Genomic DNA, 72089 nt, shown 5'->3' on the forward strand with positions numbered 1-72089 from the left:
TTGCACCATACATTTCAACAAGCTGACGTGATATGGGGATTTGAAGATGATGAGGCTTTAGCTGGCCTGAGGAATCTCTTTCTAGACGATGAATACATGGATTGCAATGGAATAGTTGAGGAGGAGGAGGAGGAGGAAAACCTTACAATTTAGACCGTAGGAAAAGGAGATGATCTCAAGAACTGGACTGATGCACCGTCCCGGGCCCCTCGAGTTCCTAGGTAGCTTGGCAATTAACATGATCTACTTTTAAAGGCAATTTTAAGCATTGAAAACATTTATAGTATTTTATTATAGACGTATTTTGTTTTGAAATAATTGCTCGAGCCATCAAGTCATACTTGTTTTAAAGTTTTCAAGATTTATTTACTGCATTGCTATTTTAGTATTTATTATTACCGTTTACATTTTCTCTCTACATCATTATATTACTTATCCTGATGAACTTGTTAGCCAGTTCCGAAGAATGATGGGGAAGACACAATGTGTGTTGACTATCGGGATTTAAACAGAGCACGTCCCAAAAATTATTTCCTGTTACCCAACATACACATACTAATCGTCAATTGTGCCGAGAATGAAGTCCAATACTTTGTGGATTGCTTCGCGAGATATCATCAGATCTGGATGGATGAAGAAGATGCCGAGAAAACAACCTTTATTACACCAGGGGGAGTGTATTTCTACAAAATGATGTCGTTTGGTATTAAGAATGTTGGGGCCACTTATATGAGAGCCATCACAACTATTTTACATGACATGATACACATGGAGATAGAAGTATATATGGATGACATCATCATCAAAACCAAGAAGGGTACAGATCAAATAGCAGACTTGAGAAAGTGCTTTGATCGACTTCGAAGGTATAATTTGAAATTGAATCCTGCAAAATGTGCCTTTGGAGTCCCTACTGGAAACTTGTTAGGTTTCATCATCAGTCACCTAGGGATTGAACTAGACCTTTCAAAGGTCAAATCTATCCAAGACTTGCCACCTCCAAAGAGCAAGAAATATGTGAGGAGTTTTCTAGGGCGTCTCAACCACATCATCCGCTTTATAGCACAATCGACCATGATCTATGAACAAATTTTCAAACTTTTAAAGAAAGATGCTTCAACAAGTTGAACTGAAGAATGTCAAAAAGATTTTGACAAAATCAAGGAATACCTGTCCACACCACCAGTCCTGGTTTCGCTGGAACCTACAAGACCTTTGCCATTCTATTATCCATATTAGATGGGGCTTTTGGTTGTGTCTTGGGATAACATGATGAGATGGGAAGAAAAGAGCAGACCATATACTATCTGAGTAAGAAGTTCACACCCTATAAAGCACGGTATTCTTTGTTGGAAGACACATGTTTCACCCTGACATGGATAGCTCAGAAATTGAGGCACTACTTCTGTGCCTATACCACATATCTTATATCAACGATGGATCCTCTGAAATATATTTTCCAGAAACCCATGCCTACAGGGAAGCTAGAAAAATGGCAGATATTGTTGAGTGAATTTGATATTGTCTGTATGACTCAGAAGGCGGTCAAAGGACAGTCGTTAGTAGATCATCTTGCAGAAAATCCTATAGGAGGAGAATACGAACCACTGAAAACGTATTTTCCCGATGAAAAAGAATCATTTGTAAGAGAAGATATCACTGAAACCTATGACAGTTGGAAAATGTTCTTTGATAGGGCTGCAAATATCAAAGGAGTGGGTATTAGAGCTATTTTGGTGTTAGAAATAGGTCAACATTATCCGGTGTCTGCAAAACTCAGGTTTTCGTGCACCAACAATATGGCAGAATACGAGGCTTGCATCTTGGGGCTCAATTTGGCCATTGACATGAATATCCAGGAATTGCTGCTCAATAGTGATTCTGACCTTCTAGTACATCAGGTTCTAGGAGAGTGGGCTACAAAGAATACCAAAATACTACCGTATTTGTATCATGTGCAAGAGTTGATGAAACGATTGACAAAGATAGAATTCAAACATGTTCCGAGAATCCAGAATGAGTTCGCAGATGCACTAGCCTCTTGTCCTCCATGATACAACATCCGAACAAGAATATCACCGACCCTATTCCAGTAAGAATCCATTATCAGCTAGCTTATTGTGCCCATGTTGAAGAAGAAACGGATGGGAAACGTGGTTCCATGATATCAAGGAATACCTAGCAAAATGAGAATACCCGGAGCATGAAAATCATACTAAGAAATGCACGCTACGGAGATTATCCAACCATTTCTTCCAAAGAGGAGGAATTCTTTACAAAAGTACTCCAGACATAGGATTATTGCGGTGTGTTAACGCCAAGGAAGCTTCCAGACTTCTCGAAGAGATACATGCCAACACTTGCATACCACACATGACCGGTTTTGTTTTACCCAATAAGATATTGAGACCAGGATATTTTTGGATGACTATGGAAACGGATTGTATCAGGTATGTCCAACATGTAGATATGGTATGAGTAACACCAAATGAACTCAATGCAACAAGTGCAACTTGGCCTTTTGCCTCTTGGGGAATGGATGTCATCGGTCCAATCGAGCTGACTGCTTCGAACAGGCACAAGTTCATTCTAGTGGCTATAGACTACTTCACAAAATAGTTTGAGGCTTCATCTTACAAGGCTGTAACCAAGAAAGACATCACAGATTTTGTTAGGGATCGTATTGTTTGCCGATTCCGGGTACCAGAATCCATCATCACCGACAATGCTGCCAACCTCAATAGTGACGTAATGAGCTATGTGTGAAACCTTCAAAATCAAGCATAACAATTCTGCAGCATACAGGCCTCAGATGAATGGAGATGTGGAGGTTGCCAATAAGAACATCAAAAAGATTCTAAGGAAAATGGTGGAAAATCACAAGACATGGCATAAGAAATTACCATTTGCCTTATTGGGGTATCGTTCCATAGTCGGCATATTAATCGGAGCAACTCCCTACATGTTGGTCTACAGTACTGAAGCTATCATTTCCCCCGAGGGTGAAATTCCTTCTTTAAGAATTATACAAGAAGCAGAATGGATAAGAAGTTGCTATGAACAATTAGCCCTCATTGACGGGAAAAGAATAAATGCGGTATGCCACAGTCAACTTTATCAAAATAGAATGTCTAGAGCTTTTAACAAAAAGGTCAGACCTAGACAGTTCACACCGGGGCAGCTGGTGCTGAATCAAGATGAAGCCAAAGGGAAATTTTCACCTAATTGGCAAGGGCCCTACATGGTTCACAGGGTACTAACATGAGGAGCACTCATACTTGCAGAAATGGACAGAGAAATTTGGCCAAAACCTATCAATTCAAAAGAAGTCAAGAAATACACATTTCTTTATTTGATGTAACTAAACTATGCTTGACCTGATTTCCGTTTAAAAGGGGATATATAGGTAGCCCTGTGGGTTCGGCCACACCTTAATAAAATCTTCATTTTCCCCATGATCAGAAACTGGGGAAGAATTTTGAGGAGGACCCTCAATATTCTAGAGCACGTCCAGCCAATTTCATCATATGCAAAATGGCCGAAGAAACACTTATTAAACTGGGGCAGAATTTTGAGGAGAATGCTAAAAATTCTAGTGTAATGAAGTTGCAATGTCTCTAAAGTTTCACAGTCATTGGTTCATCTAATTTACTTGATATTTGCGTACTACTATGTTTTTAAATAACTATATTTACTAAGTTCATGACTATGATAGCCAGATGTTACCCAGGGTAACTCAAACAGAATCTCAAGATAGGAAAACAGGCAAAGCAGAAATCAAAAGCACGAACCAACCTTTCCCGCAAAACTAACGATTTTTCTTTGGATGCAGGAACAAGGAATATTCGCAAGTATGTACACACATCAAAAATCATAACGGCAAGTTGCCGAACGCAAAAATGTCTCCAGATAAGAAAATACTCTGCTATCACTCATTATATTTCTTTGCATGAGGCTAAGCACTGCCTCACATTTTTCATAAGGCTAAGTCATGCCTCCTCATAAGGCTAAGCATTGCCTTTCCCTGCATGAGACTAAGACATGTCTCATTTCCTTTTATAAGGCTAAGTTTCGCCATTCCCTGCGTGAGACTAAGACCTGTCTCCGTTCCTTGCATGACACTAAGAATTATCTCCTATTTAGCATGAGACTAAGCACTGTCTCATATTCTGCATGAGGTTAAGCCATGCCTGCTCAATTGCATAAGGCTAAGAATTGCCTTCCCTTGCATAGGACTAAGCACTGTCTCCCATTCCGTATGAGTCTAAGACCTACCTCCTCAATTGCATAAGGCTAAGAACTGCCTTTCCTTGCATCGAGACTAAGCATTATCTCCTCTCCTTTGCATGAGGCTAAGCTATACCTTCTCAAATGCATAAGGCTAAGCACTGTCTTTCCTTGCATCGAGACTAAGCATTGTCTCCTTTATTTTGCATGAGGCTAAGTATTACCTCTCCAATTGCATAAGGCTAAGCACTGACTTTCCTTGCATCGAGACTAAGCATTGTCTCTCTTTCTTACATGAGACTAAGCCTGCCTCCGCAACAACATAAGGCTAAGCTCTGCCTTTCCTTGCCTAATACCGAATGCTATGCTACTTGAAATCTAGCACTATTTGTCCTTCCTGGGGCTAAGCTTCGTCCTAGTCTTAGGCAAGACTAAGCTCTGTCTTGTTTCACTTCTTATATGACCCAGCATCATGTCCTTGCATTTCATGGGCTAAAACATCACTATTTTATCAAAAGGCATCATACTCCGAAGGCATCATCCTCATAGTCGGAAGATAACATGCCATGGCTTGAGGATCTCTCGTTATTGCACATCATTATTAAAAGGCGTCATGGTTCAGAGGTACCATTCTCATGGCCCGAGAATATCATTTCATGGCCTGTGAATCCCTTATCACATGATTCATGGCCCCGGATGTCATGGTCTAAGGACATCATCCTCACCGTCCAAATACAACCTTTATAGGCCAAAGGGAATTTGCGTCATTTTTAAATTCTCGCAATAATCCATATATATTTGCATGAATCGTGTTTTATGTTTTGCAGGTAATCCAGGAAGTAACCGTTCTTCAAACAGGATCAATCTTCGCTCCAGTTTCCGTTCATAACGTTCACATTCTAGAAATGTTTTAAATGCCGACCATCATCAATTCTCGCTTCTTTCTCTATGGCTATTCAAATACTTGCTCTATAACACATCCGTTACGTTTCAGATTCACATTCTCACCTTCGCATAAATCCATCTGATACTATCCTTCCCAAAAGAACCCTTTCCGAAACACACAACCATTTCTGTAACAACTTCATCGGCTTCGTTCACCGTTGGTTCCAGAACTACACACGGTCTGATTCCTGTAGCACCATGGATATGTAGGCAACTTAGGAACCAAGGTTCGGCCCCCATTTTTATCACATCATTCCTCGTTCTATTCGGCCAAAATTGTTCAACATTTTCTTTACCCGACAATTCTTCTATCATTCCTAGGTAAAGAGGGGCACGTGTTAATACCCAATGTTTTCATCATTTTTTTAATTGTATATATATATTTTCAAAATGGTACATATACATCATCATTTAGCTTATAAGACTATACAGGCATTTTTCATAATTTTAAAAGACTTTGAATCGATTTATTTATGCATTTTATTATATAAATATTCAGTAATTATCCTTCAAATTATTTTATGATGAATTAATTATCTAAACTTATCATTTACACCTAACTGAATGTTCCTAAATATTTTACTCTATTTTTTATAATTACATTTGCATTTTTAGGACCAATTATACATTTTTGCAATAATAGCCCATATTAATGTACAATTACATTATTTATGCAGAAAATAACTTTTTATATTTTTATAATGTTAAGTAATTATTCGTAATCATTTTTACGGCATAAAAAATATTTTTGTTATTTAGTAACTATTTTTATAAATTAGTTTTGATAAATATTGGGTATTTAAATAATAACTTAATTCTAAACATATTTTCGGACCTAAAATTACCCAAACCTCAGCCCAATTACCCAACACACTAGCCCAACAATCCCTAGCACAATATATGCTCAACTCGGTTGGTACCCATTTCATTTTAACCCGCCTCGTTCGTTTTTTAATCTCATCTGTTGATCTTTCAAGATCAACGGCCCAGATCCTTCCTATCGTTTTTAATTACCAAATCTCCCAAACCCTAGCCCTTCCCTTCAACCCACCACCCTCATATGCTCTCGTCTCTCTTCTTTTCTGAAAAACCCTAGCCACCTCCCCCTTAATCCTCTCCAAATCCCGCTGATAATGAGATTTTACCATTATTTACTTACCATATTTGGGTTCCTTTGGTACTAGTTACTCGATTCTAGTAATACTTAGGTATTTGCCTAATTTTGGCAAATACCACCTCTATATCGGACAAGAATCGACTCAATCTTGGAGATTTGTGTGATATTCCATCCATATACGCGAGATGAACTGGATCCTTCTTACTAGTTGTCCGATTTTGAGTTTAAAACCCTAACTAGGGTTTGGAGTTTGATACTTTTTCCTTTTCTGTTGTTTTACTGACTTGTATGTGAGATTTCTCCCTTTTCTTCGTCTGCGTTTACTAGATTTATTTCCTTTCCAGTGTTTAATCTATTATTTTCCTTGTTTGTGTATCCGATTTTACTACTATACAAACCCCTCCCCGCATTCCCTTTTGGAACGGACCCTAATCGATATAATCTCACTAAAAACTTGAGACATTGCACTGTGAATTACTTTATTATCTTGCTCTTTGTTTTGTGGTTGTTGGCTGAAAGCCAAGGCCACCGAGAATCTACTGCTCGAGGTTTCTAGGTTCTTGTGGATCTTTTGCTCTTGTTTGTTATTCGTTTAACTGGTAAGCTACTTGACTCTTGTTGTTTCATCCCAATGTGTTCTTGATTTGCGTAAGTTCTCACCTCTAAAATTCTTGGCTTAATATGTTTTTCTGGATTATTTTTGTGCACGAGTTTGTTAATTCTACTTTGTTCTAAATCCGTTAGCATCTAACTTTCCTCCTAATGCTACTAGTTCTGTGTTTGCCTAAGCCTAACTTGGGTAATCAGGGTGCAGGGGTCTAGATGTCTCATTAATTCATGCTTATTTGTTTTATCTTTAACCTCTATAGTGAATGCTCGAATGTTCGTATTTTACTTGGTATTTTGTCACTCAGCATGCTCATTTGATCCCCACACCCCATTAGTTACTGATTGAGATCTTAACAGTTACCTCAAACCGTTTTTCCATGCCCTTCTTGAACCATTTTGTGACATGATTTAGATCTTCTCTAGTTGTTTAGTCTATTATGACAATCCCAGAATACCCATATGTGATATTTGGTATGAGTTTGATATCTTACACTTTTCTAAGTCCTTGCAATGTTTGTCTTGCATATACAATTTGTTGCAATTTGTATCGACTATTATCTTGCTTCTATGTTTTCCAATCTGACCCTTGTTCTTTTGATACCGTGTTTTTCTAGTGTTTATCACAAAATGTGGTCCCCATCATGTCTAAATACTGATTAGCATGACCTTAGGATGCATGTTTAGCTTAATCTGAACCTCCTAAGCGCCAATTGGTTTAGTGTCATGACTGATAACCTATTCAAACCTATTCCTTTCCCCAACTTCTTCCAATATATGGTTGTCTATGTGGTACTTTGCTATGTGTTGAAATTCTGCTAAACGTGCTAGCCTGTTTGATTAGTTGCTCAACAGCTATGTCTACTTTAAGTTATAAGTGTGTTCCCCCTAATTCTGTCCCTCAGCTATTGTCCATTCTTCCTCATTATCACTTATGCTATTCTGAACTCCTTATTCTTAGCCAGCTGAAAGACAAGGCTATCAAGACTCTTGCCACTGACCTCCCTAGTGTGAGCATTGCTTGGGTTCCATTTGAGGCCCTTGTGAACTGTAACACACTAGAATTTTGGTATTTGATCATTCCACCTGATACTAAAAATTGGTGGGTCAATCAATGGTTCCGAAGATTGCCAACAACTCCGAGAAGAGGTAACCCAACTACTCAGCAAACGTCACCTCCGGGAATTCCTTAGCAACCGAGCCAAAAATCAGTTCTGGGAAAGAGAGGCGACCAAGAAGAACGAAGCAAATGAGCTGCAGCATGTCCCCCATACGATTTTTTAAGGTGTCGGTGCCCTGCATGAGCCCACGGTCAAGAGAATGAAAACATCCCTCACAAGGAAAAATCAAACTCGAGACTCTATCTCATCCCCATAACGACGCACTGCTAACTTCTTTTCTTAAAGATACATTTCAAATTAAACTTTTTCTTGTGGGTCCAGGTAGGTCGGCCAATATTATCAGGTCGAGGGCACTAGAGCAGCTTGGACTACTTGACCAAATTATGCCCGCCCCTCGAACTCTCAACGGATTCAACACGGCGACCACAAGGCATATTCTCAGCTGTTTCTGAATGAACAAACAAAGGGCCGTACCGCATCCTTCGAATAGATAACTGAAGGCCTATTGAGGTTCAAAGCGCCGTCGCTACCAAGGTACAATCATCTCCCTTTTTAAGTTACACCACGTACTTACCTTTATGCAGGTGCCCGACTAAGATAGTCGAAGCGTTAACCCAGCTCGAAGACCTTAAGATTTTAAAGAATCTATTGCACTCTTTTCCTTAGACCGAGTTTTTATCCCGAAAAGGGTTTTACCGGCAAGGTTTTTAACGAGGAAACACCTATATGCTACCTGAGGAAGACTCAACAAGTATTCAAGGCTTCTTTTGCAATTAACCTCGAATACTGGGGGCATCCCCCCCGGAAGGTCACCGACTTAGAGAAGCCAAGATACGCCAAGAAGGGTCTCAATAGGAAAATAATGTACCGGACCAAACGGTCGAGCAAACCATGCCCGTATAGAACAACTAGACCTTCAAAAGGCAAAGAGATGTATACTTGTACCAAGTAATCAAAGAATACTTCCCAAAAGCATTTTGCATCTCAAGGAAGCTCGACATTTTTGTATGAAATGGCCCTAGAGCCAAAAAAATATCCTGAATACTCGGGGACTGGCGTCAACAACTTAAAACAATGTGACCCCTAGATCGGAGCTCCAAACTCGTAAGCCCTCAATGAGGCAACAACGAGATTACAAAACAACTCCAGAGCCAAAAACATCTCGAACACTCAGGGACTGGCGTTGAAAACTCAAAGCTACACGACCTTTGGGTCGGAAACTCCAAAATCATAAGCCCTCAATGAGGCAATACCAAGTTCACAAGTAATGGCTCCTGATCCAAGAAACCCTCGATGACTTAGGGACTGCCGTCAATCGCCATGCCCATCAACTTCTAAAAACCCGAGTCCATAAGACCACACGTGGAAAACCTCGGTCTCGTAAGACCTATATAAGGCAACAGCACTATCTGTAAGACCTCAAGCAAGGCATGAACCATACTTGTACCAAGTATCCAAAACTGTAAAACCTCAAAGGCATGTAAACCTTGTTAGACCTTATTAAAGGCATAAATCCGATCTCAAAGTTTAGGTTATATATCGAACTTGTAGGACCCCTAAAAAGGCATACCCTCAATATAAATGCCGAAACTACTTCAGTCGGGACTTACAGGCTCCAGCCAAACATAAATGACTCCGGTCACAAGGTTGTACTAGCCTAAATAACACGACTCGGGGATGCCTGATCATCGCTATTAAATCACAGGCCTTCAATTACTTTGAATATACTTCGTAAAGAACCGGTTAAACAGGCTACCCTCGACATAGACTAAAGCTACGAGCCCAGACCCTTCGGGACAACAAGAAGAATGCTATTATAATAAGAAGGCAAAGGTCAGGCCGCTCAAAGTCGTGGACTAAGTGGTTAAAGTTAAAAAAAAGCGAGCAAAGACCCACAGGATGGCAAACTAGGAACAAATTAGGACAGCCGGTACAAAATCATAGCAAAAGCGAATAAAGGGTCATCCCAACTAGAAACAATGGAAGGAATGTTGCTACCAAACAACTGGAATATTACCCATCTAAAATACTTCAACTTTTAAGAGATAAAGCATTCCGCAAATCATGCTCTTTTTTCCCTCGCTTGCATTCTGTCCCAATTGGGTTTTCTCAAGGAGGTTTTTAACGAGGTGATGAAGGGGATACTCCGAAACATACACAGTTATGGGACCAGGATGGCTAGTTCATTGCTCAACCTCTCAAGCACTCTCTAGTTCAACCAATGATGGGACTACATAGACTGGGACAAGGACTGGAATGCCAACCAACGCTAGAAAATTTGTAAATTCTCTCAATGTATGACCAAAGCAACATTGTTGAAAATTTATGGTTTTGACAACTTCGCACTTATCGGTGCACCTTTATAAACTTAGTGTATACAGTCAAAATCAGGGAAGACTGATTTTAGGCTTCTTTGGCAGTTCAGGCCCGGCCTTGGTAGGATCAAAGCACAGTCCAAGGCCCGTCCTCGAAGCACTTACCTCGGCAGGATACGTCGAAAACTCACCATGGTGGACCTCGATGTAGTATGAAATGATGTCCGTTATGGGAAGGCGGGAAACCCACGAGGGCATATGATGAGGACTGATAGAGTCTGCAAGAATAGTATAAATTCGTACTGAGCCGTTATACAACTGTATTAGTAGCATGTCTTCGCCATTTATTAGCCATGTACTATGTTGGGATTCACCCCTCCTATATAAAGGGGATGCTTATCATTTTGTAAGGACTCCCTCAGAGAATCATTGATTCTACAACATATTGAATACAATACAACATTATCTACTCTTTGCTAACACAATTGTTTCTCACATTTATTGTTTATTCTTTCATTGTTCATTCATTCCTCATTTATTGTTCTTCATTTATTGCTCATTATTAACCACAAAAGGCCATCTTTGAGGCCCTCATTATCATTAATTCTTCATCAATTGTACATTTCTATTCGCCTCATCTAGTCCTCAACAAGTTCGAGACCCAGCCTTGTGATCCTATTGGTTTGCATTTCTTATTTTCTTTACTTACACTTAGAATCTACTGCCTAACAACTAGTATTGAAATAAGTCACACATTTTTAGAACCACAAAATCAAATATAATTGTAGTTACCATTTTCAAGGTAAACAGTTTGGCGCCCACCGTTGGGCTAAAAATAATAATGATTGTTTTGGTGCTATTTTTCTGATAATACACGTTACTTTTCACACTTTTCTTGTTAAAGATTCTTTGATTTCAGGCTTAATCATGTCTATCACACAAAATGCACCTCTTCACAATAGTGAAGGATTGGGAGAAAATAGCGGTATAGGGCTGGGTGTACCTCATGTAAACTCTGAGGGAGTACCAAACATGGAGCCAGTTGATATCAGCTCCCACAACATTCTAAACACGGAAGCAAGCACATACCCTGTAAGGAGCGGACGCAATGAAGACCAGGCTGGAGGTCAATACGCATGAAGAATAGAAGAAGGAGGAGTTAGCCTCCAAGTCATTTTTGAAATGTTGCAAGCGCAACAAGTGGCTATTGCTCAGTTGCAAAGTCAACAAAAACTCCAAGCACAGCAGCATCGGAAATGGCTCCTCGAGTCGAACAGGAACCAGAGAGATCGAATAACAATGGGTCAGCAATGGACCCCACTATTGTGAAGATGATCAAAGACCTTATCAAAATAATTGAATCAGGAGAAAAGAAGATAGAGGCTAATGACAAAAAAAGTAGAAACTTATAACTCGGGGGTCGATCAGATCCTTGGGGCACCCCCAATTCTAAAGGGTATAGATTCAAAGAAGTTCGTGCAGAGACCATTTCCATCAAGTGTGGCTCCGAAGCACATCCTGAAGAAATTCAGAATGCTCGATGTCCTGAAGTATAATGGGACCACGAACCTTAATAAGCACGTTACCAGTTATACTTGTGCTGTAAAAGGGAAAAACTTGAAGGATGACGAAATTGAGTCCGTCTTGTTGAAATTTTTTGGAAAAACACTGTCAAAAGGGGCTATGATGTGGTATCACAACCTACCCCCTAATTCAATTGATTTATTTGCCATATTGGCAGACTCTTTTGTGAGGGCACATGCTGGTTCCATCAAGGTCGCCAACAGGAAGTCTGATGTCTTCAAAATCAAACAAAGAGAAAACGAGATGCTAAGGGAATTTGTATCTCACTTTCAGATGGATCGAATGGAATTACCACCGGTCTCCGATGATTGGGCAGTACAGGTTTTCACTCAAGGATTGAACGAACAAAGCTCGGAGCCCTCGAAGTAGCTAAAACAAAATTTGACCAAATATCCCGTCGTGACCTAGCCAGATGTGCACAATAGGTATCAATCAAAGATCAGGGTCAAAGCTGATCAATTAGGCGCCCCCTCGAGCTTAGTATACTAGCCGTATATAGAAGGAACAAACGCTTACATATAGGGAGTCGAGGACAAGCAAGGAAAGATACCAGCCGTATATAGAAGATTGAAGAAATGCCCTAAGGCATGATATACCTCGAGGTGATCGAAGGACAGAACGAGGTCAAAGCTCCCGGGGACTCATGAGTAAAGCCGGGTTGGATAGGCATACTGGGCCAGTAGAGGCACCCCGGCTGTCCGAGTATAAATTCAATGTCGATGTCTCGGACATCGTATCGGCCATAGGTAAAATCAAAGATACCAGGTGGCCAAAACCTATACTGTCAGACCCTTCATAGAGAAACCCTAACTTGATATGCAAATATCACGACACTTATAGATATAGAACTGAGGATTGCGGACAGCTTTGAGAAGAGGTAGCCCAGCTGATCAGCGAAGGGCACCTTCAAGAGTTCCTCAGTGGCCGAGCTAAACCCAATTTTGGGAAAAAGAGGCTAACAGGAAGAGTGAACCGGAAGAGCCACAACACGTTATCCACACGATCGTTAGAGGGGTCGATGCCCCCTAGGGATCGATTGTCAAGCCAACGAGAATACCCATCACCAGGGAAAAGCGAACTCAGAGTCATGTACCAGAGGACTCTCTTACATTCAGCGAAGAGGACATCGATACCTTGTCTCAACCTCATAATGATGCGCTGGTAATTTCCTTTCTTTTAAATAAAATTCAGATTAAACATGTGCTCATGGATCCAGGTAGCTCGGCCAACATAATCAGGTCGAAGGTGGTGGAGCAACTCGGACTGCTTGACCAGATCATACCCGTCTCTCGAGCCCTCAATGGATTCAACATGGCAAGCGAGACAACAAAAGGGGAAATCGTCCTCCCGATCGATGTAGCAGGTACAATCCAAGATATCAAGTTTCATGTCATTGAAAGTGACATGAGATACAATGCCTTACTTGGAAGGAAATGGATACACAGTATGAGGGAAGTACCCTCGACCCTCAATCAAATGATGAAATTTTCAACCAAGGATGGAGTTAAAACAATATATGGGGAGCAGCATGCAACAAAAGAGATGCTCGCGAAGCACGACATGGGACAGGCATCGACACCCTCTACATCAAATAGGCCAGAAGACAAGTAAAACATCAGGTAGCAACCACAACCTACATTCTCAACTACATCCAAACGAGTGAGTAAAGGACCGTGACGCGTCCCTAGAACGAGCAATTGGAATTTATCAAAGCTCGAACACCATTATCAAGGTATAACCCTCTCCCTTTTTATTTAAGTTTTATACTAACTTATTGTAGGTGTTCGATTGAGAGGAATCGAAGCGCTCTCTAGCTCGAAGACCTTGGGTTTTAAAGCATGTATTGCGCTCTTTTTTCCTTAGACCGAATTTTATCCCAAACAGGTTTTAACGGGGAGGTATTTAATGAGGCAACATCCTTATGCTACCTAAGGAGAACTCATCAAGTATTCAAGGTTTCTCTTTGATCTATCTCAAATACTAGGGGCATCACCCCGGGAGGTCACCTCTTCAAAGAACACAAACTCTGCCTAGGAGGACCCCGATAGGAGAATGATGTATTGGGCCAAACGATCGAATGAACCCTGTCCATGTAGAATAATTGGGCCTCCGAAGGTAAAAAAACATGTACGCATACATCAAATAATTGAGGAAGCCTTTTTGCTTATCAAAACACTTAAAGAAATTCAATACTTTCACGCAAAATGGCTCAAGGGCCAAAAACCCTTGAACACTCGGGGACTATCATCGATAGCCAGCTCGTCGAAGCCATCGAAAACATGAATTCATAAGACCTCAATAAGGCAATTTCGAGCTCGTAAGAGCTCAATGAGGCCACATCGAACCTGTAAGACCTCAAAAAGGCATGCCCAGACTTATAAGACCTCAATGAGGCAATACCGAGCTTATAAGACCTCAACAAGGTGTACTCAAATTTATAAGACCTTAAAAAAGCATAACCCCAATATAAAGGCCAAGGCTATATACTTGAACTTGTAAGACCCCTAAAAAGGCATACCCTCGATATAGATGTCAAGGTCACCGCACCAAGGGATTAAAGGCTACGGCCGAACAAAAAGACTACGGTCATATTAAAAGGCTCTAGCCAAAATAACATGGCTCGAAGACGTCCGATCGCCGCCATAAAAATAAAGGCCTCAAAATTCTTTGAAAGTACTTCGAAAAGAATCGGTTAATCAAGCTAGCCTCGGCATAAGTAAAGGAGCTTTAATAATATCAGCTCCGAACAATAAAAAGACTTCGAAAACAATCAACCTTTGATGAAACGTTTTCGAAAACTCAAGCTTCTAGCAAGCCTCTTGAGGTACTTAACAATCGTCGTATATCGACTCATAATCAAGGTTCTCATTTGGGTTGTCGAAGAGTCGGACGAACATAAAGCATGCCAAGGCATAATCATAACTTCAAAAGTCTTTAGCCATAATGAGGGAAAAATTACAGCCATATTATAGGTCGCATCGTCCCAATCTAAAAAGAGCCTAAGAACCAACGTATAAGAGCCTAAGGGCCAGCCTAAAGAGCCTAAAGGACAATGCGTAAAATCTTAAGCGCTAATGCGTAAGAACCTAAGGGCCGGCCTAAAGAGCCTAAGGGCCAATATGTTGAAAACCTAAGGGTTGATGAGCCTGAGTCAAAATTTTATTCGAGGATCGAACACAGAACGGTCAACTATCATCAATCACTCATCGAGCATGAAAACCTGAGGGGGTTATATCATAAGTCTGATATACCAAACTGGTTATCGACAAGCATCGAAATTTATTCCAAAAGACAAAGGGAAAACAAGAAATGACGAAAACCATAAATCCATATATATATGGTAAAATTTCACGAAGACATATTTACAAGGCTCATGCCTGGAGCCCTTACACAAAAAAATAATAAATGACAACTTAATCTACCACCGAGGTTACTTGACCAGACAAAACTCCCTCGGAAGTTCCGCCTTCAATGGCCTGGTCCTCGACCTCCGAAACATCGACGGCCACCTCCCCCTCCGGGACTTCACTATCATATTCATCATCCTCTGAGCCGCTGGTCGATTCATTGGCTGAACCATCATCAGAAGAAAGCAGAGTTGGCAATTCTTCCTCTAGGGCCTTTGTCTTCTCGATCTCGGTAGACAAATCAATGCTCCCTGCATATACATCCTCGAGAGCCTATCTCCGAGATCTTAATCGGGCATATTCCAAGGCTTAGGAAAGTTTAATCTTGGCCTCTTCGGACACCTTCCTGGCTCGAGCATTTGCACCAGCAGCATCTTTTCGGTATGAAGATATGAGTGCAGCGGCTTCGGACTTAGTTGCAGATAGCTCAGCAACTAGTTCAGCATGGAGAGCTTTGTACTTGCGACTTTCTCCCCTCGCCCCTTGAAGTTGGCACTCAACTGAGGTCAGCTTCTCTCGAAGAGCTTCTTTATCGGAAGACACCTCATCCATGCACTGATTCAGCCCAAGGATTTCGGTATCTCTGACTCTAAGCTCCTCCCGCATTAGATCATCTTTTTGCTTGAGCTGAAAAAGTCAAATTAAGGTATCAAATGTTCAATTGAATAAAGCACAAAAATAAGCCCACGAAGGTCGTATTACCTGCTTATCGTGATCAGCCCACTCTCGAGATATCCTCTCCAAATGAGCTCGAAGGTCACCTAGCTCCCCCTCCATTGGGCATAAATGACCTTGAGTTTGTCCAACTCAGAAACGAGCTTCCTAAATTCGTCCTCACAACGAGCCAACTCTGCTTGTGATTTGGAAAAGGCTTGGTTGGAGAGCTTTAAGGCCTGAAAACACAGAAGAAGGGAGTCGGAAAAGCAATAATCGAAATTCAAAATATAGCGGTCAAATCAAGATTACCTGTTGTCGGAGCTTCTCTTCTTCTTCATAGATCAACGAGGCATCGATATCGGGGACTTCCTCAACCCCAGCAAAATATCCTGCAAACATACTATAATCTCCTGGGGATGCCCCCACGATGGGAGATTTCATATCTTGGGCATCTCGTATTTGCCTAGGAGAGAATGATGGGCCCAGCAGAGGCTCATCTATGTTGATCACCTCGACTGGGTCGATGGGGGCCCGCTCCCTCCTACGAGGGGCTTCATCATTGGTTTCTTCGGGTTCATCATCTAGGTGCCCCTAGGCACCTGATGTGTTTTGATTGTTGGTTGGCCCGAGGACTTCGCCTAAGCCCCTTTTAACAATTCCCTCAGTTAGGGTCAGGACCACCTTGGTGGCCTCAATTCCAGTACCCTCCGGCTCAATAACCTTCAGCTTTGTAGATTTTGAGGCAGCAACGTTTCTTCTCCCACTAAGTATCAGCGGGCAAGCATCATTTTCTTCGCCCTCGACATAAAGACTTCCGGCCGCCTCCCGAGTTGAGGACACTAAATCGGCCTCGAGCTTTTGAACTTTAGCCTTTTTTTGGCTTCGGGGACCCGGCCGGTGATTTCTTCTTTATCTTTTTCTCCTTAGCAGACATCGAAATATTTTCTTCCCTAGGCGGGGGTTCCCTTATCAAAACGGCCTCCCCAAGGCCTGCATATACACAAAGAATGAGAGTACTAGCGAGAGATATTTTTCTCTAAAGAGTTCAAGTATGAACAAAGATAAAAACTCACCATGATTTTTGGCCTCCCAACAGGTCTTGGCCAGATCACGCCACACACGCTTAGCATATGGGCAGCTCGAATCAAGTCGTTGAACCCAACCCGGGAGATTGTTGACAGCCTCGGGGTACCACTAAACAAATGTATTATCAAAGAAAGTTAATTCAAAATCAAGAAAAGGTATCTGATCAGCGGAACATGTTTACTTACGATTTATATTCCATTTTTCGGGGAATGGCATTCTCTCAGCAGCGATCAGGTCCGAGGTCCTCACTCTGACAAAGTAACTCATCCATCATCGGTCCTTTTGTTCATTGATGCTAGCAAAATGTCTTCGGGGATCGATGTTTTAGCTTAATTAGGCCACCTCAATAAATTCGTGGGCTATACAGTCTAATTAGATGGTTGAGGGTAAAAGGCATCCCCTCAACCATGTTTGAGAAATACCTAATCATATAAACAATGCGCTAGAATGATGGATAGATTTGTCCAAGTGTCACCTGATATTGGATGCATTAATCGAGGATCACTGGATCTATCGATGGTAAAGAAGCTTCTACTGGGCCTAAGGTGAAAGGATACGTGTACACACTGAGGAAACCGGCTTTGTACTTGGTTATGTCTTCTCCTCGTGAAGGAATATCTACTTTCACCGCCTTCCCCTAACGACACTCGGACCTCACCTTCTTGATTTCAGTTATCAAACTAATATATCGGGACATGGGTTCACATCGTCCCAGAATAGAGGAGGGGTTTTCAACCTGGAAATATCAGAAGATGTATCACAAGGCCCGCGAGTACACTCCTCGATACTAAGAGGAACTACAGGATTACCTTTAGTCGTTCGAGAAGACGATGAAGCCTTTTCCTTTTGAGGAATAGTTTTTGAGGTTTTTGCCATTACTAAAGATAAGGATCCGAGAAAATGGAAAATCTCATTAGAAAATAAAAGGGAGAGTTCAAGGAAATTGAAAGGGGCTAAATAAAATCTTGGAAGAACTAAGGGATTTATATCGGCAAAGTAATAAGGTTTTGTCTATTTATAAAATCGTTTGAATGTGCTGAGGAAGGCAAAAGGCCGACCGTTGGCCACCTACAATTAATGATTTTGAGAATCATGCCAAAGCAACCCTTCAGTCACTTTAACTGCTTACGTCATGATGTTGGCATCAGAACCAAAGCATCAGGAATCGGATTGTCATAAATTATTGAGAATAATCTACAAGTTTGGCTCGAGTAGTCATTCGCTCGATTATTAAGCCCAAAGGCTGCTCGAGTTCGAGCCAGTTCTCGCTCGGGGACTATTTATAAAACTTCACGGCTACTCTTTCTCTCGAGTTTGAGCGAACGCTCACTCAATTATTTAGCCCAAGGGCTACCCGAGTTCGAGCCAGTTCTCGCTCAAAGACTATTTATAAAGCCTCAGGGCTACTTTTTTATCTCGAGTTAGAGCAAACGATCACTCAATTATTTAGCCCACGGGCTACTCGAGTTTGAGCCAATTCTCGCTCAGGGACTATTTATAAAGCCTCAGGGCTACTTCTTTCTCTCGAGTTCGAGCGAACGCTCACTTGATTATATAGCCCACGGGCTACCCGAGTTTGAGCCAGTTCTCTCTCAGGGACTATTTATAAAGACTCAAGGCTACTTCTTTCTCTCTAGTTCAAGCAAATGCTCACTCGATTATTTAGCCCACGGGCTACCCGAGTTCGAGCCAGTTCTCGATCAGGGACTATATACAAAGCCTCATGGCTACTTATTTCTCTCGAGTTCGAGCGAACGCTCACTCGATTATTTAGCCAACAGGCTACCCAAGTTCGAGCAGGTTCTCACTCATGGACTATTTATAAGGCTTCAGGGCCACCTTTATTTAAAGTTTGAACAAGTTTTCGCTCAATTACAGGCTGCCCGAGTTCGAGAAAACTCTCGCTCGAGGATTATTCTAAAAGCCTAAGGGCTATCTTTATTTTTAGATGATCGAGCAAACGCCCACCCGGGTGCGAAATCTAAAAGCTACTTTAGTACGAGAAGCTTACCACTCAAGGACTATCAGTGAGGCCTAAAATGTCTAGGCTTTATTTCAAAATCAAGACCCTACTCCCACTAAGAGTCAATTCGGGCCTAGAAGTCCCGGCGACCTAAGTTCACATCAAACCAATCCAGGCTTAGTCTAAAGGATAGTAGAAAGCTCCAAGGAATTTCATGTTAACATATTAAAAACCTAAGGGTTTATTATGACCGCGTCCAGTATTCGGACCGATTGATAAAGTCATGCACTTGGATTTCTCACAAACAAGGGCAAAATGGAGTTCAACACAAGTTGAAGGCAAAATAAAGAAACTCTTATATTAATAAAAGACAATTACAAAGGCTCACGAGGGGTCCTTACACAGAAAAAAAGAAGCAAAAAATGACTGCTGAAAAGCCTAGTCTACTTTCGAGGGTATATTCTCAAGAACGACATCTTCGAGAACCATTTCATCGGGGACCCCATTTTGATCTTCAGAGCGTTGTATTCGAGATCCTCCTCCAAAGCAACAATAGATGAGGAAGAGGCTATAGCCTATCAAAGAGCAAAAGCTTTTAACAAACAAGGAAAATTGTGGCCTAGTGAAAAACTTGGCGAGTATGGGTCTCGTCAGCACTACTATTGTGAAGCTACTTCTTGAGACATTGCACCGGTGTAGGATGTAAAAGTTAGTAGATTGTGCTACCTCACTCCATGGAAAGCAAAAGGATTGAAGCGCCACAGGTTGAAGTTAAGAGAGATGAGTAGCGGTTTACAGTCCACATATCTTCTGATACGGGAAGAATTTGAGGCATCTCTCTCATTATTTTGTGCCAACGACAACAACAATAGCAACAACAATAACAACAACCCAGTATAATCCCACTTAGTGGGGAAAAGCTCTAAAAAGGATCCATGGCATAACCGATAAAGCTGCTGCCATATGACCTTACAATCACGGGGTTGATCCATAGAAATAGGAGTTTGGAGGAGGATATAGAGAAGAAAAGGGCTAAAGGCTATTGAAGAAGAATTATGTGAAGTATTGGTTCAAGAAAATCCCCCATTTATAAAGAGACGATAACGTAACCGACGGCTCAATCAATGCTTTTGGGGAAACAGATCAGCGGCGTAATTAATGCTTTTTGCTAAATGAACGGACGGTATATTCAATGCTTTTAGGGAGATGAACCGATGGGATGCTTCGGTCACCTCGAATGCTTACGTCACGAGCATGAAATCATCATGTGAGGATCGAGAAAATATCGGTATAAGTCATTTCATATCATTCTATTCTAAGAAATGCCAGGACTATCTGTATACCTGGTCGAAATCAGGAAAGACCGATTTGAGATTTCTATGGCAATTCAGGCTCGGCCTCGGTGGGATCAAAGCACGGTCCAAAGCATGTCCTCGAAGCACTCGCCTTGGGAAGATACGTTGAAGACTCACCATAGTGCACTTATAGGTAGTATGAAAATTGATGTCCGTTATGGGAAGGGGGGAAACCCCCGAGGGCACGCGATGAGTACTGATAGAGTCTACAAGAATAGTACAAATCCGTACTGAGTCGTTATACAGCTATATTGGTAGCACATCTTGCCTTTTTTTAGCCATGTACTATGTTGGGATTCATCTCTCCTATATATAGGGGATCCTTATCATTTTGTAAAGACTCTCTCGGACAATCATTGATTACACAACATATTGAATACAATACAACATTCTCTGCTCTTTACTAACACAATTATTCCTCACATTTATTGTTTATTCTTTCATTATTCATTCATTGCTCATTTATTGTTTGTCATTTATTGCTCATTATTGACCGCAAATGGCCAACTTTGAGGCCCTCATTATCATTAATTCTTCATCAATTGTTCATTGTTATTCGCCTCATCTAGAATTTGAGGCTCTGCTCCAACCAGTTCGAGGCCTAGCCTTGTGACCCTATTGGTTTGCATTTCTTATTTTCTTTACTTACACTTAGCATCTACTGCCTAACAACTAGTATTGAAATAAGTCAAGTATTTTTAGAACCACAAAATCAAATATAATTGTAGTTACCATTTTCAAGGTAAACACTTAGGTTATGTTCGACCATGTTCGAACTAACACCTACGGCCCTCGACTATAATTAAACTTACGTTATGTTTGGTATTGCTCAAACAAACACCTACCGGCCCTCAGCCATAATTAAACTTGGGTTATGTTCGCCCTTGTTCGAACTAACACTTACCGACCCTTAGCCATAATTAAACTTAAGTTATGTTCGACCTTGTTCGAACCGAAACCTACCGGGTCTCGGCCATAATTAAACTTAGGTTATGTTCGACCTTGTTCAAACTAACACCTACTGGTCCTCGGCCATAATTTAACATAGGTTATGTTCGAACTAACACCTACCAACCCTCGGCCATAATTAAACTTATGTATATGTTCGACCTTATTCGAACTAACACCTACTGGCCCCCAACCATAATTAAACATAGGTTATGTTCGACCTTGTTCGAACTTTATGTTCGACCATGTTCGAACTAATACCTACCGGCCCTCGGCCATAATTAAACATAGGTTATCTTCGACCTTGTTCGAACTAACACCTACCGGCCCTCGGCCACAATTAAACTTAGTTTATGTTCAACCTTGTTCGAACTAACACCTACCGGCCCTCGTCCATAATTAAACATAGGTTATGTTCAACCTTGTTCGAACTAACACCTACCGACCCTCGGCCATAATTAAACTTAGGTTATGTTCGACCTTGTTCGAACTAACACTTATTGGCCCTCGGCCATAATTAAACTTAGGTTATGTTCGAACTAATACCTACCGGCCCTTGGCAATAATTAAACATAGGTTATGTTCGACCTTGTTCGAACTAACACCTATTGGCCCTTGCCCATAATTAAACTTAGTTTATGTTCAACCTTGTTCGAACTAACACCTACCCTCCCTCGGCCATAATTAAAAACTCATTTGAACAAAGGTTACCAACCTCTAGCCGCCATTCGCCATTAAGTTATTATGGTCAGAAAATTCAAGGAAACCAATCGACAGAATTAAAAAACATGCCAAATGCAAAACAAACAGCAGGAAAAGAATTAGAAGCAAAAAACAAAGTTGATATTTCATACTTTAAATAAATTTTACAAAGGCTCATGAAGATGCCACCAACTACATACCAAAATACACAATATTAAAAGAGAAAACTACTAGCCACCCCTATCAGCGCCTTCAACATCCCCACCGAGTTCACCTTCAATAGCATCATCCCCTTGACCACGAACTCCCTCACCATTGCCGCCTTCGCCCTCTGGATAAGTAGCGTCGTACTAATAATTCTCCTCGAGCCGGTCTACACCTTCGTCCCTTTCATCTTCACTGGCCTCTAGCATAGCAGGGTCATACCCGTAAGAAACTCGAGCTTCACGGGCCTTAACAAGAACATATTTAAAGGTAGCCTCAGAAACGGTTCTCGCCGCATGAAAATATCTAAACACATCTAAGTGGGCCTTGGCCTTAATTCACTCCTTGTAAAACTCTTGAGGAATATTAGAAAAATCTGAAGTATGGGAAGAGGATGTTTGTGCAAGTAATCGGGCCTTCTCAACCTCAAGAGCGGCAACTCGATTGTAGAGACGATAAGTCACTTTCTCCAGCTCCCCCATTCTCTCATCAAGCCACTCATCTTTAAGCCTAGACGTCTCCAAGTCATTTTTTCGCTCAGAAGGAAGAGTACAGATCATTACCTCAAGAGCTTCTGCCTTCCTCAAATCCTCCGACTGAGCAAATTCAGCCTTCTCAAGATCCCCTACCTTCTAGGCGACCTTGCCACTTAGAGAACCCGCTCTGAATTGACAATCCTCAGGCTCGACCCTCACTAAAACCACCTGAGCTTGGAGATTGTTGCACTGGGTTTCGACCCCCTCGCTGACTTCGAGCTTTTTTGCCTTACCTCCCAGCGTCCCTACGAGGACTTTACACTTTTCAACAACCCTCATCAACTTGTCATCCTTCTCCTTCAACTCATCACGAAGGGCTGCAAGTTGCCACCCTCGCCAAAATGCTTGTGAATCTCCCGGTACTTACCACGGTACTCAAAATACTTATGCTTCAACTTCTCAAAAAATTTCTTACGCTTCTCCTCCCTTCGAGCGTTTTCAATATCCAAAATCATGGTCTGCAAAAATAAGACAAAGAAGCAAAAATGAGGATAATCCACCAATAAAGGCAAAACACAATAAAAAAATGCTAGTAGGAAAGATGAATCCCTAAAATACTCACCCTGAGGGTAGGAACGGCTATATTTCTCGAAAGAGTGACATCATCCAACTCTCTGGGGGTTTCACCTTCCACGTCGGAGCAAAGAGAGATGAGGAAGGGGACTACGTTCTCCATATTCTTCAACAAATCACGATCCATAGGGATCACAATGGTCCTAGTAGACCCCTCCAACCTCACCTCAAGTTGGGTGAACCGTTCTTTCATCATCCTACATTCGGCGGCATCGACGTCTAAACCCATCCGATAACCGTCTTCGGTAACACCTTTAACTCTCCCATCTGATGGCAAAGAAATATCATCGGCTGGCTGCGAAGTCGATGGCCCCTCTTGCCGAAAAGAATAAGAAACCCCGACAGCCTGCTCTTCGGCCTCCATCATTACAAAGGGGGGAGACATACCATCGTCGACCTCCGTCGATCTCGGAAACTCAGATGCCAGTCCAACATCATCTTCAAGAACGATGGTTGCCATCTCACAAAGAGTGAAGTCATTCATCACAGAGTCCACAGCACGAGCAACCCCATCACCAATATAATCCAATTTATTCTTGCGGGGCATCAGGTATCCATCGCCTTGCAACAATTTATCCTTTTCGTCCATAAGACGGCACAAAGGGGAAGTCGAAAGTTTTGCTGCCAAAGTACCCATAGTTGAAGGAATTGATGCTAGAGCAACAGGTGGGATCGAGGAATGAGCAGAATCTATCACAATCATAGAAGGGACAGAAGCCGAAGAGGTAGCAGCCTTCCCTTTCAAAATGCAGACGGGAGAGATTTCGGCCTCCTCAAAGACTCTCGAGCTAGAATTAAGAGAACTACAAAAAGAAATAAGGTCAACCAAAATAAACAACAAAAGGTAAGCAACTAAGAGGCCAAAAAACAAAGAAATTCACCAGGTAAGGAAGGAGCAGGCCCAAACTTCTTAAAAAAGCCCAGCCACTCGCGAATTCCAGCGATGTGAGGAAGGAGCCGGCCGACCTAATCAAAAATGTCCCCAACCAATGGGGGCGTAGTCTTGGTTGCATAAGAAATGAGCAAGAGATTGTGACTAAGAAAAGTAAAACAAATGCCTCAATGAAGAGAAAACGCTTACAAGTATAATTCCAAGTCTCAGGGAAGCTGTCTGTGTTTGCCACCACGTCTTCGGTTCTAACGAAGAAAATGTTGTGCCAAAACTGGCGGTTAGCCTTGTCATCCATCTTCACCACTAGGCACTTGCCCCCTCGGTGGAAAATGTTTAACATTATCCCCTTATAGAAACTGGGGGCGAAGAGATGCATCAAATGCCGAAGTGTGATCTCAACCCCAGCCAACTCCGCAAACTTGGTAAGTAGCCTTATTAGCTTGTAGATATACGATGCAAGTTGAGCCGGACAAACACCAAAGAAACGGCAAAACTCCTCCTCCAGTGGAAGAAGGGGAAGAGTGTACCCGACATGAAAAGGGTAAGTGTAGAACGCGCAGTACCTAGGGCGGTGGACTTGTACTACACCCTACCCGGCAGGAACCAACTCAATGCGAGCAGGAATGCCATATTTAGCCCTAAGGTCTAATAAATCGGCCTCCTTCATCGCCAACTCATAGATTTTAGGATTAGCTTCAGGCGCCTTTGTAAATTCAGACTTGACTTTCTCACCACGGGGAATTATTTCCTCCACCGTAGGAAAATTCTCATCCTCAACGGCAACGGAGATGCCCTCCACGTGAAGAGGGAAGACCATCGATAAAGGAGTCGGGTAAATTTCCTCGACGGGACCAGAAGATACGTTATACATAGTTCTAATGAAAGAGAGGGTATACAAAGTAACGGGGGGTTAAAAATAATAGGGATCGCTAGGTTAGAAAAAGGGGATGCACAACAATGGAATAGGAAGAAGGCACAAGGTTTCGATATAAGAAATCTGTAAAACTAGTATGTGTGTCTTCACATACCTATTTATAAGAGCTCACGCATCAAAATCAAGAACGTAGGTCATCATTTCTCGACACCACTATTGAAGCGGCAGATCCAATCAAAAGACGCAAGCAAAACGACGCAATGCATCGGGAAAATGCACCATAATGACTTATGCCGTCATGCCATCACTTTGATCTAGGAACAATGTAACCCCAAAAGCTGCAGTTCGTGAAAGGCCACATTTTCAGTTAGTCTCAAACATCACGACTGGACACACCCTTTCAATCACCTCAACCACGACGAACAGAGTCAGCTCATCAAGCCCGCCTGAGGCCGATCTCAATAAGCGAAGAGACTAACTGTATGGGTCAAAATACACCTAATAGTATTCAAAATAAGATTACCCAGAAGGAAGAATCCTTGAGTCATCATTGGCTGAGGAGATCTAGGAAGCAGAAATACTCGTAGCCGAAGAGTCGACGGGAGCCGTCGTCGAGATGACAGCGAATGGTCGAGGTCGAGCATTATTGATGAAGCTGTAACGTCCAATTTTCAAAATAAGATACTAAAAGGAATATTGTAGCAAATATTCTTTATGGCTTGTACTATTAGGGTTTGTTAGAAATATGTGTCATATATATAGAAAGAGGGGCCAAAAGGGGGGGTGATTCATTTGTAAGAACTGATTTTTGACCAAATATTCCCTTTCTCAATTACTAAGAAACAAACATTACCTTTTTATCAAGATCCTTGTCTAAATGATTCCGCACTTTTCCACCTGATCCAAGAGGGATTCTAACATTTAAGAACTGATATGTCACTCGTCATTGTCAGAAGAAGTAATCGCCTATTTCATCCTTTCTTGGGTGAATTGCTCCCCTTAATTACTTGAATGTCATTTTTTATTATTATTCGTCATTAAATGCTACATTGATGCTCATACATTTTGTAATAGTTGCAGCATGCTATTATCATTCTTCCACTAGATTCACTAACATTTAGAAATATTATTGTTAATTAGGTTTAACCTCTTATCACATAAATTTAATTATTTGAACCAAGGATTATACACTTTTGGTCAACTACGGACAATATCGAGAAACCATGTAAAAGCAGCATAAATAACAAGATGGTAAGATTATCGAAATGCAAGAAACGATAGGTATTCGAAGAAACCTAATACCAACCAAATACGAGAGTACGTACTAATAATTCCGGTACGAGTAATCTAGACTACCTAACTTACTATCCTAATCCTCGACCTTCAGACCTTCCTATCAAGGGTCATGTACTCAGTCAGCTATAGCTGCACCATGTCGTGCCTAATCACCTCACTCCAACTCTTCTTCGGCCTGCCTCTACCTATCCTAAGGCCCTCCAATGCCAACCTCTCGCACCTTCTTACCGGGGTGTCTGTGCTTCTCCTCCTCACATGTCCAAATCATCTAAGCCGCGCTTCCCGCATCTTGTCCTCAATAGAAGTCACACCTACTTTGTCCCGAATAACCTCATTCCTGATCCTATCTAACCTGTTGTGTCCGCACATCCATCTCAACATCATCATCTCTGCTACCTTCATCTTCTGAACGTGAAAGCTTGGCCAAATAAATTGTGTACTTAAAATAAATTTTGATAGGATTTATATATGTCTTTCACACTTAAAATTGTGTCTGGAACAGAAGTACATGAACCATAATATATACCAAATAACTATTAGTTAGTTGAAGTTTAAACTTGAAAGGTATGCTTAATATCAATGGAGAGGAGGAATATTCAAAAGACACAAAATAACTGGCCCTCGCCTGCAAGTTTCTTGGATAATGTCACTCTTCCCATTAGAATTCATCAGAATTAGTTTGACTGAATATACGGCATCTAATGAAAAAGAAAAACTTTTATAACATATGATATTAAATATGTCATGATAATTTTATGAATGTAAAAAATATAACTAAACGTAAGATGAGAAAGTAAGATAAATTATTTTCAAATATAAAAATATGTTATTTCTTAGAAATAAATAAACTAATACAGAAAAAATACTATCACATCAAATGAAATGAAGGAGTAGATGATATTAGGTTAGAAAATTAATCTTTTGGTTGACATTATATTAATGCGCTTGTAAGCACATTATATATGAATATTTCTTTGATATCAATTAATGGTCTTCCAAGGACCTGAAATTCAACGTAGACATTTTAAGACTATTTTAGTAGTCCATAAAGTTCTGTTAGTTGTTAGGAATTTTAAGATAAGCAGTTGTATCATATTCGATGAGATTGACATTAATGGGTTAATTAGCTGTTAATAATCAATGGTGGAGCCGCCCTAGGGGTGTTAATTGATACTCTTTCGCAGAAAATTACAACGTATAAATAGGCAAAAATGTTTTATTTATATATACTTCTATACGGGTAAAACCGAGTCCACTCCATGACTTGACTTCCCGGTGAGTCAGACGGAACAGGAACGCGACTGTAATGTATCGGAGTCAAAACGAAGAGCCCCTCATATCGGGGCTCAGGCAAAACATCTACCCTTAGGATATCGGGGTCATATCCTCCGGGTCCGATTCGAGAATCGAGGCTTTGGAGAGCATTACCAAACTATTGCGCACGACTAACAAAGGGCCATGATGTTCGTGCTTGACTAGATATTATGGCGTGAATCTCGGCCCGTATCGGCAGAAAATCAGTGATTAGAATTGTACTTAGGGTAAAACTCTCCTACTATATAAAGGGGAAAACTTATTATTCATGACACATTGTTGCACGTACATAAAGGCAATATACTGCTATTTTCTCTGTTATTATTTCTGTTCATGAGTTCTCCATTACTGTGATCCCGGGATCGAAGGCACGCACTTCATTAAGCTGTTACTGAGTCCGGGATCACTCCCACTATTATTTTAGCAATTGCATTACGTCTTTTATCTGTTTAATCTAACGTCATTACTCATTTGTATTATATCAATCCGTATATTCTTAAAACTACATATAAATTCAATTGTTATCCATTTTTTAGGATAAACAGTTTGGCACCCACCGTGGGGCTAAGGATAATAGTGGCGGTTTGATACAAAACGCACTCTGCTTTACTCTTGTTCTATGATATTTTTATTTCAGGTAAATTTAAGAATGTCAAACTCTCAATCTGCTCACTTGAACGTTGATGCTGAGTCTGGCCATCATGGCGAGAACAACAATATAGTGCCCTGCAATGAGGTTCCCCTTGTTGACCCCAACGAAGCCCCGGTCGTAGACATAATCGACGACGACTCCCGTGTGGCCATCAACGCTAACTTGCCCACTGACCTAGAAAACAACATTCGTGGAGGAGCCAGGTTGGGTATCCAGGGGTACACATGATGGTGAAGGTGATGGGATCAATTTACGGGTGATTTCCAAAATGTTACAAGCTCAACAGGTGGCAATAGCCCACTTATAGAACCAAAGCGATGCTCCTAGCATAGCTGAGCCCGAACAGCCCCGGGAGAACACCCAAAAAAATGAACGAACCTGGGAAAGGCTGGGCGAAGCTGAAGTCGGGGCTATCCCCAAAATAATAAATATGCTCGAGGACCTGACGAAGGGGTGAAATCAGGGGAAAAGAAGATTGAATCTAACGACAAAAAAGTGGAGACCTATAACTCCAAGGTTGATCGGATCCCAGGATCGCCCCGATATTGAAAGGCCTAGATTCAAAGAAATTTTTCAAAAATCCTTTCCATAGAAGCGCAGCCCCGAACCTAATCCCAAAGAAGTTCCGTATGCCTGAAATTCCAAAGTATAATGGAACAACTAATCCAAACGAACATGTGACCTCCTACACATGTTCCATCAAGGGAAATGACTTAGAAGATGGAGAAATCGAATCCATTTTGCTGAAGAAGTTCGGAGAGAACTTGTCAAAAGGAGCTATGATATGGTATTACAACTTACCCCCTATTTCTATTTATTTGTATGCTACGCTTGCAGTTGCCTTTCTAAGGGCGCACGCTGGACCATCAATGTCGAAACTCGGAAGTCGGACAATTTCAAAGGAAAGCAAAGGGATAACGAGATGCTTAGAGAATTCGTATTGAGGTTTCAAATGGAACAGATGGATCTGTCTCCGGTCGCGGACAATTGGGTTGTTCAGACTTTTACCCAAAGACTAAACCCCCGAAGCTTTGCAACAGTTGAAACAAAATTTGATAGAATACCCGGCAGTGACTTGTGTCGATGTCCATAACATGTACCACTCAAAAATTAGAGTCGAAGATGATCAGCCTGGGACCCTTTCCGGTCCATGTATCCCGTTAGAACTAGTGATAGATCCAAAAGAGTCATCAATCATGAACCAAGATCAAACAAAGATCGATATTAACCCTATAGCATACATCGATGGAGTAATGGGTCCAGACGTCATCATGCGAGGAGCAAAAAAAAGGATCAATCGACGCCACGATAGTCGGGTAATTGTCACGACCCAACCGATGGGCCATGACGAAAGTGGTATCAGAGCAGTTCTGTCCTAGGGAGTCCACAAGCCGTGTCGAGTAGAGTCTTGTTTATGGGTGTGTCGTGCACCACACTTATAAGCAGGAGGCTATAGGGCATTTAAGACTGTCACTCTTTCTTCCTACTCTAGATCGTGTGGTAGAGCTCAGTTGTAAGAACTCAATTTCCTAAACTCTATCTTACTTATAGCACGACGATACCTACATCTAGAAAGACGGATGGTAAGATATATGGCTACGGAAGAGTTGAGTCAGAGTAACTTGACTTTGCATCATGCTTATGATAAGTAAATGTGAGGTCTTCGGCATATCATGTGTATAGTAAGATGTGTAAGCTTCTTGATAAGAATCCCTAAGGCAAGAATGCATATCCACTCTTATGGTAAAAAGGAATAAGGAGGGAGAACAAGTTTCAGCAAGTAAAAGAAGCAAGGTGAAGAAGCGTACAAGGCACCCAGTTAATGAGGATTATTAGTATTACAGTTCCGGTAGAAAAATGTAAGCTTTGTGAGTTAACCTCAATAGTAACAAAGGTATGTATAATTGGTCACACCCATCTCAGTTATACCCTATTAGGGGATAACAAGTGTATATTAAGAAACGAACAGGATATTAGAATCCGGGTGGGGTTAGAGTAACCCAAAATGGTGAATTGATTGTTTGCGTCAGTTGACATTTTCAAAGAATATTACAAATGTCCTAATACATCTCCTCGTGAGATACCTAGATGTTGTACTTTAAAATAGTATAGTTAGATATGAGCACTATAAAGATAGACACTGAATGCCTGAAAGGGATAAATATTACCTTAGTGTGACTCTCGTCCCTAGTAGAGTGAGGACGTTAAGCAACCCGAAGAGCCACTGGATGAAGCAAGGAGATCTAAAAGCGAAAGAATATTGTGTTGAAGTTTTCACAAGAAAGGGGATAGGCAGAAATATTAGCAGAGTAATGAAAAGAGAAATAAGGAAGAATTATGAGTGAGATGTGATACATGTATGACAGCGGTAGAGTGTTACAGAATCTATAGTCAGATGAAGAAAGAAACGAAAGTTGATGTTACAACCCATATCCACATGTGTTAGTTCATGCCATATATTAGTTAACATAAATCCAAGAAGGAATTATCTTTGAGATGATAAGAAGTCAATCTTATTGGTCTTAAGTGATACAAGAGTGTATAAGGGTGATTAACAAGTATTAGAGTTAAATGAATCAAGGATGTTGTAACTCGTATTTTCAGGTAAATCTAGCGGTTCTTAATACACTCAAGAGGTCATGTATTAAGGTATTTTAATCATATAATATCCGTATCATAAGTCTTGAAGTCAAACGAGTTATGAAACAAAAGTCGACAAAAGTTGTCGCAACTTAGGTTCATAATTTTACTTAATCATTAGGTCAAATGTTTCTAATCTTTTCTCCTAATTTCCAAGGAATTACGGGGTTATCTACCAACAAAATTAAATATCTATGAGTCTAGTTTCCAACACATTAAACCGTTCATCGATACGATCTCGGAGTAGAGAGATATTCGCATTTTCGCGAAACCGCGCCAAGCACCTCTCTAAGGGGCCTACTAAGGCGGTTTAAGATATTTGGACCTATATAGGATGCCTCCAACCCATTTTAAGTCATTTATTATCACTATTTTCAGTCCTTAGAACCCTAGGAACATCCTCTCAAGGTTCTATTAAGATTCAAGACCCAAAAAAAGGGCAAACAACACAAATCAAGTGTCGAGAATTCCGTGGCGCTAGTAAGTCTCTTGTTCTTCTTGTTGTTGCTCATTTTTGTGTCGTTCCAGCTCGTGTGGGAGGTTGTTTTAAAGGGTTTATATTCTGTAAATACTCCCTCATGTTCTTAATATCAATCCTAGGTGATTTCAAGCCTTCTAAAGTGATTCTAGTGCCGAAAAACACTAATTGATCGCTAGTTTCGCTTTTTTGTTGTTGTGGCAGCATTGGAGGGATATTTCATGGAAATTTAAGGTCAAATTGGAGTTTTTATTTCTGTATAAAGGTAAGGAACCTCTTACTCTATATGTATTTAAGATTATCCAAGTTGCGGCTAAGCCATTGAAGCTAGAACTTGTGAAATATATATCGAAAGGCTTGGTAGTAATGTTATTGTTTTGTGGACTGTTTTGCGTTGTTGTTGGGCTGCGTATTTTACTACTATCTTGTGGAGTTTTGGAGGAGGAAGGGTGTGGAGAAACACCATATATATGTAGGTTTATGGGCTGATAGTTATTCGTAACATTTCCAGGTTGTTTGACACGACTACGGTGGTCGTCGTATGTATGGAGTGATTAGGCTGTGTGTGGACTATTTCGGGAGGCTCAATATGTTTATTATTGATGATGTTTGGGCTGTTTGGTGATTGTTTTGAATGGTGTGAGGTCATATATATAGGGGAGGTGCTGTCCGTTTCATCGTAAAATAGGTTGTGGTCGATACATAATAGTTATGACGCTTAAATGATAACGATAGTATCGTTTCTCTTATTGTAGACTAAGGAGTTTTGACAATTGCATAGCTTGAGATTGGGGCAGTATATACAAGGTATGTGAGGCTATCCCTTTCCTTCTTTTGCACGACTCCGATTGTACATAATGTAATGAACGAGCTTCCAAGATACTCTACTCTTAGAAGCTAGCAGTACTTACATTGTTTTCCCTCTTATGGAACGATTGATGTTAATGTTGCTTCTCTTATTCTTATGTTATCAATGTTGTTGGTACTTCCTGATTCTTATAAGGTTCATAGTGAAGAGTTAGTCCTAATAACGTGTACAGAGGATACCGACCTTACGTCACTCCGAAAGGTTTAGAATGTGATTCCATGAGTCGAGCATGCATTATATATATGTATCTATTTTACTCTACCGAGCCACGCTATAGTTGGCCGGGTACGGCACCTATTGTGCAACCACTGATCAGTTGGGTTTTACCGAGCTCCACGTGGCCGGGTACGATTCTACCGAGCCTATTATGGCCGGGTACGATATGATGATGATGATGCCCACAGAGGCGAATGCTTTAAAGGTTTATGTATTTATACATATGTATCATGCATTTCATGTAAGTAGCCCTCAGAGGTACTAAGATGTTACAGGTTGTATATTCTTTATCCTTGCTTACATTACTGATCGTATTTATGGTTCCTTGCCTTACATACTCAGTACTTTATTCGTACTGACGTCCTTTTATTTGTGGACGCTGCATGTCGTGCTGCAGGTCCTGATAGACAGGCAGGTGCAGCTCCCCCACCACAGTAGACTGTCCAGTTCAGCGGTGATTGGCGAGATCCCTTCTCCGGACTTGCCTTGGTCTTGGTATGCAATTTTTGTTATAGACATTATGGGTATGTCGGGGCCCTGTTCCGGCTATGTTGCAACACTTATGTTCTTTTAGAGGCTCATAGACAAGTGTCGGCTCATGTATAGTTTGGTATGCCTTGTCGGCTAGTTTTTGTTGTATAGTCTTTCATAGTAGCGTGGTAGCTCATACCTTATATGTAGTTTCTTGATTGTCTGGTCATCCCCTGCTATGTATGTTCATGCCGTCATATTTTATTGTTGGTTGTCCATGATCTAGGTCTACCATTTATATTGATCTCGTCAGCCTTAAAAGATAATAATGAAGGTTAGATGAAATGTACGTTGGTGCTCGGCAAGTGTGGTCGGGTGCTAGTCATGGCCCTTCAGTTTGGGTCGTGACAAACTTGGTATCAGAGCAAGTCTGTCCTAGGGGTTGTCTATGAGCCGTGTCTAGTAGAGTCTTGATTATGGATGTGTAGCGCGCCACATTTATAATCAGGAGGCTACATGACATCTAGGGTTGTTACCTTCTTCCTGAATCTAGATCGTGCGTAGAGTTGAGTCGTAAGTGTTTGTCTATAATATTCACATTGGGGTGCGCTAGTCCTATTCGTGCGGAACGAAGATGGGTCGTTACGGATGTGTATCGACTATCGACAGTTGAATAAGTTTACTATAAAGAACAAGTATCCACTTCCAAGAATTGATGACCTGTTTGACCAACTCCAGGGTGCCAAGTATTTCTCCAAGATTGATTTACGTTCAGGGTATCATCAGGTGAGGGTTAAGGAGAAGGATATTCCAAAGACGGCCTTCCGGACAAGATACGGGCACTTTGAGTTCTTGGTGATGTCGTTCGGGCTAACAAATGCCCCAGCAGCTTTTATGGATCTCATGAATACTATATTCAGGCCCTATCTTGATGTGTTCGTGATTGTATTCATTGATGACATTCTAGTGTATTCTCGTTCGGAGGCGGAACATGCGGGCCACTTGCGGATAGTATTACAGACGCTTCAGGATCGTAAGTTATATGCTAAGCTCTCCAAATGTGAATTCTGGCTGAACTCAGTAGCATTCCTTGGCCATGTGATATCTGATGAGGGTATTAGTGTCGACACTCAGAAGATCGATGCAGTAAAGAATTGGCCGAGACCTACAACACCATCAGAAGTCCGCAACTTCCTAGGGCTAGCAGGATATTATAGGCGGTTTGTGGAAGGTTTTTCCTCTATATCATCACCATTGACTAAGTTAACACAGAAAGCTACCAAGTTCCAGTGGTCTGACACTTGTGAACGTAGTTTTTAGGAGCTGAAGAATCGATTGACATCCGCACCAGTGCTCACTCTTCCTGAAGGAACAGAAGGTTATGTGGTATATTGTGATGCCTCAGGTATAGGTTTGGGGTGCGTATTGATGCAGCGTGGGAAGGTGATTGCTTATGCATCAAGACAATTGAAGAAGCATGAAAAGAATTATCCAACCCATGATTTGGAATTGGCTGCAGTAATATATGCTTTGAAGATATGGCGGCACTACTTATACGGCGTCCATGTTGACATCTACACAGATCACAAGAGTTTACAATACATCTTCAAGCAGAAAGAGTTGAATTTGAGGCAGCGTAGGTGGCTTGAATTATTGAAAGACTACGACGTCGAGATATTGTATCATCCCGGTAAAGCCAATGTTGTGGCAGATGCTCTCAGCCGTAAATCAATGGGAAGCTTAGTACATATTGAGGCAGGTAGATGGGGGTTGACTAAAGAGCTTCATCAGCTAGCCAATATGAGAATCAGATTGTTAGACTCTGATGACGGAGGTGTTACTGTACAGAATACATCAGAATCATCTTTGGTAGCCGAGGTAAAAGCACGGCAATATGAAGATCCTATCTTAGTACGATTAAGAGAGAGCATTCAGCAGTGTAAAAGTATGGCTTTTGAGATAGGAAGAGATGGGGCACTGAGATACCAGGGCCGATTATGTGTGCCTAATGTGGCAGGGTTGCGAGAGAAGATTATGAATGAGATTCATCAATCCCGATATTCCATCCATCCCGGCTCGACAAAGATGTATCATGATGTCAAGGAGCAGTATTGGTGGGATAACATGAAGAAGTCTATTGCAGAATTTGTAGCCCAGTGTCCCAATTGTCAACAAGTAAAGATAGAACATCAGAAACCCGGTGGATTGCTTCAGAATATAGAGATTCCAACCTGGAAATGGGAGGTGATTAATATGGACTTCATTATTGGATTACCTCGCTCTTATCATAAGTTTGACTCCATCTGGGTGATAGTTGATCGACTTACAAAATGTGCCCATTTTCTGCCAGTTAAGACAACTTACACAGCTGAAGATTATGCGAAGTTGTATTTCAAGGAGATTGTTAGGCTTCATGGTATGCCGGTATCTATTATATCAGACCGAGGAGCTCAATTTACAGCTAACTTTTTGAGGTCTTTTCAGAAAGGTTTAGGCACACAAGTGAATCTTAGCACTGCATTTCATCCGCAGACTGACGGACAGGCTGAACGTACCATTCAAACATTGGAAGATATGCTACGAGCATGTGTTCTAGATTTTAAGGGGAATTGGGATGACCATCTTCCTATCATAGAATTCGCCTACAATAATAGCTACCATTCCAGTATTAAAATGGCCCCATACGAGGCACTATACGGGAGAAGATGTAGATCACCAGTTGGATGGTTCGAAGTCGGTGAAACAGAATTATATGGGCCAGATTTGATTCACCAAGCTATTGAGAAGGTGAAAGTGATACAGGAGCGATTGAGGACGGCACAAAGCAGGCAAAAATCTTATTCTGATGTCCGACGTCGTGATCTAGAGTTTGAGGTTGGTGATTGGGTTTTCCTGAGGATCTCACCAATGAAGGGTATTATGCATTTTGGGAAGAAAGGTAAGCTGAGTCCAAGGTATATCGGGCCGTATAAAATTCTTCGACGGATTGGACAGGTTGCTTATGAGTTAGAATTGCCATCCGAATTGGAATTTGTCCACCCGGTATTCCATGTATCTATGTTGAGAAAATGTATTGGAGACCCTTCTCGAGTCGTCCCTATCAAAGATGTACAAGTTACAGAGGACCTATCATATGAAGAAGTGCCAGTGGCGATATTAGATCGGCAAGTCCGCAAGCTGAGAACAAAAGATGTAGCTTCCGTCAAAGTATTGTGGAGGAACAAAAATATGGAAGAAATGACATGGGAAGCAGAAGAGGAGATGAAGTCTAAATACCCTTACCTATTCCAGAATGAAGATAACAAGGATGCTGGTGGAAGACAGGATACATTGGAAGGTGAAACGGCTCTATGAGGTAAGCAATAATTTGAGAATACTCCTCCTTAATACAAAATGGTGATATGTAGATAATGTAAATATGCATAATGCTTTGTGTAGCCTTGTGAAGCCATATGTTGGGCTTAATTGCTTGCAAGTTTTGCTAGTGACCATTTTATAGGGGAAAATTGATCGGAAATTTCCATTGGAATCCACGATGATTTAAACTCCCCATGAACCCTTACATTCGAGGACGAATGTTCCTAAGGGGGGTGTTACAACCCATATCCACATGTGTTAGTTCATGCCATATATTAGTTAACATAAATCCAAGAAGGAATTATCTTTGAGATGATAAGAAGTCAATCTTATTGGTCTTAAGTGATACAAGAGTGTATAAGGGTGATTAACAAGTATTAGAAGTTAAATGAATCAAGGATGTTGTAACTCGTATTTTCAGGTAAATCTAGCGATTCTTAATACACTCAAGAGGTCATGTATTAAGGTATTTTAATCATATAATATCCGTATCATAAGTCTTGAAGTCAAACGAGTTATGAAACAAAAGTCGACAAAAGTTGTCGCAACTTAGGTTCATAATTTTACTTAAACATTAGGTCCAATATTTCTAATCTTTTATCCTAATTTACAAGTAATTACAGGGTTATCTACCAACCAAATTAAAGATCTATGAGTCTAGTTTCCAACGCATTAAACCGTTCATCGATACGATCTCGGAGTAGAGAGATATTCGCATTTTCGCGAGACTGCGCCAAGCACCTCTCTATGGGGCCCACTAAGGCGGTTTAAGATATTTGGACCTATATAGGATACCTCCAGCCTGTTTTAAGTCATTTCTTCTCACTATTTTCAGTCCTTAGAACCCTAGTAACATCCTCTCAAGGTTCTCTCAAGATTCAAGACCCAAAAAAGGGCAAACAACACAAATCAAGTGTCGGGAATTCCGTGGCACTAGTAAGTCTCTTGTTCTTCTTGTTTTTGCTCATTTTTGTGTCGTTCCAGCTCGTGTGGGAGGTTGTTTTAAAGAGTTTATGTTCTGTAAATACTCCCTCATGTTTTTAATATCAATCCTAGGTGATTTCAAGCCTTCTAAAGTGATTCTAGTGTCGAAAAACACTAATTGATCGCTAGTTTCGCTTTTTTATTGTTGTGGCAGAATTGTAGGGATATTTCATGGAAATTTAAGGTCAGATTAGAATTTTTCTTTCTGTATAAAGGTAAGGAACCTCTTACTCTATATGTATTTAAGATTATCCAAGTTGAGGCTAAACCATTGAAGCTAGAACTTGTGAGATATATATCGAAAGGCTTGGTAGTAATGTTATTGTTTTGTGGACTGTTTTGCGTTGTTGTTGGGCTGCGTATTTTACTACTATCTTGTGGAGTTTTGGAGGAGGAAGGGTGTGGAGAAACACCATATATATGTAGGGTTATGGGCTGATAGTTATTCGTAACATTTCCAGGTTGTTTGACACGACTACGGTGGTCGTCGTATGTATGGAGTGATTAGGCTGTGTGTGGACTATTTTGGGAGGCTCAATATGTTTATTATTGATGTTGTTTGGGCTGTTTGGTGACTGTTTTGAATGGTGTGAGGTCATATATATAGGGGAGGTGCTGTCCGTTTCATCGTAAAATAGGTTGTGGTCGATACATAATAGTTATGACGCTTAAATGATAACGATAGTATCGTTTCTCTTATTGTAGACTAAGGAGTTTTGACAATTGCATAGCTTGAGATTGGGGCAGTATATACAAGGTATGTGAGGCTATCCCTTTCCTTCTTTTGCACGACTCCGATTGTACATAATGTAATGAACGAGCTTCCAAAGATACTCTACTCTTAGAAGCTAGCAGTACTTACATTGTTTTCCCTCTTATGGAACGATTGATGTTAATGTTGCTTCTCTTATTCTTATGTTATCAATGTTGTTCATACTTCCTGAATCTTATAAGGTTCATAGTGAAGACTTAGTCCTAATAACGTGTACAGAGGATACCGACCTTACGTCACTCCGAAAGGTTTAGAATGTGATTCCATGAGTCGAGCATGCATTATATATATGTATCTATTTTACTCTACCGAGCCACGCTATAGTTGGCCGGGTACGGCACCTATTGTGCAACCACTGATCAGTTGGGTTTTACCGAGCTCCACGTGGCCGGGTACGATTCTACCGAGCCTTATGATGGCCGGGTACGTTTTTTACCGAGCCTATTATGGCCGGGTACGATATGATGATGATGATGCCCACAGAGGCAAATGTTTTAAAGGTTTATGTATTTATACATATGTATCATGCATTTCATGTCAGTAGCCCTCAGAGGTACTAAGATGTTACAGGTTGTATATTCTCTATCCTTGCTTACATTACTGATCGTATTTATGGTTCCCTGCCTTACATACTCAGTACTTTATTCGTACTGACGTCCTTTTATTTGTGGACGCTGCATGTCGTGCTGCAGGTCCTGATAGACAGGCAGGTGCAGCTCCCCACCACAGTAGGCTGTCTAGTTCAGCGGTGATTGGCGAGATCCCTTATCCGGACTTGCCGTGGTCTTGGTATGCATTTCTGTTATAGATATTATGGGTATGTCGGGGCCCTGTTCCGGTTATGTTGTAGCACTTATGTTCATTTAGAGGCTCATAGACAAGTGTCGACTCATGTATAGTTTGGTATGCCTTGTTAGCTAGTTTTTGGTTGTATAGTCTTTCATGGTAGCGTGGTAGCTCATACCTTATATATAGTTTCTTGATTGTCTGGTCATCCCCTATTATATATGTTCATGCCATCAGTTTTTATTGTTGGTTGTCCATGATCCATGTCTACCATTTATATTGATCTCATCAGCCGTAAAAGATAATAAAGAAGGTTAGATAAAATGTACGTTGGTGCTCGGCAAGTATGGTCGGGTGCTAGTCATGGCCCTCCAGTTTGGGTCGTGACAGTTGATAGGCCATACAGTCACATCCTCATTTCGGAAAAAAATTTCATGACTCTAACATGATTAGCAGAAGGAAAAGTTACACCCCCAGAGTAATAAAAATCAGTATGGACTGGTGAACAGGAAAAATTAAACATAAATTAGGAACTGAGTGATTTGATAATAGTCAATATCATAAGAGTTTCAGATTTTGTTCCGGCGATAATAAAATGGACAACAAAAGAATATCCATGATGAATTTATAGAATGGTCATTCAAGGAGACGCTTCCCTAAAGCAAGCAATATGAGCAAAGTTAAGCTTAGGGGACTGTATGTGCCAGTTAAACTAAGTGTCACCCGCACGAGTGAGGAATTTTGTTATCCTTGGTATAGAAGTTTTTACCGCAAGGCGAGTAAGGGTTATTGATAATGTGAAAGGACACCAAAGATGAAGAGGAAAACATCTATAGGCAGGTCGTCATAGCTCCAAGTCTTATTACTCCCCTAAAGGGGGGAATATGAAATGATAAAGGAAGAATGAGATGAAAATGAGAAAGGGATGAGATTGCACATATCCAGATGTTACAGATATACTATGATTCCAGAACGCTATGTAAACACGACGTCAAAAAAAATGGGGAGTAAGGGTTCCTGCCCGGGATGTTACTGATAGATATGGAACCAGCACGTGAGGTAAGTTAAGACAAGAAAATAACCCAAGAAAGATTACGCAGAACATTGATTTGAGAATGAGCTAACGAGTAGTTGGTAGATGATTCAAGAAGAGCCTAGTTATAGCTAAACAGGAGTTTGCTGATGAGTCAACAGATCGTGCAAGATAAACATGGTAAAACCTAATATAGTGAATTCAGCCTCGCAGTGATGTCATTATATTACTTAAGAAATATTCAGATAGTAGTTATGGTAGTTAAAGGTATCATATGAATGCTCTGGAAATAAAAGAGAGTGCCACTGGGAAGACCATCAAAATATCAATTCAGAAGCAACCCTACAAGTACAAGGGCGTAGAGGTAAGATCGACGGATAATTATAGGTGAGTACGAACATCAAGAATTCCATCAGGTATGCGATGTAATAAGCTCGCAGCTTTACAAGAGTCAGAGGGTCCTCTATAAATACTACAATGAAAGACTAGTCGAGGAAAGGAAGAGGCTTCAACCTAAATATGGTAACTCGAAGAAGAAAAAAATGGTCATGTGAAAAACAGTCTCACTACAACATTGTATGCACGCTAGAAGAAAGCGGCACCTACTATGGCTAACGAACGGGAAGAAAAATCAAAATTTGAGATCATATGAGTTGCACAAAAATTTTGGCATGCGTGGGAACTAAGATAAGCTAAGTATGCACGCAACAAGGAGGCAGAAAGACCAGGAAAAGTAATAACTTATGTTTAAAGAAAGTTGAGAGGAACGAAAGGAATTATTCGATCAATGATCTAGAGTTAGTAACATTATGAACGCACTTGCGATTTCGGAGTATACATATATGTTAACAATCATACAGCCATAAAAGACTCAGGTATAGGTTAAAAGAAAGAATTGAGCCCAGGGCATAGACAAAGGATTGAATTGTTAGAAGATTGAATCATGGATATTCCATAGCATCCATGAAGGGCTAAAGTAATAACTAATACCATGATCCACAGATTGGAAGATAGCTTAAGCCTACATAAATGTCGATTAGAGGAAAGGGGAAACTAAATGTGTACAACAAACATAGTCTATAATAGCTCTACGATAAAGCTAGTTAGAAAAGTAACAGCCTCATAAGAAGTCAGTATGCAGCTCCTACCGAATTGTAGTATTATAATAAAGCTCCAAGTTGTGGATGTGAATCATACCTATGTGGAAGGGAGGTTATGAAAGAGATACAATATATGATTTGAGATTTTAAGGTAAGTAAGGTAAAGGTGAACAACATACGAGATACTCAAATGTAGAAGGTTGTTAATAGTCCTCACTTGGATAAAAGGCTAGAAGTGCAGGGATTCAATATCCGGGAATGATAGCGGCATCGTCAGTGGCATGTCTTCAATTCTATGGTTTCTATGTATCAAGAAGCCTGATTAAGAGAGTAAAGAAGAGTTAGAAATGATGCGATGTCTCGCTTGATGTTCTAGAATAATACAAGGAGATATATTGTGCCAGCAAGATTGCGAGCAGTATAAATGGATATATGTAGGTCGCAAGCTAAAGTATGATAGAGAGACAAGGTTTTAACAAGACAGGAGTAAGGATAAGAAAGGGCGAGTGAGAACATGATGAGAATTGATTAAGTCCTTAAGATTAAGCCCATGAAAACAAGAGAGATGATGGTTTCTCTAAGTTATACAAAGCTCAACATAGCCTGAATAAACTCAAACGAGTCTAAGACTAATGGCATTTAGAAGAGAAGGAATGTTTCCCTAATAGTACAATGAGGGTGTAATTGTGATAAAATAAAGGATGATATTTGGGCCTTCGATTGTGTAACATTTTGAAGAGGATTTCATGAATTGTACGGGATTTAAATACCCACATAAGTGAATTTCATTATGATGACTATAAGATACGATTATTGAAGTACAGTATCGGCTAAGTGGATCAGGAAAATCACTTCAAATATTCCTCGATGCAACGTAAGCCTTAGTGGCAAGGTATTACATAAGAAGTTTCATGTTATCAATGGTATATTGTAGACCAATATTGAGGTGAATAAACAATGGATGGACAAAAGTCACAAAGTATGAGGTGAGATTAGGCCAACATTCTTAAAATGAACAGCAATTAGGAATCATTAAAGGACTTAGATTTATACATATAGGTTAACTAATGAATGTAACTTGGAGTTCTGTAGCAGATCTCAGTAACGATAAATTGAAGTAAGAATTATATGGTATAGTGTGACCCACCTAGATGCAGTAAAGTCATACAAATGGATAATCGAATCTATGAAAATAAGATAGACCAATATTTGTAAGTTCAATAAAGTATCGGGAAAAAAACTTCAGTGTAACTATAAATGCCCAATGAGGCATCTTTTCAAGCTCTGTATATTCTTACAAAGTGACGCCTAGAGATTGGCTAAAAGCTGGAGAAAAGAGGAGAGAAGAGTCGCAAAAGCACACATACAAAGTTAGAGTCGTATAAGCTATATGATAGAAGGTAGCAACAGTTACGAGATTAGAAGGATTCTAACTACAGGTCGTGGTGTGAGAAAGAGTCTTAAAGGGGGAATGCCCTGGCCTTTGGATTTATTCAAAGAACAGTTGCCTAAATGGAAAGGAGAATATTAAAGTATTCGCAAGAGATATGGGTTATGAGAATGATAAGTACATCAGTCAACAGTCGAGGACGAATGTTCCAAAGGGGGGGAATGATGTTACGCCCCACAGTATTACGTCGATAGTACGCCCGCAGTATTATATTACGATGATGTCACACCCTGCAGTATTATGTTACAATGATGTTACACCCTGCCGTATTACATTACGATGATGTTACGCTCTGCAGTATTATATTACGACGATGTTTACGCTCCGCAGTATTTTATTATGACGACGTTACATGTAGTATACATGAAATTGTGGTAAGATAATTGACCTCAGTTTAAAGAGAAACTTATTTGGAGATTATAAGTATTATGCTATTTTAAACAAGGGATAAGTAAATCCGTGAAGGTGAGAGGGTAAGCAAATCGAAAAAATGAGTTTCGTCGAAGTTTGGCATTTTGGGATAAAATACGGCCCGAGCTAAAATACCCGGTATTTATGGACTAGTACCATACAAGGTACCACATGGCCATGATAGTAAGGTGTATAGAGTGTATTAAAAGTGAGTAGTATTTTAAGTAAAGTGGGATAATTCTTAATTATGCGGGTAATTGATTAATTACCAGGTAACAAAAATTTACCTAATTAATTAGGGATATATTGGATAAGCATTAAAAGGCATGAGATGTCAGCCCCTCCTTTTAATTTAAAATGACTCATAAGTCATTACAAATAGGTGGCAACTAAGTTAGCCAAGAAAGGGACACCACATCCTTATCATTATTACACAAGTCTTACCATCAAAACCTTAAAAACTCTTTACAATTTAAAGACATTAGAAGTTGGTAATCCAAGAACGTTAGACATTTCAAAGCTTTCTACAAAGCTTTCTTTCTCATATCTTGGAAACAAGTTACAATCAGAATGTTAGAAATATTGACAATTCAAGCTCCTACAAGATATTAACAACGAGATTTCTTGCATCCAAATTCTCCTACAAAGAATATTATATGAATTTTTCCCTTATCCGGGTATGTTAAGGCTATCCCTTCTTTCTTTTTGGTATAGTCCAAATAATACAAAGAAACGAGTAAACTACGCATCATTCATAAACGACTCTATTCATAGAAATACTAGGGGTGTCTATATTATTTATTCCCCATGTGAATTATTATTATATATTTTATTTATTGGTCTCGGAAAAATACGTATTTGATAAAGTTTATCCGAAAGGCATACTAATTTTTATGGCATTCCGAGGAAATTTATAAACGTATTTCTTATGCATTTCATGCATTTGTACATCTACATTGACCCATGATCAGATGGCGTTATATACGTGTATATATATATATATTTATAATATATGTATATGGGATATGGGAAACGTTTACGGCGCTATATACGCACCACCACCTGATAGCCTGGTATACGTCGATGATTTTGCCCATAGTGGCCGAGATAATATGATGGGATGCCCTTAGAGGCTGATGATGTTATGAAACATGTACCTATGCACGACATGACATTCATACACATATGCATGAGACTATAAGTATTTCATGATTTAAAATATTTTCCAAACTTACAGGTTGATTCATTTACTCCATATTTCTTCCATTTGTGTTATTTACTTATTTGTGTGCCTTACATGCTCGGTACATTATTCGTACTGACATCCCTTTTTCCTAGGGACGCTGCGTTTCCTGCCCCCATGTTCCAATAAACAAGTTAAGAGCCATCCAAGTAGGTATCAGCTCAGTGGAAGATGTTGGTACACTCCATTTGCTTCGGAGTTGCTTGTTTTGTTAGTATGATTTAGACGTGTATTGTTTGGTATGGTGGGACTCTATCCCGACTTTTATGAAAAATATATATTCTTGGAGGCTTGTAGACATATGTTATGTACGTAAAATATTGTATGGCCATGTCGCCGTATGTTCAGTGTACGAGTGGCTATTTTGGTCTTATGGGCCCGTATGTTTTGTGTGTAAGTTGGTATCACATGTTGAATTCTACTTATCTCACGTTTCCGGCTCAGTTATCTATGATAGTATGACATGAAAAGATACGTTATGTTGGTACTCGATTGAGTAAGGTACTGGGTGCCTATCGCAGCCCATCAGTTTGGGTCGTGACAGGAATCATGAGCAATAACGGTTTTGATAGGCCACTCGGGGCCAGGAAGGCACCGATATTATCAGAGTACAACTTCAGTGTCGATGCTGCCAGCATTGTATCAACCATCGGATGCATCAAAGACACCAAATGGCCTCAACCATTGCAGTCTGATCCTGCACAAAGGGACCCCAACCTAATATGTAAGAATCATGGCGCTCACGGGTATAAAACTGAAGATTGTTGACAACTAAGAGAAGAAGTAGCCTAGTTATTCAATAACGGACACCTACAAGAAATTCAAAGTGATCGAGCCAAAAATAACTTTCGGAATAGGGACTCCAACAACCAGACCAAGCAAGAGGAATCCTAACACGTCATTGTCATGATCATTGGTGGAGTCAACATCCCCTAAGGGCCGATGCTAAATCGCACTAAGGTGTCCATTGCAAGGGAAAAACGAACTCGGGATTATATGCTGGAGGAGACCATATCTTTTAACGACGAGGACATCAAACGCATCGTTCAACCACATAATGATGCACTGGTAATATTTGTACTCATAAATAAATCTCGAGTTAAACATGTGTTAATCGATCCAGATAGCTCGGCTAACATTATCAGATTGAGGGTCATGAAATAGTTGGGTCTAACATACCAAATAGTGCCTGCAGTCCGAGTATTAAACATATCCAACATTGTGTGCGAAACCACTAAAGGAGAGATAACCTTGCCGGTAAACACCGTTAGGACTATCCAGGAAACAAAGTTCTACATGATTGAAGGAGATATGAGATATAATTCTCTATTCGGAATACCAGAGATTCACAACATGAGGGCGATACCCTCGACACGACACTAGGCATTAAAATTCCCCATACCGGGAGGGATCAAGACAGTTTACGGAGAACAACAAACCATAAAAGAAATGTTCATGGTCGATGAGGCGACCCTGGTGTCTACACTCTCGACATTAAAGAATTCAGAGTCGGTTAGGAAGGAAGAAACTAAATATCAATCACCGACACCAGCCCCGACCAAACCGAAGAAGCAAGAGACAGGCAAGAATGATGATTACGGACCTCCTAGGTCATTCATAGCCACTGATGGTTCCGATGCCACCATGTCGATGGTCGAGGAGCTGAAACAAGTCGTGTTGATTAAACACCTGCCTGATTAGAAGGTATACCTAGGCATAGGGTTGACTCCCGAGTTCAGAAAAAACTCATTAAATTTCTTATAGCTAATGTGAATGTTTTACTTGGTCCCATTTGGATATAACAGGGATCCCGCCAGAAGCAACCACTCATAAGTTAAGCTTGGCCCCAAAGTTCCACCCGGTAAATAGAAAAGGAGGCCTCAGTACGAAGTCAAACATGCGTTCATTAGAGATAAGGTATCCAAACTCCTTAAAATAGGTTCCATTGGGGAAGTTAAGTACCTGGATTGGTTGGCCAATGTTGTTGTAGTACCTAAAAAGGAAATAAGTTAAGAATATGGATAGATTACAAAGACTTGAACAAGGCATGCCCCAAGGACTCTTTTCCTTTTCCTAACATCGATCTCATGATCGACACAATATTCGGGCATGAGATACTCAATTTTCTCGACGCCTATTTTGGGTACAACTAAATCAGGATGGACCCGGGCGATCAAGAAAAAACTTCCTTTCTTCACTAAATGTGACACCTATTGTTATAACCTAATGTATTCGGACTAAAAAAATGTTAGTGCCACTTATTAATGCCTAGTAAACCGGATGTTCGAAGAACAAATAGAAAAATCAATGGAGGTTTACATTGACGGCATGTTAGTTAAGTCCCTGTGAGCAGAGGACCATTTGAAACTTTTGGAGAAAACCTTCGACATACTAAAGCAATACAATATATAGCTGAACCCTGAGAAATGCGTGTTCGGAGTCAGATCTGGTAAGTTCCTTGGATTCATGGTATCCAATCGAGGGATTGAGATAATCCTGACAAAATCAAAGCTAAAAAGATATCACCACGGCGGATAGTGTTAAGGCCGTTCAGAAGCTAACCAGGCACATAGCCACCCTAGGTCGAATCATATCGAGGTCCTCCTATAAGAGTCGTTGGTTCTTCTCATTATTGAAGAAAAAGAATAACTTTTCATGGACCACGGAGTGTCAGAAGGCCTTGGAAGAACTCAAATGGTACCTTTCGAGTCCACTTTTGCTCCATACTCCAAAGACAGACAAAAAGGTGTACCTACACTTAGTGGTATCCGAGATAGCTGTAAGCAGATTCTTAGTCCGGGAAGAGGAAGGTACGCAATTTGCTATCTAGTAGGTTAGTAGAACCCTAGGCAAGATCGAAACAAGGTACCATCACCTAGAAAAATTGGCGTTGGCTTTGCTAAGTGCCTCCAGAAAGTTGAAGCCATACTTTCAATGCCATCCCATATGCGTTCTAAATTCTTGACCATTAAGAAACATAATAAACAAATATGAGCTCTCGGGCCGATTAGCCAGATGGGCCATAGAAATTAGCGGATATGATATCGAATATCACCCCTGGACCACCATCAAATCTCAAATTTTGGCAGACTTCGTGGATAACTTCACTCCATTCTTAGTACTTGAAGTCGAAAAGGATTTGTTGATCACCTTAGGGACTTCCTCGGAATTTGGACCCTCTTTACGGATGGTTCATCAAATGCAATGGAGTCCAAACTCGATATCATACTGAAGCTGCCTACAGGTAACGTAGTTAGGCAGTCCGTTAGAATTATTAAATTGACTAATAATGAGGCCGAGTATGAAGCCACAATTGTAGGTCTCGAGCTGGCTATGAGCCTGGAGGCCGAAGTAGTCAAAGCGAAGTGCGACTCCCTCCTTATGGTAAATCAAGTCGATGGGACATTTGAAGTAAAGGAAGAACAAATGTGGAGGTACTTAGACAAATTACAAGTAACACTACATCGATTCAAGGAATAGACCCTGCAGCACATACCCCGGGATTGAAATACCGAAGCCGATGCTCTGGCTAACTTGGGGTCATCGATTGATGGCGATGAATTCAGCTCATGAACGGTTGTTCAATTCATGAAATCGGTAGTGGAGGAAGGCCATGCTGAGATAAAATCAACATGTTTGACCTTGGATTGGAGAAATAAGTATATAGATTACTTTAATACCGGGAAGTTTCCATCGGACCCTAAAGAATCAAGGGCTCTGCGCACGAAGGCGGCCAGATTTATCTTGTCATAGGGTACTTTGTATAAAAGAACATTTGATGGCCCACTTGTCGTATGCTTGGGCCAAAATATACCAAATATGTTCTAAGAGAAGTTCACGAGGGTAAATATGAAAACCATTCGAGGGCAGAGTCTTTGGTTCAAAAAATAATCAGGGTCGGCTATTACTAGACCGACATGGAGAAAGATGCAAGGGACTTTGTACGAAAATGTGACAGTTGTCAAAGACATACACCGAAGATCCATCAACCCGGGGAGCTATTACACTCAGTATTGTCACCTTAGCCATTCATGAAATGGGAAATGGACATTGTCGGTCCCTGCATGTACACCTGGTAAGGCACAATTTATACTATTTATGACTGACTATTTTTCTAAATGGGTTGAAGCTCAAGCATTCGAGAAAGTCCAAGAAAAGGAAGTTATTGATTTATTTGGGACCATAAAATATGTCAGTTTGGGATACCAGCCAAGCTTGTGTATGACAATGCGAAGCAGTTCATTAGCAGCAAGGTAAGAAAATTTTTCGAGGACTATAAGATCAAAAGGATCTTGTCAACACCCTATTACACTAGTGGGAATGGGCAAGCGAAGTCTACAAATAAGTCTATACTCCAAAACCTTACGAAAAGGTTGACCGACTCCAAAGGGAAATGGAAGGAAATTTTGTCTGAATTCTTGTGGGCATACCATACGACCTCAAAATCTAGTACTAGGGCCACTCCATTTTCGTTGGTCTACGGTGCCGAAGAACTAATACCTATCGAGGTAGGAGAACCGAGTCTCAGGTTCCGATATGTGACCAAAGAGTCAAACGACGAGGCCATGAGTATGAGCCTGGAACTATTGGATGAGATGCGTGAGGCCGCCCTTGTCTGGTTGACCGCCCAGAAACAGTTGATAGAAAGATATTACAACTGAAGAGTCAACCTCCAACACTTCAATATCAGAGAGTTGGTGTTAAGAAAGGTGACACTAAACACTCGGAACCTCAACGAAAGGAAGCTGGGACCGAATTGGGAAGGTCCATATTGAGTCATCAGGATTATCGGTAAAGTTTTGTAGTAACTCGAAGTAGGGAACAGTGCACTGCTACCGAGCAGCTGGAATGTGACCCACTTAAAATGATACTACTGTTAAGGTATGACCTTATTTATTTTATTATTTTATATTGCAATCTAGACTAACATGTGCAGGCAAGAACCAAAGGACGATGTAGCTGTGATGTCTGATAGCACGCATTGCACTCTTTTTCCCTTAAACCGGTTTTGTCCAAAATGGGTTTTCTGGCAAGGTTTTTAACGAGGTAACAGTAGATTGCTCTAACATAGAATTGAAGACCGATTTAAATCGGAGTTGATGGTCACATCAACATTATCCGATCCCTCTCGAAGATCGACCTCGAATACTGGGGTCCATCACCCTCGAGTCAAGATTTTTAGCAAGAGATGAAACTTTGTGCTTGAACAGCCTCGGCTTATTGGATAGGATTTATTGTAAGGCAAAAGGGACAAATGAACCATGCCCGCGTAGACTGCCTAAGCATAATACGAAGCTTTTACATACTTACAATCTTGTATGTTACACACAGAAATGAAAGAAAGTTTCTACCTTGCCAATACACATTTTTGTTCCTTGAAAGTATCGAGCCCAGGGGCCACCCCTATCCGAACCCAAAGAATTACCCCTACACGGGGCTGTCATCTGAAACGAGTTCGAATGGCTTGGGTTTCCAAGACCCATAAGCACAAAGCCTATTAGGCAGTGCCTAAACATAAAAGGCTACGGCCACCCTAAAAACAGTCTGAACCCAAAGAGCCACCCCCACTCGGGGACTGTGTTCCAAGACAAACTTGGACCACTTGGGTTATCGAAAACACGGAGGTACAAAGCCTATTAAGAAGTGCCTAAATTTAAAAGGCAACAACCACCCTAAAAATGGTTAAGAGATGTCCTTTTACATCCCATGTTTTCATACGTGAGAGTACATCGTAAGCCAGTTGATGTTAGCTCGAAAATAAGATCATTTTTTAAAGTACATAACGTAAGTTCATCATGTTATCTTAGAGGTTACAAATATTTAAGATCATGAATAATAAGTACCAAAAGGTTTGGAAAGCTTAGATGCTAAATGAATTGAAGAAAACAAGTTTCGTCAAAAAGTCGACAAGTTTGGAATGTTATAACATATACTTTTGGGGTAAGACTAGGGTGATTAACATGATGAGGAGGTTAAGTTATGATTTATTTTAGTTGTATGATATTCGTGTGTTATTTTTTTAAGTCAAGCGAGTTGTGGAACAAAAAGTTGGCAAAGGTCATCACAAGTTGCCTTCATAATGAGCTGAAATTTAGGTCATATTTAGCTGAACTTTTCTCCCAATATACTTAGAATCAAGGGATGAAATACATACCAAATTAAAGATCTATGAGTCTAGTTTCCAACGCATTTAACCGTTCATCGATATAGTATTGGAGTCGAGAGATATTTGTATTTTTTCAAGCCTGCGCAGATTGGTAGGTGACAAGTAGGTGCATCACCTACTTGCCAAAAGGAGTGGGCCAAATAAAAGCCCCAAAGTCGGCAAAGAGGGGACATTTAAGGGCTTATAAACTCAATAATTCACTCATCTTTCAAACCATGAGAATCAGATTTAACCCCTGCAACTCCTCCTCACAAAAAGATTTCACATAAACCCTAGGATGTTACGATGCGATTCTAGCGCCAAAAGCCCGGACAGCTTGCTAGTTTCTCTTTCTCCTTCGTGTAGCTCCATTGGGGGACTTATTTTTTATGGAAAAGGACTATGTTTCGTGGTTCTATCAGTCCAAGATAAGTTTATGCTTCTCCTTCCATTTTCTATGCTTGTACGAGTTGTAACTCGATTGTAAATACTAGACCTAGCGAGTTTCGAAAGAGTAGTATGTTGTTTGTTGTTTCATCACCGTTGTAAACTTAATTTTAAGTTGAATTATTTGCTGGTTTACTGGATAAGAGTCCTAACTAATTGTTGTGGTGCTCAATTTGAAAGAAAAGACAAGTCGAAACATGTTTAAATAAAATAAAAAATGAATTTTGAGTTGCTAAACTTGTGGGGCTGTTTTGTGGGTTGTTTCGTGTTGCTATTGGGTTGTCTCTTTTACTACTATTTTTATGGAGTTGATAAGAGAAAGGTTGTGCAGAAACACCACATAATGGCAGGGTGGTTTGTTGGTCGTTCGTCGTAACATCTTCGGATTGTTTGACACTATTATGGTTGTCGTTTTGTGTATGAAGTGATTGGGGTATGTTGGGCTGTTTGGTTATTGTTTTGACTTGTGTGAAGTCATATATAGGGTAGGTTCTGTCCGTTTTATTGTAAAATAGGTTGTGGTCAGTACATAATAGTTACGACGCTTAAACATTAACGATAGTATCATTTCTCCTATTGTAGACTAAGGAGTCGTGACATTTGCATAGCTTGAGGTTGGGCAGTATATACAAGGTATGTGAGGCTATCCTTTTCCTTCTTTTGCATGACTTCGATTGTACATAATGAAATGAACGAGCTTCCAAAGGTACTCTACTCTTAGAAGCTAGCGGTACTTACATTGTTTCCCTTTTTATGGGACAATGGATGTTGAGGTTGATTCTCTTATTCTTATGTTATCGATGTTGTTGGTACTTCATGATTTTGATAAGATTCTTGATGAGGAGATATTCCTAATAATGTGTACGGATAATATCGACCTTACGTCACTCCGAAAGGTTCAGAATATGATCCCAATGAGTCCTGCATGCATTATATATATATATATATATATATATATATATATATATATATCTATTTTACTCTACCGAGTCGCGCTATAGTCGGCCGGGTACGGCACCTATTGTGCAATCCCTGATCATCTAGGTTTACCGAGCTCCACGTGGTCGGGTATGATTCTACCAAGCCTTATGATGGTCGGGTACGTTTTTACCGAGTCCTCTTTGAGGCCGGATATGATATGATGATGATGATGCCCACAGAGGCGTATGTTTTTAAAAGTTTATATATATACGTATTATGCATTTCACGTCAGTAGCCCCTAGTGATACTCAGATGTTACAGGTTGTATCTCCTCTATCTCTTTTTACATTACTGTTCTTGTTTATGTTTTTCTGCCTTACATACTCGGTACTTTATTCGTACTGATGTCCCTTTTGCCTGGGGATGCTGCATTTCACGCTCACAGGTCCCGATTGATAGGTTAACAGTCCTCCAAGTAGGTTATCAGCTCAGCGGAAGGTGTTGGTGCACTGCACTTGCTCCGGAGTTTCCTATTTGGTCAGTATGCTTTGGATATTTATTGGTTGGTATGGCGGGGTCCTGTCCTGACCTTTATGATTTTATGTACTCTTAGAGGCTTGTAGACAAATTTCAGGTGTATGGATACTTGTATGGCCTATGTTTTGAGTTTACAAATGATCATGACAGCCTTATAGGCTCGTATGTCACATATATAAGTTTGTATATCATGTTGGGTCTTCATATGTTGAGTATTCCCTTATGTTTTATTCTTGTTATCTTATGACGGGTTTTCTAACTCATTTACTCATGATAGTATTATAAGAAAGATATGTTACGTTGGTACTCAATTGAGTAAGGCACCGGGTGCCCGTCGCGGCCCTTCGGTTTGGGTCATGACAGAAGTGGCATCAGAGCAGTTCTATCATAGGGAGTCTACATGCCGTGTCTAGTAGAGTCTTGTTTATGGGTGTGTCGTCCACCACACTTATAAGAAGGAGGCTATAGGGCATTTAGGATTGTCGCTCTTTCTGCTTACTCTAGATTGTGTGGTAGAGCTCAGTTGTAAGAATTCAAACTCCTAAATTCTATTTTAATTATAATACAATGAAACCTAAATCCAGAAATAAGGTGGTTGGTAAGAGATTGAATGTGGTTGTGAAAAAGTTGAGTCAGAGGAACTTGATTCAGCATTAAGCTTACGATGAGTAAATGTGAGGTCTTCAGTAGATCACGTGTGTACTAAGATGTGTAAGCTTTTTGATAAGGAGGCCTAAGGCATGAATATCTATCCACCCATATGGTTTAAAAAGCAACAAGAGAATCAGAAGGTAGATAAAAGTTTCAACAAGCAAAAGAAGTAAGGTGGCGAGGTTACGAGGTACCAGTTAGTGAAGGTTTTGAGTTTTTACAATTTAGTCAGAGAAATATATGTATTCTGAGTTACCTTCAACAGTAACAGAGGTATGTACAATTGGCCATGCCATTATCAGTATGCCTTATCGGAGTTGACAGATATAGTTTAAGAGAAGAAGGGGATAGAAAGATCCAATTGGGGCTAGAGTAACCCAAAATGGTAGATGGATTATTATCATTAGCTAACATTTCCGAAGGATATTGCACATGTGGTAATAGTTCTCCTTGTGAGACACCCCGATGGTGCAATCTAGAATAGTACATTTAGATATGAATAATAGAATGTCCGGAAAAATTTAAAAGATTGGTACTGGAATCCTAGAAGGGATAAATATTTACCTTTGTATGGCTCCCGTTCCTAGTAAAGAGAGAATGCTAGGTGACCTAAAGAGCCAGCGAGATGAAGCAAGGGGAGCTAAAAGTTAAAGAATGTTTTGTTGAAGTTATCAGAATAAAGAGATAGACAGAAATATTAGTCGGAGAATAAGAAGAGAGTAATTGAAGCATTATGAGTAAGATGTGATAAATGGATAATAACGGTAAATCAAAATATGACAGGATGACAGAGTCTACAGTCAAGTGAAGGAAAAGACAAGAGGAGACATGCCTTGAAATTATAAACGAGTATAAGCCATAAAGTCATATCCTCATTTCAAGAAATAAGTTGGTGACCAGAATGTGATTATCAAAAGGCTAAGTTAGACCCCCGGAGTAATGAAAATCAGTATGGGCTGGAGAACAAGATAAACTGAACATGACTTAGGGATTGAAGGAATTGGTAATAGTCGGCATCGTGAGAATTTCAGAGATCGTGTTCCAACAATAATAGAATGGACAACTAAAGAATAACCTTTAAAGGTCCTTCAAGAAGAAGCTTCCCTAAAGCGAGCAATGTGAGCAAAGTTAAGCTTAAGGGACTAAGTGTGCCAGTTACACTAGGTGTCACCTTCGTGCGTCATAAATTTAGTTATCCCTTGTACAGAAGGTTACCATAAGGCAATTAAGTTCATTGATACTGTAAAAAGACGCTAAAGATGAAGAGGTAAAACAACTATAGGTAGATTGTCATAGTACTAAATCTTAGTACTCCCCTAAAGGGGGAATATGGTGTGATATGGTATTAAGTTGGAGTTAAGCGGTTCAGGAAACTATGAAATGGTAAAGGAAGAATGTGGTAAAAAGGAGAAAGGGATGATGTTGCATTTATTCAGTTCCTACAGATATGTTGCAACTTCAGAACATTATACAAGCACGACACCGGGGAGAGGCAGTAAAAGTTTTCGGCTAGGATGTTATTGATAAATAAGTGTGAATGGACATCTGATATATCAGGAGCTAGTGGCGAGAGATAAGTTAAGACAAAGGATATATCCCAAGAGAGATTATGCAGAATATATATATATATATGAGAATGGACCAACAAATAATTAGTAGTTGATTCAGGAAGAGCCCGGTTATGGCTAGATAAGAGGTCATAGATAAATCAATAGATCATGCAAGATAAATGTAGGGAACCGCAGCATAGTGAATTCAGTCTCGCAGATACGAGATCGCAATCATTTGAAAAAAAATTCAGATAGGAGTTGAGGCAGTTAAAGGTATTGTTTAAGTTTTATGAAATTAAGATAGAGTGTCACTAAGGAGACAATAAAAATTTGAGCTTAGAACTAACCCTACGAGCACAAAGGCGCGAAGCTATATCACTAAGGATTATTATAGGCGAGTAAGAACAACGAAAATTTCCTTTGGGTGTATGATATAACAAGCTCGCAACTTTACAAGAGCCAGAAGGTCTCCCTAAGTACTACAATGAAAGACTAGCTGAGGAAATAAGGAAGAAGGTTTCCACCTAAGCATAGTGAGCTAAAGAGTAAATGATCTTGTAACAACAGTCTCACTACAATATTGTATACACTCCATAAGAAAGTGGCACCTATCATGGCTAATGAATGGAAAAAAAATTCATCAAAGGTGATGTTTGAGATCTTATGAGGTACAGGAAATTACAATATTCGTGGGCAAAAAGACAAGCCAAGTATTCATGTGATAGAATGACCAAGAAAAGTAATTGCTTACATTTACGGACAATTAAGAAGGTACGAAAGGAAATTTATGGTGCTAGCAAGTTAAAGGAAGGTTGCGAGTAGTATAAATAGATAGGTGTAGGTCGTAAGGTAAAGTATTGTAGAACAACAAGGTTTTAGGTAGATAGGAGTAAGGATATGAAAAAGGTGAGTGAGAAGGTGACGAGAATATGTATGCCCTCGGGATTAAACACATCAAAATAAGGGAGCTGATGATTTCCATATGTAATAAAAAGCTCAGTACAGCCTGAATGAACATAGAGGAGTCTAAGACTAGGAGCAATTAGAAGAGATGAAATGCTGCCCCCGTAGTAAAATAAGGGTGTAATTGTGATAGATAAGAAGATGACATTTAGGTCTTTGATTGAGGAATAATTTAAAGAAAAAGGATTTTATGAATTGCACAGGATTGGAATACCCCCATAAGATGAATCATGTTAATATGCTATGAAATACGGTTATTGAAGTATAGTATCGTCCCTAGGTGGATCGGGCAAATCACTTCAGATGTTGCCCGATGAGACATGAGCCCTTGTGACAATGTATTACGTAAGAGGTTTCAAGTTATCAGTGTTAAATTATGGATCAACATTAAGGTAAATTACCAATGGATGGATAAAAGTTGCAAAGTATGAGATGAGATTAGACCATCATTATTAAGATGAACATTAATGAGGAAGCATTAAAGGACATTGATTTATACATATAGGACAAGCAGCGGAAGAGTAAACCGGAGCTAGGTAGCAGATCACGGTAATAATAAATCGAAGTAAGAGTTATGGTATGGTATGACCTATCTAGTTGTACTAAATCCATAAGAATAGATAATTGAGGCTATGAAACAAGATATATCAATAGTCGTAAGTTTGACAAAGTACCAAGCGAAGCACTTTAGTACACCTATAGATGCCAAGAGGGACAGTTTGTCAAGTTCTGTATATGTTCCGAAAGTGAGGCCTGGAGATTGGCTAAAAGTTGTGGAAAAAGGAAAGAAGAGTCGCATAGGTGCGTAAACAAGTTTAGAATCGTACAAGTTGCATGAAAGAAGGTAGAAACAGTGACAAGATTGGAAATATTTCGACCACAAGTCGTGGTATGAGAAAGAGGCCTAAAGGGGGGAATGCCCTAGCCTTTGGATTTATTCATTGAACAACTCCCTAGATGGCAAAGACAATATTAAAGTATTCGTAAGAGCAACAGGTTATGAGACTCATAAATGCATCAGTCAACATTCAAGGACGAATGTTCCAAAGGGGGAAATGATGTTACATCCCATGTTTTCGTACGTGAGAGTACGTCGTAAGCCAGTTGATGTAAGCTCAAAAATAAGATCATTTTTGAAAGTACATAATGTAAGTTCATCATGTTATCTTAGAGGTTACAAATCTTTAAGATTGTGAATAACAAGTACCAAAAGGATTGGAAAGCTTAGACGTTAAACGAATTGAAGAAAATAAGTTTCGTCGAAAGTCGACAAATTTGGAATGTTATAACATATACTTTTAGGGTGAGACTATGGTGATTAACATGATGAGCAGGTTAAGTTATGAGTTATTTTAGTCGTATGATATTCGTGTGTTATTTTTTTAAGTCAAGCGAGTTGTGGAACAAAAAATTGACAAAGATCATCACAAGTTGCATTTATAATGTGCTGAAATTTAGGTCAAATGTAGTTGCACTTTTCTACCAATATAGACAAAGGTTTTGTTGCCTTTTTGTTTTATACCTTTTCGTCCCCTTCTCGTTTCCGTGACGAAGGAAAAAAATTTATAGGAAAAATGAGGAGACATGTCGTGGCTTCTGCTCCCTACCCACAAAGGAAAGGGTCTTGGCATTGACTTTTGATACACTGACGACCCTTGGGAAGATGCACCAAAATATCAAGACTATTATTTAATTGTTTTTAAAAAAAATCTTTTGGTGGGTGATGGAGGGCGGTGGAGGATCAAATTCATACTCTTTTAATAGCTATTGACCTGGGTTAAGTCATAATCAAGAAAGTCATGAATTTGTTGAAAAATTTAATTATAATTAATTATTATTGAAATACTGGATTAAATTAAGAAACATTTATGCTCCTCCTACAAAAATTTATATACACACAAAATGTATATTCTTGTATCTACCTTGATAGAGTACTACTACTCCTGCCTTGAGACCTCGCCCAGTTGACCTTACCCCAAGAAGTAGTAATTTGTTATACTATTTATCAAATGGCATAGGTCCATTGATGGCACACTCGTATCACTTTTCTTAAGAAAAGAAAAAAGAAAAACTCAACTAACTAAAATTATGTAAGAAAATTACTTTTCTTTAATTTGTCACAGAAAAGTCATTCAACCTTTGCCATTTCAAAAAAACCACCTTTCTTTAATTTATAACAAAAAAAGTTACTCCACCATGTTATTTCAAACTAATAGTCATTCACAATATTCATGCGATATTTCCAGCGACTTCGCTAATGTGACAATATTTGTTTGAATTTAAATATTTAAAAAATTAAAAGCCAACCCGCTATCTTTTCTTTAGAACATAACGGAAGACCCATTAGGGATTATATAAATAAGGATAACTGTCACTTTAATGATGGCGTCCTTTCCTTCTTTCCCTGTCTAGCTAGGTGATTTAGGAGTTTCTCCTACTTTAATCGAATGTTTCATGTTTGAAGATAGAATTGATAGTGAATCAAGGAGAATAACAAGGAAAAATTACCATTTATGTCTGTCCATAAGCAAACAAATACAAAAATTAATCAATGCATAAAATATTATCAATATTAATCAAACGCTATCAATATTAGCCAATTTATTATTTATAGCCAAAAAAGATTAAATTTTTGTTGTCTTTTGAGTGGCTGTTGTTGGAATAGATTGAGTACATCTTAAAGAGTTTGAATCTAAGTTTTGGAATGATTTGGTGGAGTTTTGAGGTGGGTTGAATTGAAAATTCGAAGTAAAATATAAACATGAAAAAAGATGATATGTGTATCACACTATGTATCCCTTTTGTATCACATATGTATTATATGTGTATCACATGTTGTAACGACCCGGCCGGTCGTTTTGAGTAGCTCTGATCCCTTATTAATTGTTTCTCTATGTTATATTGTGGTTATGTGACTTGCTATGGTGTTTGGTTTTGGTTTCGGGTGAGTTTCGAAGTGAAATGGGATACATAGGTCCTAAGTTGGAGGCTTAAGTTGAAAGAGTTGACCGTAGTTTGACTTTTGGGTAGACGACTCCGGAATAGAGTTTTGAAGGTTCTAATAGCTCTGTATGTTGATTTTGAATTTAAGAGCATGTTTGGATATTGATTTGGAGGTCCGTAGGTCGTCTCGACTTGAATTGGCAAAAGTTAGAAAGTTGAAGGTTTGAAAGGTTGGAAAATTGGATCGGGAGTTGACTTTATTGATATTGGGGTCGGATTTTGATTCGGAAGTTGGAATAGGTACGTCATATTATTTATGACTTGTGTGCAAAATTTGAAGTCCATTGGAGATGTTTTGGCATGAATTAGCATTAGTTTTGGAACTCGAAAGTTTATAGTTTCAATATGCTTGAATTGGGTTGCGATTCGTACAATGGATATTGTTTGATGTGATTTTTGGCTTCAAGTAGGTACCCTATGTGTTTTGGAAATGTTGGTATATTGGGACGGGGACCCCGGGTATGATTCAGATTGATTCCGGAACAATTTTGGACCTTAGGCATTACTGAAGCACTGTTGTTTCTGGTGCAATCGCACCTGCAGATTTTGGGACGCAGGTGCGGCCCTCGAGCCGCAGAAGCGAATATTGTCGTGACCAGCTGGGACCGCAGGTGCGGTCCATATTCCATAGAAGCATATATGGCCAGGAAGGCCTAGGAACGCAGAAGCGAACATCGTCCGCAAAAGCGCGTTCGCAGAAAAGCATTTTGTCCGCACAAGCAGAAGCACATAAGCGCGTTTGGTCCGTTGAAGCAGAAAGTCCTAACTTAAGCTTGAACCGCACCTGCAATGGTTTTTCCGCAGGTGCGGCATCGCAGATGCGACCTCTTGCCTGCAAAAGCGATTTTCGCTGGGCAGAAAAAGGGCTAAGTTCGAAGGTTTGATTTCATTATACATTTTTGGACCTAGAGAGCTCGGTTTGTGATGATATTTTGAAAGATTTTCAAGGAAATCATTGGGGTAAGAGATTCTAACTCGATTTTGGTTATATTACACGAATCCATTACTGTTTTCATCATTTAATTAGTGTTTTGAGTTGTCAATTTGGGAAAAATATTGTGAAACTTCTTAGGCTAAACTTTGGGATTTGAAAGGCAATTTAAGGTCAGATTTGAGTAATTCTTGTATGGTTAGACTCGTTATCGAATGAGTGTTCGAATTTATAATTTGTTTCGGTTCCGAGATGTGGGGTTGACTTTTTGAGTTGACTTTTTGTTTCTTTGTAAAGATTGTAACTTTATTATTCGAAATAGTTTCCTATAGTTTTATATTTATGGTATGAAGTTGTTTTGGCTAGATTCGAGTTGGAGTTGGATAATCGATGGAAAGGGTTACTAGTGGATTGAGTTAGTGTGTTTTGAGGTAAGTGTCTTGCCTAACTTTGTGTGAAAGAATTACCCCTTAGTAACCCTTAAGCAAGACACTTACCTCAGAACACACTAACTCAATCCACTAGGGTAATAGGCAGCCCTAGTACCCTAGGTAAGTGGGTTGCTAGTCTCGGTGTATTTCTTTATTGTCTCATTTTTATTGCTATCATTATTTCATTGTTATATACTTGTTCAGCTTCTTATTTATTCCAATATGGCCTTGACCTGACCTCGTCACTACTCTATCGAGGTTAGACATGGCACTTACGGGGTGCTATTGAGATGTACTCATGTTATGCTTTTGCACATCTTTTTGTGCAGATCCACGAACCACTTACCAGTCCAGGCACCGGTGAGGTGAGCCTAGTTTTGGAGAGTTAGAGATATACCTACCGGTGTCCGTAGCCCTGAGGGTCACCCTCTATCTAGTTTATTGTATTTTTTATCCTCCTATAGACAGGGATGTATAGGGATGTTCAATACCATCTTATAGAACTTGTGACTTGTATTCACCAGATTTTGGGGAGTTGTTTATGTTGAGTTGCGAAGTTTCCAGTATATTAGTCGTTGAGTTATTGAGAGTTTAATTATTATTCCAATTATTTCTGCGTGACTGTTAGGTTTACCTAGTCTTAGAGACTAGGTGCCATTAGGACATCCTATGGAGGGAACTGAGATCGTGACAAGTTGGTATATGAGCTCTAGGTTCATAGGTTTTATGAGTCATAAGCAGGTTTAGTAGAATCTCGTGGATCGGTCCAGAGACGTCTGTATTTATCTTTGGGAGGCTATGGAACTGTTAGGAAAAGTTTTAGTTCCTTGATTTCTTATCATGCGAATTTGTTGACTTCTGAATTCTAAATATCTGTATTTCTATTCTCTCACAATTGGTGAGGACACACACAGTTGGATTTGATGATCAGACATCCACGCCCCATGCTAGAGCCGCGAGAGGTCGGGACCGGGGCAGAGGCCAAGAACAGGCACATGGTGCAGCCAAAGCACCTGCCCGAGCTACTATAGAGAAGCCACCAGAAGCTGCAGTTGGGGGCAGGCACCTGAGACGCCTGTGACTACCACTGCACTTCAGGAGACCCTCATCTAGTTTTTGAGCATGTTTGGCATTCTAGCTCAGGAAGGGTTGATTCCACTTACTCTTGCCACATCTCAGGCCAGAGGAAAAGCACAGACTTCCGCCACCTGTACCTAGAGCAACGGGTTTAGGTTGACTAGGTCCTAGAGGTCATACCATTACAGCCGATTGTTCCAATTCAGCCCGAGGTTAGGGCATTAGCATCTGAGGAGGAGCAGATCAGGCTCGAGAGGTACAAGAAGTAATACCCTCCTATATTCAGCGGCCTAGCTATAGAGGATGCACATGGTTTTCTTGAGAAGTGCCATTGTATCCTCCATACTATGGGTATTGTGGAGTCGAGTGGGATTTCTTTCACTATGTTCTTGCTTAAGGGAGCGGCTTATCAGTGGTGGAGAGCGTATGAGTTAGGTAGCCCGACCGAGGCAGCTTCACTCACCTGGTCTTAGTTCTCAGAGATGTTCATGAAAGAGGTTATTCCCTAGAGTCTTGGGGATACATGGCACACAGAGTTTGAGCAGTTACGCTAGGGTGCTATGACCGTATCAGAGTATGTTGCCAGGTTCAGCGATTTGTCCAGACATGAAAACTACATTAATTTCCACTATCAGATAGCGAGTCCGTAGATTTATCAAGGAGCTCAATCACGATATTAGATTCAGTATGGCTCGAGAGTTGGAGACTAATACCCCATACCAGAAGGTTATGAAGATCGCTCGGAGGTTGGAGGGTATGTAGGGTCAGGAGAGAGATGAGAGGGAGGCTAAGAAGCCTCAATATTCTGGCAAATATATTGGTGCACGTGCCCCAATTGCAGCCCATCATGGTAGAGGCTATGTGAGTCGTCCTGTTCATTCAACACTTCCATCTTTCTACAGTATTCCAGCAACTCCCAGGTCTCAGGTTACCCGTTATACACTGCCACTGTCTAGTTCTCCTCCTGCATGGGGTGCTTTCAGCAATCAATCTAGTCGACCAGGCCCGAGCCAGTTTCAGCAGCCACGTCCTCCGAGAGTTTGTTTTGACTGTGGTGATACTCTTCATATAGTGAGGGACTGCCCTAAACTTAGGAGGGGTACACCTCCATAGACCACTCAGGCTCCACATATTCCACAGGGTCCTCAGGCTTCCTAGGACTCGGTTACTGCACCAGTTGCCACTCCACTTGCACATCCAGCTAGAGGTGGAGGTCGGACAGGTAGGGGTTTCCCTAGAGAGGGAGGCCGATCCAGATCTTATGCTCTTCTGACTAGGACGGAGGCGGCTTCATCAGACTCAGTCATCACAGGTATTGTTCCAGTTTGTCATAGAGATGCATCACTCTTATTTGATCCAGGATCTACTTATCCGTATGTATTAGGTTATTTCACTCCATAATTGGGTATATCCCGCAATTCTTTGAGTTCTCCTATTTATGTGTCCACACATGTGGGAGATTCTATTATTGTTGACCATGTGTATCAGTCATGTTTAGTTGTTCTTGGTGGTTTTGAGACCAGAGTTGATGTATTGTTGCTCAATATGGTAGAATTTAATGTTATTTTGCGCATGAACTAGTTTTCGCCCTATCATGCTATTATCGATGCCAAGACGGTGATGTTGTCTATGCTAGGTTTGTCGCGTTTGGAATGGAGGGGTACTTTTGATTATGTTCCTAGCAGGGTGATGTCTTTCCTTAAGGCACAACGGATGGTTGGGAAGGGGTATAATGCATATCTAGCCTTTGTGATGGATGTCACTATTGACACCCCTACCATGGAGTCAGTTCCGGTAGTGAGGGACTATCTAGATATTTTTCTGGTGGATCGTCTAGGCATGCCGCCTGATAAGGATATCAATTTTGGTATTGACTTGTTGCCGGGCACTCAACCCATTTCTATTCCACCATATCGTATGGCCCTAGCGGAGTTGAAGGAGTTAAAGGAGCAGTTGTAAGAGTTGCTTGATCTAGTATGCCACCATGGGCTGCTCCGATCTTGTTTGTAAAGAAAAGGGATGGTTCTATGCGCATGTGTATCGATTATCTGCAGTTGAACAAGGTTATAGTGAAGAACAAGTATACATTGCCATACTTTGATGACCTATTTGATCAGCTACAGGGTTCCAGAGTGTTCTCAAAGATTGATTTGCAATCAAGCTATCATCAGTTGAAGATTTCGGCGATCCGGATATTCTGAAAACTGCCTTTGGGACTCGATATGGTCATTACAAGCTCTTTGTGATGTCATTCAGGCTGACCAATGCCCCAGCAGCATTCATGCACTTTATGAACAATGTATTCTAGGCCATTCTTGACTGATTCCTCCTTGTATTTACTGACGACATCTTGGTGTACTCCCGAATCCAGGAGGATCATGAGCAGCATTTGAGGATTATACTCTAGACCTTGAGAGAAAAGAATTTGTATGCAAAATTTTTGAAGTGTGAGTTTGGCTTGATTCGTTGGCTTTTCAGATCACGTGGTGTCAAGTAAGGGGATCAAGGTAGATCCGAAGAAGATTGAAGTAGTGCAGAGTTCTCTCGGGCCATCTTCAGCTACTGAGATTCGAAGTTTACTAGGTTTGGCAGGGTATTACCGTCATTTCGTAGAGGGTTTCTCATCTATTGCTACACCTATGACCATATTAACCCAAAAGGGTGCTCCATTTAGGTGGACCGAGGACTGTGAGGAGAGCTTTCAAAAGCTCAAGACTGCTTTGACTACAACCCCAATATTTGTGTTGCCTACGGGTTTGGGGTGTTACACTATGTACTATGATGCATCGCATGTTGGCCTTGATATGGTGATGATGCAAGATGGTAGGGTGATTGCCTATGCGTCTAGACAGCTGAAGGTGCATGAGAAGAATTGTCCTGTCCACGACCTTGAGTTTAGCCACTATTGTTCATGTCTTGAAGATTTGGTGGCACTATTTGTATTATGTCCCTTGTGAGGTCTATACCGACCACTAGAGTCTATAACATTTGTTCAAACAGAAGGATCTTAACTTGCGAAAGTGGAGATGGTTAGAGTTGCTTAAGGACTATTATATCACCATTTTATATCATCCTAGGAAGGCCAATGTGCTAGCCGATGCCATGAGTCGAAAGGCGCTGAGCTTGGGCAGTTTAGCATATCTATCGGCCACGGAGAGGCTATTAGCATTGGATGTTTAGGCCATGGCCAACCAGTTTGTTAGACTGGATGTTTCAGAGCTGAATCAAGTTTTTTCTTGTGTGGTTTCTCGATCTTCTCTTTATGATTGTATCAGAGAGCGTCAGTATGATGACCCCCATTTGCTTGTCCTCAAGGACATGGCTCAGCACGTCAATGCTAAGGAGGTTACTATTGGGGATGATGGTGTGTTGCGGATGCAGGGCCGCCTATGTGTGCTCAATGTAGATGGTTTGCGTGAGTTGATTCTTCGAGAGGCTCACAATTTGCGATTCTCCATTCATCTGGGTTCCGCTAAGATGTATTAAGACTTGATGTAGCACTATTGGTGGAGGAGGATTAAGAAAGACGTAGTGGAGTATGTAGCTCGGTGTCTAAATTGTTAGCAGGAAAAGTATGAGCATCAGCAGCCAGGTGGGTTGCTTCAGAGGCTTGAGATTTCCGAGTGGAAATGGAAGAGAGTTACCATGGATTTCGTTATTTGTCTCCCATAGACTGAGAAGAAGTTTAACGTAGTATGGGTGATTATGGATAGGTTAACCAAGTCGGATCATTTCATTCCAATGGTGACTACTTATTCCTTAGAGCAGCTCGCTCTGGTCTATATTCTCGAGATTGCCAGACTTCATGGCATGCCGGTATCAATCATCTCTTACCAGAGTACGCAGTTTACATCGCGATTCTAGAAGGACGTACAGTGTGAGTTAGGCACACAGGTTGAGTTGAGTACAATATTCCAGCCTCAAACGGAAAGACAATCCGAACGCACAATTCAGATATTGGAGGATATGCTTCGTGCATGTGTGATGAACATCAAGGGTTCTTGGGATCAGTTCTTTCCGCTTGCGGAATTTGCCTACAAAAATAGTTACTAATCGAGCATTAAGATGGCTCTGTATGAGGCCTCGTATGGAGGCGACATCGGTCTCCAGTAGGTTGGTTTGAGTCGGATGAGGCTAGGCTATTTGGTATAACTTGGTACATGATGCTTTGGAAAAGGTTAAATTGATTCAAGATCGACTTCGTACAGCCCAATCGAGATAGGAGAGTAACACAGATCGGAAGGTTCGTGATGTTGTATTCGTGGTTGGGGAGCGGTTCTTGCTCCGAGTTTCGCCCATGAAGGGTGTTATGAGGTTCAAGAAGAAGGACAAGTTGAGCCCTAGGTACATCGGACCTTTTCAGATTCTTGAGAGGATTGGAGAGGTGGCCTACAGGCTGGTACTACTACCTAGTCTAGTTGTAGTTCATCTATTATTCAATATTGCTATGCTCCGAAAGTACCACGGTGATCCTTCTCATGTGTTGGATTTCAGCTTAGTCCAGTTGGACAAGGATTTGTCTTATGTTGAGGAGCCGACGGCCATTTTGGACAAGCAGGTCCAAAAGTTGAGGTCGAAGAACATTGCTTCAGTGAAGGTTCAGTGGAGGGGTCAACCAGTCAAGGAAGCGACTTGGGAGACCGAGCATGATATGCATAGCCGTTATCCTCATCTTTTCTCCACTTCAGGTATGTCTCTATACTTGTTCGAGGACACGTTTTTTTACGAGGGGGAGGATGTAATGACCCGGGCGGTCATTATGAGTATCTTAGCCCCGATCCCCTATTTATTGCCTCATATATGATATATTGTGGTTATGTGACTTGTCGGGGTGTTTGGTTTTAGTTTTAGGTGAGTTTTGGAGTGAAATGGGACACATAGTTCCTAAGTTGGAGGCTTAAGTTAAAAGAGTTGGTCGTAGTTTGACTTTTGTGTAGACAATTCTATAATAGAGTTTTGACGGTTCCAATAGCTTTGTATGGTGATTTTGGACTTAGGAGCATGTACGGATGTTGATTTGAAGGTCCATAGATTGTTTCGCCTTGAATTGGCGAAAGTTAGAAAGTTGAAGGTTTGGAGGGTTAGAAAGTTTGACCGAGAGTTGATTTTATTGATATCAGAGTCGGATTTTGATTTCAGAAGTTGGAATAGGTCCGTCATATCATTTATGACTTGGGTGCAAAATTTGAATTCAATCGGAGTTGTTTTAATATGAATCGGTAGGGTTGTGCATAATTTGGTAAATACTGAATTATCGAACCGAAACCGAAAATTTTGGTATTTGGTATTCAGTATGGTATTTGGTTTAAATTTTTAAAAATATTGCTATTAGGTATGGTATTTGGTATTTTAAAATGAAATACCGGAATACCGATACCGTACCAAAATATATATTATATTACACAATATACATATTATTAATTATAACATAAATATAAAAATCTAAAATTTTACTTTCCTTTATTCTCTAAGTTCATCAATTAACTCTAAGTAAGTAACAAGACATTTCTAATGATCAAATTTATTTTTTTATGTATGATTTTCTCTCTCTAAGTTGATATTTGCTAGTTTTGGACAAAATTTTTGTCAACAACAGTTTTTAGTTTTGTACTTTTGAGTACTTCAATTCAGAATATTACATTCTATGACTCTATACACTAGTTAGTATTCAAAACGAATAAACAAAAGTTACCAAACCAAATAAACCGAAAGGAGAAAAATCGAACCATATCGAATTTAATTAGGTACGGTATTGGTATTATACTTTAAGAAATCGAATACCGAAAATACCGAACCGAAATTTTTAAATACCGTACCGTACCGATAACGATCACCCCCTATGAATCGGCGTTAGTTTTGGAATTTGAAAGTTCATAGTTTCACTAGGCTTGAATTGGGTTGCGATTCATAGAATCAATGTCGTTTGATGTTATTTTTTGCCTCAAGTAAGTCCATTATATATTTTGGAACTTGTTGGTATACTCGGACGGGGTCACAGGGACCCCGGGAGTGATTCGGATCGAATCCGAAACAATTTTAGACCTTAGGCATTGCTGAAGCACTACTGTTTCTAGTGCAATCGCACCTGCGCATTTTGGGTCGCAGGTGCGGCGCCGCAGGAGCAACCCTCGAGCCGCAGAAGAAAATATTGTCGTGACCGGCTGGGACCGCAGCTGCGGTCCATGTTCCACAGAAGTAGACTCGTCGATGCAAGAAATGCATCGCAGAAGCATATTTGGCTAGGAAAGCCTGGGATCGCAGAAGCGGATATCGTTTGTAGAATCGTGTGCACATAAGCGCGTTTTGTCTGCAGAAGCGGAAGCGTAGAAGCACGTTTGGTCTGAAAAAACAAAAAGTCCTGACTTAAGCTGGAACAGCATTAGCAATGGTTTTTTTACATGTGCAACGTCGCAGATGCAACCCTTTGCCCACAAAAGCGAAATCGTGGGCAGGAAAAGGGCTAAGTTCTAGGGTTTGATTTCATTATTCATTTTTGGACCTAGAAAACTCGGTTTGTGGAGATTTTCAAGAAAATCATTGGGGTAAGAGATTCTAACTCGATTTTGGTTATATTACACGAATACATTATTGTTTTTATCATTTAATTGGTGTTTTGAGTTGAAATTTGGGGAAAAGTTTGGGAAACTTCGGAGGCTAAATTTTGTGGATTTGAAAGGCGATTTAAGGTCGAATTTGAGTAATTCTTGTATAGTTGGACTCGTTATTAAATTTAACGTTCGAAATAGTTTCCTATAGTTCATATTTATAGCTTCCTAAGTTATTTGGCTAGATTTGAGCCGTTTGGAGTTGGATAATCGAGGGAAAGACTTACTAGTGGATTGAGTTAGCATGTTTCGAGGTAAGTGTATTGCCTAACTTTGTATGAAAGAATTAACCCTTAGGATTGATATTGTTTGTGATAATTGTAATGTGTAAAAGCTGTGTACGCAAGGTGACAAGTGTGTACACAGACTAAAATATGGAAATTGACCGATTTTAGTTATGTAGATTCCTTTCATGCCTTATTTGAATTATCTTAACATGTTATATTCATCATCATTAGTCTATCCTCATATGCTCTACTTGTTTTATATCTTAGTTGTTAATTGCCTTTACATGTTTAGTTGAAGTATTGTTTCCTCTTTTCCTATTCATTATGTAACCATTGAGTTCTTTACTTGAAGTTGCTATTTGTGGAATATCTTGTCGTTGAAATTGGTATTGAGTTATAAAGGTCGTGATTTACATTGAGACAAAGTTGTAAAGTTGTGAAATACTATTCTTGTTGAGGTATTCACTCCCGATTATTATTGTGAGACTCTTGTGCATGTTGTAGTTGAGCCATGGGCTATTTGTTGTGAAAACACTATTGTTGTTGGTTTCTTAGCAAGTTGTAATATTAGGCTCTTGAGGTACGACTTGTGATACATTGTTATATTAATATGCATGCGGTAGTATAAGGTTTTGGGGTTGAAACGCATACGGTGAGATAAAGTGAGCTTGATATGCATGTTGCTAGTAGGGGAAGTACTTGAAGCCATGCGGCGTTATAAGGTGGGCTAAAACGCGGGAAGCTATTTCAGGAAAAATGATTTTCAAAACTAAATGCAAGGCTCCCACGGTGATATAAGGAAAGATTGTAAATTATTTGTGATTTGAGACTACGAGGCGGTACCTCGGTGGTGATTCTTGTTGAACTTTTCTATTACTTCGCTTGTGTTATGTTGCCTTGTTCTATGTCATAGCATTCCTTGTTTTCCTTCCGTGATGCATTATTTGCCTTAGTTCAGTGTATCTAATCTCGATGTATTTCTTTATTGTCTCATTTCTATTGCTATCATTATTTCACTGTTATATACCTGTTCAACTTCTTATTTATTCCAGTAGGGCCTTGACCTAACCTTGTCACTACTCTACCGAGGTTAGGCTTGACACTTACTAGGTACCGTTGTAGTGTACTCATGCTACGCTTCTGCATATTTTTTTGTGCAGATCCAGGAACCTCCTATCAGTCCGGGCATCAGTGAGGCGAGCCCAGTTTCAGAGACTTCAAGGTATATCTGTCGGCGTCTGCAGGCCTCGAAGTCACCCTCTATCTAGTTTATTTTATTTCTTATCCTTCTATAGACACGGATGTATAAGAATGTTTAGTACCATCTTATAGAGCTTGTGACTTGTATTCACCAGATTTTGAGGAGTTATTTATATTGAGTTTGGGAAGTTTCTTTTATATTAGTCGTTGAGTTATTGAGACTTTAATAATTATTCTAGTTATTTCTCCATGAATGTTAGGCTTACCTAGTTTTAGAGACTAGGTGTCATCACGACATTCTACGGAGGGAACTGGGATCGTGACACATGTATATTCATATATACCTGTATGTAAGATACATGCATGATATATGTGTCGCGGAAGAATTTTTTAGAATCAATTTTAACTATGAATTTTTATATCAAACCAGTCCAAATCACTTTCAATCTTGCTTAAATTTTGTATATTGCCTCATTTATAGGTTTTCAACGAATTTCAACCACACCCATTGAAAAAAATTCTTTTTTACCTAATTTTTTTCAATATTGATATCATTGGTAATGAATTTTTACTCTAAACAAGTCTAATTCACCTTCAAACTTCCCCAAATTTTGTATATTGATTTATCTTTGTATTTTGAATGAATCACAACAATACCCATTGGAAAAGAAAATCTTTGAGCCTATGTTTTTTGAATGTTGTATATCCTTGATAATGTTTTTTAGCAATTTTTGATAGCATGACTGAAATGACTAGTAATTGATAAATAATATATTTTTTTGGTACATTTATGTAAGATTTTCAATAACAAATGAAGCTCAAAGATAGATAGTGGATCTTGGAGAATAATAATTGTTAATACCCAGTCAAAGCCAACCAAATTAAGTCAAACTAAGCTACAAAATCAAGTCAAGCAAAGCCAATTCAAGCCAAGCCAAGCAAACCAAGTCAAGTCAAGTGAAGTCAATTCAAGCCAAGCCAAGCCAAATGGGTAATGAGTGGTAGGTAGGGGTAATTAGTTTTAATTGGGTAGGTACATATTGTAAATAATTTTCAAATAGATAGAAAAGAGTAATTATTTATGCTCAATGGGTATTTTGCATGAATTGTTCTTAAAAAATCCTTGAACCACCTAGACGAAAAAGAAGGATGTAGCATTATATTTATTTTAACGATGACAATTGTATACTGAGCAATTTACTTTATCTATGCAGCACAAATTGAAACTAGCTGATCCAAGATGGCCAAAAAAAAAAAATAGAAAAAAAAAAGAAGGAAAGAGAGTCATGGTCCAATGAAGAAATCAGACATTAATCCAGCTGATTCAAAATAACAACTATTAACAAGTCCATCCGATATAAAATACGTCAAAGCAGATACAAGCCTACAAGTCCAAAAGGATTGGAGCCCGAAGCTGATACAAGCCCACAATATCAAAAGGATCTGAGCAATTCTGACAAGGATCAAAATTTATTGGTGATAAATAAGTCAGTTAGAAAATAAAAGAATCCTCGTGCTTCAAGTCTGACTGGAATAAAAATCTCTTGGGCCATTAGTAGAGTTAGTTTCGACATTCCTCTCTGGAATTAAAACAAGTTAATTTCCTCATTTACGGAAGGAGCCGAATACAATCAATGCACATCTTGAATATTGGAATAACGACTAGTCACAAAGATGCAATAAATTATGAAGAGCTTTCTAAGTTCAATCACACAGTTTTCATATCACAGAAAACTACTTTTTCAGTTTTCTAGCAAGCACTATAATACGTGTATTGTGAGTGTACAAAAGAAAAAAAAGCGTGAGCAAAAAGAGAAAAGTTGTGTTAGTGGTTAAGTTTCTTTGGTGAGCTTATAAAATCAAAGGGTTGAGTGAAAATCGTCGGCGGTGAACAAATTGTAAAATCACAGTTGTAGTTGACTCAAATACTGAGTAAGATAACCTTATGGCCCAATTAGATACCACACCAGTGCGCGAAAAATTATCTGTGTCACTCTACATTGTTTTTAATATATTTTATGACAATACTACCTGATACATCTATGATCTAACTATTACTTTAAGTTGTTGTGTTCAATTGTGCAGGTGGAGTTGATCGATTTCAGTTGACTACAATTTCCATATAAAAACAATTTATCCCTTGAAACATCATATTCATACATAGCCATACTAAAGTCGTTCGATCTTATCAAACTTTTTCCATCTTAGATTTTGTATTTTAACTAAGAGATAAAATATAAGAGATATTTTCATTAATGTGGTGCTTATGCTTTTTTGAGCCGAAGATCTATTGGAAACAGCTTCTCTATCCTCATAAGGTAGGGGTAAAGTCTGCGTACACACTACCCTCCCCAAATCCAATGGTACGAGATAATATTGGGTATGTTGTTGTTGTAGTATTTTAACTAAAAGAGATACACTAGAATTTAGAGTGCCATAAAATAGAACGAAAAGGTCTGATTAATTTCACTTGATTTTTGGAACATATGTGAACAGCACATTAATACTTAGAACAAATTATCTGCAATCTTATGGCTAAATTGGAGTATATATGGTGATGATATATTGTACCATTCAACTTAGAGCTTCGACCCTTCTTGGCCAAATTAAAGTGCACTGTGCTTCATCTTGTCCTTTAATCTCCCAAAATACCAATGACATTAGGTTTTCCTCTCTCTTGAAGTTTTTAGAAAATAATAATTCTTCCATATTTGAATTCGTGTAACAATTAAACTTGTATTGTGGTTTTAAGGATTTGTGGTTTAATTCAATGCCAATTGATAAACAAGACATTAAATAGATAAATTAAAGAATAAAATAGATCAAACCAGTGTGCAAGCTAAATCTCCACCTAGATCAACAAGGCACCCAACAAAGGAGGATTGTACCTGTCTCAACACAGTCGCTCTCTACTTCAGATAGTTTTTGTAATAGTACTGTACTGAATACTTATGACTTAGTACCTAATAGTGTCCTCCATGCAGGGACACCGGTAGCTCCTCTTATGTATTTTTCACTAGCTACTATGATGCCTAGCTTGCATCAAGTTTGATGTATAAGTATGATGTATTAGTACTTTTATCTATAATATATGTTCTTCCTTTTGACCAAAAAAAAAACTCCACCTAGATCTGTGATAATCTCAAGGTATGATAACGGGAATAACAAATGATAAAACAACTCTGATGAATGTTACAAATGAGTGGGATCCCCCTTTA

Source organism: Nicotiana sylvestris, chromosome 10 (genome assembly GCF_000393655.2).
Source record: "Nicotiana sylvestris chromosome 10, ASM39365v2, whole genome shotgun sequence".
Taxonomy (NCBI): Eukaryota; Viridiplantae; Streptophyta; class Magnoliopsida; order Solanales; family Solanaceae; genus Nicotiana; species Nicotiana sylvestris.